At 40.8% G+C, this 72,089-nt stretch overlaps 2 protein-coding genes across 2 annotated transcripts; one reads left to right on the top strand and one right to left on the bottom strand.

Annotated features, from left to right (window-relative positions):
* The first annotated feature begins 54,966 nt into the window (after positions 1-54,966).
* LOC147427847 (uncharacterized) lies at positions 54,967-56,837 on the top strand. The gene has a single exon (XM_086496986.1). It carries the CDS (start codon positions 55,124-55,126, stop codon positions 55,931-55,933), a length of 810 nt encoding a protein of 269 aa, XP_086353112.1. The 5' UTR covers positions 54,967-55,123; the 3' UTR covers positions 55,934-56,837.
* A 3,768-nt stretch (positions 56,838-60,605) lies between these two features.
* Positions 60,606-66,480, bottom strand: LOC147427846 (uncharacterized). The gene is made up of 5 exons (XM_086496781.1): positions 66,240-66,480; positions 66,051-66,080; positions 61,641-65,230; positions 61,287-61,568; positions 60,606-61,185 (listed from the first exon to the last, which is right to left on the bottom strand). The coding sequence occupies exons 1-5, from the start codon at positions 66,478-66,480 to the stop codon at positions 61,099-61,101; spliced, it is 4,230 nt and encodes a 1,409-aa protein (XP_086352907.1). The 3' UTR covers positions 60,606-61,098.
* Between the last annotated feature and the right edge of the window lie 5,609 nt (positions 66,481-72,089).

Genomic DNA, 72,089 nt, shown 5'->3' with positions numbered 1-72,089 from the left:
TAATTTATCCTAGAGCTCTAATATTGTCATATCGCAGGCAAGAGGGATCTTCCTTTAAGTCTCTGCAAGAGATTTTCATATTGCCCAACATTGTCCTAACATTGTGGTGGGGGTCAAATTCTTGAATCCCTACGGAATCAGCAACTCATATTGACCTTCACCTTGCAGCCTCCTCTTTGTGTTCCCCCATATAGAGCTAGTGAGGTCTTTGATGAAGACATCGCTTTCACTAATTTTTTGTATGCGACCATCTGTACATGATGATATTGCCAAAATACATTCTTTTCAAATGGCACACATAATAATTTTCTTTTGATCTGACATCATTTTAGCACCTTTGTGTTCCCCCATATAGCGCTAGTGAGGTCTTTGATGAAGACATCGCTTTCACTAATTTTTTGTATGCGACCATCTGTACATGATGATATTGCCAAAATACATTCTTTTCAAATGGCACACATAATAATTTTCTTTTGATCTGACATCATTTTAGCACTGGACAATAAAAAACAACATATCAAATACAAATTCATGGCTGCACACACTGCACTAACACTCTCATACTAGTTCAAATAAACAACAACCATGACTTGAAGACTTTAAGAAATGTGCATGAATATATTGATAAAAATTGGAAATAATTTTCACTTTAAAATGCAATGTTTACGCGTGTAAATGCAGAGCAAACAAGTAGTTTATAAGAACTTCATCCAGATCAAACAATACATGTTAAAAATCTAAATCATTTTAGCATTTTACATTTCATCTAAAAAAAGTTAACTTATATTTTTCACCGTGCACTCTTACACTAGTTCAAACAAAGCATACACTGACTTAAAGACTTCAAAAAATTGTGCAAGGTTATATTTATTCCGATTGATAACCGTTTTGACTTTAAAATGGTATGTTTACTCGTGTAAATTGCAATAAAAATAAGTCACTCCTAATAAAATTTTCCAGATCTAATAGAATATGTAAAAAATCAGAAACAATTCAAAATTTTCCGATTCTTTTCAAAAATAAAGCCTCTTGGAAGACACATGCACGTGATGTACATATTGTCACTTTTATTTTAGCTCATGTAACATTGAACGTATACAAACCGGGCTAGGAAATTACAAAGAACGGCTTGCTCTTTAAGAAGATAAAAATGAATATTTATCGTGCAGATTATGTGCATATATACTTACATATAATTTATGTGAATGTAGCATTTAAAATAGCGATGATGATTGATGAATAAAGCATTCTTTTGAATATGAATAGCTAGTATATATTTTCATGAGAACACTTAAAAAGAACAATATTAAACAATTCAAACATTTATATATGAAATACTCACCATAAGGATACTAGATTTGTCACGTTATCGACGTAGTACCCAGACAGTAAGCCAATACTTACCACAAGGAAACCATCTTCCCCAAGTCACCAAGGTGATACCCCTGTGGGTAAAAGCACAGTTCTGTAGAACAGATTACATACACACTGTTGGGGTATAAAGCCCAATGTGGTCGCCCAGGTAAGTGGGCGGGCCGCCAGGTATGTACACATATTCTTTTGTAAAAACCTAATAAGAACTCACTATGCTCTACACATTACAGTAGAGCGAGTTCACCATATCGTCGTGCTCTTCTTCTCACACTCTCTCTCGCGTCGCACTTCCGCTTGTACTCTTCAACTGGTATCAGAGCTCAGATCGTGGCTCGGGGCAGCACTATAGGAGGCTAGAGTCACCAGCTCAGCTTGGAGTGAAATTCGACAGGCAAAGACACGGCCATCTCGGTCATCTCGGTCACCGTTCGGTCATCTCAGGTCATCTCGGTCAACGTTCGGCTTCGACAAAGTTCTGCGCAGGCCATTTTCGACTACGTGGTCTCGACGGGTGCAAATCCGACTCTGCAAATTTGGGGTTTTCGGCCTACGACTACAGGTGCTGAGGATATCGACACTCCCAGAGTGTTGATTTGTGGCTATCTACACATCGAAGGACGGCTCACAGTTCTTGGAGACGTGTCACATACGACAAGGGCGCATCTATACACAGACTGTAGGCGACATCCACTAGTTCATCAGGTAGCTTGTGTTTGCTGCTTGATATTCCAGATTTCATCATGACATTGCAGGTACTTCCACATGGGATGTATGGTCAGAGATGATGTATGTCTGTTGAGGGTTTGCTGGCTGTGAGTCACGCAGCAAACAACCACCGCAGCGGTTACAGCATACAGTGGGAAATTTGTGGATGTATGACATTGTGGGAAGTCTATGTACTGCCAGATTTACTGCAGCCTTTGTTGAGGGTCGAGTGAGGTTTTATTGAGCTGGGGGATTCTCGAATGTTGAGATCCTTTCAGTGATACAGGTCTTGGAGCGATCCCTCAAGCACCCTTAGATAGGCAGCTAGGATGTATTGACTGTGAGTTAGACAGTTGGGATTGCATCTTTGCTTTACTGCCGTTGAGGCATTGTCGCAGTCTATGCTTACAGGACAGTGAGAGACAGTACAGGTGCAGGACAAGTTTACCCGCATCTTACAGTGTCAGAGAGACAGTGTTTTTTGAGCTATTTTTGGTCTGTTTTTTGAGTACACCAGAGCCATTTTACAAAGGAGACTCTGCCAAAATTTATGCAGAATCTGAAGCTTTCTTGGTTCATTTGACAGGTTGATATTGGTTCAGAGTCAGTTTACAGGGGAAACTCTGCCGAATTTTTCCCAGGAAAGTAAACTACTGTGAAGCGTAGCTATGGCTGGATCACAGGACACTGCTCTTTACAATATCAAGAAGCTGGATGGAACCAATTTCCCATTGTGGAAGAAGCAGATTTGGCACCTGTTGGTACAAAAGAAGCAGATAAAACTTATAAAGCTCAAGGGGATAAAAACAGAAGATATGGACGAAGATGAATGGAGCGAAATGGATGAATTGGCACTTTCTACCATTATACTGACTTTGGCAGAAAGCGTTTACTTCAATGTAGCAAACGAGATGTCGGCTTATCAAGCATGGTTAAAGCTCAGTGATCTTTATGAGAAGCAGAGTGCAGCTTCACAGGTATACTGGCTTAAGAAGCTTGTTGACTTGAAGATGAAAGAAGGGACACCTATGTCCAATCATCTGAATGAATTCAACACAATCTATAGTCAGTTGTCAGCTCAAGGTGTCAAGTTTGATGAACCTGTTAGAGCTATGTTCCTGTTGATCACATTGCCGAAAAGTTGGGACACTTTTCGCACAGCTTTGAGTAATTCTGCACCTCCATATGGTTTGAACATAGCAGGTGTAGAAGGAAGTCTGCTTACTGAAGAAACCAATAGAAAGACAATGGACAAAGGCAAAGGAACAGCCTTAGTTGTCAGGGGAAGGACCAAAGAAAAGTACAAAGGTGGAAAGAGGAATCAGTCTCGTAGCAAGTCCCGCAGTGCTAAAGGCAAGAGTGACATAGAATGCTACCATTGTGGCAAGAAGGGTCACATGAAAAGAGACTGCAGAGAATGGAAAGCAGAAAAAAATAAAGAGAAAGCTGAAGACCATGGTGAGAAGAACAAGTCCTCAGTGAAGATTCAAGAAATAAATGTGACAAACACTGTTGCAGAGGATGAAAGTTTAGTGTCAGGAGACATCTACTTCTTGAAGAATACAATGGACTCAGCTCTTCTTACATCATCTGATGGAAATGCACTGAGTGACTGGATTATAGACTCAGGGGCATCACTTCATGTGTCTCCAAACAAGGAGTGGTTTACCTCTTATGTGACCACTAAAGATCATGTTCGGCTAGGAAATGGGAAGACATGTGAGATCTTAGGTGTTGGAGATGTTCAATTGAAGTTTCAGAATGGCTCTTCTTTCACGTTGAAGAATGTGAGACATGTTCCCGCAATTATAAAGAGCTTGATCAGCACAGGTTTACTTGATGATGCTGGTGATAGCCGTTTTTTCGGCTCTTTGTAATTGCCACAGTGAGTTACCTCACCCTACAAAAATCACCCAAACACTGTGGCTATCCCTGACATTTCACTGTACATAGGCGTGTGTAAGTTAGGGGGGCTTTTCCCATATCTTCTTAAAAACCCTCAGCTAGCTAGTCACTGGGCTAGGTGAGCCAAAAAAAATAAAAAAAATAAAAAAAAATAAAAGTATATTATGGCCTCTTTGTGTGTAAATATTTCATTGTATATATGGCCTAAATATAGGGATTTTTTATAATTATTTTGGTATTTTATTTAAATATTTCTACTTAGGTGTGTGTTTTATTAAACCTATGTACACCTTCTTTCATCCTCTTACACCATAATTATATTTTTTGCCAATATGTACATACTCTAACCTCATATTTTTCCTTTATACAAATCACTCCCACATTTTCACCCTCACCCTCGTGAAAACAAAAAATTGATTTCTACTCATTGGTTACTTTTATTATATTATTTACTTGCATACCTTTTCCTCTTTCACCCAAAATAATTCAAGGAGGGACCATATCATATGATTCCAATATCTTTCCATATCCATAACTCCTCCATATTTTTATTATTATTTTTACTCATTATTCTAACACCATGTGCTCATTGAGCTAAAGTCCATGAATAGTCCATACACTAGTCCCACCATGTATATATTTCTTATTTCACCAATAATCCTCCTCCATGCATGGGTCAAGGGAAACTTGAATGCTTTGTATTATAATATGACAAAGGAGGGGCTCACTCTTGGATGCATTGTACAAATTCAACAAAGGAGGGGGCCACTAAAAGACTTTTGCAGGCATAAAAAACAGGCTTTTTGGTGAGAATTTTGGCACCTATCTCCACTCCGAATTTGGAGCGGTGGTCAAAAGAGAAAATGTAGCCCACGCTCTGAATAATTACCTCAAATTTTTTCATGATTTTTGGAGCTACCAGCGGTGAGCTATGATTTTTTGAGTGGACCCCAGTCTGCCCACTTTTCTCACAAGTAGCCCATAGTCTTCTCTCACCTCTTTCCACACTTCTACACACACACACACACACACACACACACACACACACACATTTCTCTCAATCCCTCACTCAAACCTGCACCTTCAATGGTTTCTCTCACCTTCCTCACCATTAACCTCCCCACTTACTCCCATAGCTCTCATATGAGCTCTCCATGTACATACACCATCTCTATGCCTCTCTCTATTATCTCCAAAGTACAATTCCATCTTACCCCTTATATATATACATAAATTCAGCATGTGTACCATGCTTAACCTCTGCCAATCAAAAGATCTCATCAACGGAATTACCATTTTCATCACGATGATCAACCTTGGCGGCGGTGGCATAAAGAAGAGAAGACGAAGAAGAAGATCGATAGTCATTTTGAGAACCTACACAAGTGAGTTCAAGCTTCTTCAAAGCTTCACTATCTCAATGATTCTCTTTTAATTCACCCCTCTTCCGTCATCAAATCAACTCACTCTACCCATTGTAAATGTAACATTAACTTTCTAGTGATTACTAACGACTAACATACTAACACAAAATAGCATTGACCTAACCATAAAAGACACCTCACCTCAAGACATGTATAGTAACTCTCTCTCTCTCTCTCTCTCTCCCTCTCCCCTTCTTTAAAACTTACTTTCACCTTATCTACCATCAATAATGCTTTCTTTTGAGCCCACACCCATGACTCAAGCAGACAAAGAAGGCCCGCAATGTTTTGATATTCAAAAAAATCATAATCCTGATTTGTTAGCTTGTAAATTAAGATTTCCAATAATCTTAATGAGGGGTCTCCAACCTATAAATAGGCCCCTCTCCTTCTTGTAAAACAACCTCCAATATCTCACATAGCACCCCAACACTCTATGCGTGAGGAGAGACTTAGGTGTAGCAACCACTTGTGAGCTTCACTCTTGGTGTGAGAGAAGCCTTCAAGCTACACATTGCAAGTGAGAGAGCGTGAGTTCCACAAATCTCAAAACCACTATTGTATATGCTCCTTCATCATCAATAAATTGAGGTTTGGTGCATCAAAGACGTGATTCGACGTTCAAATCTTCGTCCTTCCATTTGTGCAATACGGTTTGGTGAATTCAAGGTGACTTGTGTATTTGAGTTTTTATCGGTTGATCTTGATTTTAGAAAGTGTTTTAGTGTGTTTTTCATTGCCAGTTTTGTGTCCATTGTAAGAGGGTATTGTGGTGAGAGGTCTCCCACACCATAAGACAGTGTGTGTGTGTGTTTTGGCAATGTTTAGCAATCACTAAGCATTGAGTGAGTTTATACAAGTTCTACGATAGCATCATAACGAACCATCTCCATTTGCAAGTCACAAATAAGGTATTACGCAAGATCCTTTTCTCTCTCTCTTCCCTTTGCTCTAGCTCTCTCTGGTCCAGTTTGTGTGTGTCTTTGTGTGAGGTTGTTTGTGTGTGTTGTGTGGTGCATCTTCTTGGTTGTGCCAAAATCTCTCTTGCGTCCTAGTTCGCATACCATAACTAGGTGGTGCCCCTATCTTGTTTGGGTTTGGCTGTGGGTTTGTTGTTGTGTTGTGCTTGTGGTTGCCCCAGTCCCAATTGAGCAGCACGGGAGCCTTGAGGGGTGTTTAGAGGTCGCCTCTCTTGTTGCCCGCCCCGGACCGCCTCAATTTTGGTGCCCCCACTGAGGACAGGCTTGTGTATGTTTTGTGTAGGCTCAACCTTTAGCATAATCAAGTAGCTTGCATGAATCACGAGAATTTGTATGATCCCTTCATTCCCATTGCAAGGCAAAAGGTACACATAATTGTTAGTACTAAGTTGCAATTTCAACGTGTAATTCGTAGAATTTTAGGTCCTCTTAGGTTGGCAGAGATAAACGCATCAGTAAATCCTTTTATTCTGCCTCTCATTAGGTACGACCTTAGTTTGGACGTTTATATTTTTGTTTTGTTTTAAGCATAAGGTCATGCATAGACAATGGATAATGGCCCAAGAATAGAGGTTTTCCCCTTTCATTTCACTCCACACATTAGAATAAACATTGCAATTAGTAGAAAAATCCATTTTCAACAACGTATGGTGTTCATGTTTGGTGCCCAAAGAGTAGGAGAAATTCTCGCGTCACCAAACCCTGTCATCCTACCTCTCATTGATTATCATAGGTCATTTGATGTGAATATTTTTATTTTGTTGTAGAATAGATTGCAATTTAGAGAATATTATTGTGTAGATCTTTTAAAGAAAGAAAAAACAAAACGCGTCACTTTGAAATCAATTCAATGGAGAATCAACGCCAAATGTCTGGATATCCTCTTTTCTTTGGAGAGCCTGGAGAGGATGCAGAATTATTTTTGGCAAATTTCAAGATGTCTTGTCGTATCAAGAGGATAGTAACTGATCAAGAACGTGTAGAAATGTTTGAGGTAGTCCTTAGGAAAGATGCTAGCACTTGGTTTGACTCTTTGCCTGAGGAAGTTAAAGAGAATTACATGGAAGTTGTCAATCATTTCAAGAGATACTTCTTTGATCCCCAAAACACTCAAAAGCTATGGCAAGACATTGTTTCTCATAAGCAAAAAGACTTAGATGACTACTACTTGTACAAGCAAGAGTTCCTACGTCTTTGGGCTCTATGGATACGAAATGTTGCTAACCCTAGTGATGGTGCAGAATTTCTAAAGAAGGAGAGGTTCATAGCCGGACTCTTTCCTGACCTTAAGGTAAAAGTTGAGGCGGGTGCACCTGCTACCTTTGATGCAGCTGAAACTAGGGCTGCTGAGAAGTATAGGAAACTCAAGTGCTTAAGGGGAGAGGTTCCAATAGAAGGTCTTAGACCCAAAGGTAAGTCACAAGCATCAACATCGAGGGAGATTCCTGAGGTAACGACGGAAGTAATTGAGAAGTTAAACGAATCTTTAAGCAGCCTGTCAATTCACCTTGCACAAGTTGTAGGTCCAAAGGGACAAGCAAAGAAGTCTGAAGAGCGAGATCCACGACCTAGGAGAGTCTTGCAATGTTGGAATTGCGGAGAGTCTGGACATGGGATGTATAATTGTCCTTGGCCCCGTGGGGAGCCAGGGAGGCCTAACTTGAATTACCCAGTGATGAATGCAGGAGAAGGAGCTGGTCAACAACCAAGGCTTCTACAAAGGCCAAATGGACCAAGACCACCTCCACAAGGGGTAGAAGGAGTTCCACCTTTGCCAGATCCAAATGTGCATGTGGTAGAGGTGACAAATTCAAATGAGGTTGACATGGAAGCCAATGGCATTAAGCGTGGCCGACGAAAAGGTAAAGAGAAAGAAGGAGTCACATCACAGAGTGACCATGGACAAGGCAAGAAGGCAAAGGAAACCAAGGAAACCAAGAGGACTCGACGTCGTATCAACCTCCAAGACTTCCCTCTTGGACATGGTATGGCTCCGTACAACTTGTTGGAAGACATGAGAGATAAGGGTCCTGATATTTCATGGCCTCAATTTCTTGCATTATGTCCACAAGTTAGGAGGGATTTAACAAGGGCAGTTAGCACTAGGAGAAAGGTAAAAGAGAGTGTGCCTGTTGTAAAAATTGCACAAGCTGAAATGAATGAGGACATTACACCGGTGCTAGACTGTTACATCAAAGGAAGATTGGTTAGGAAAGGTCTAGTGGATGGGGGTGCACAAATTTGCATCATGACAGAGGGACTCATGCAAAAACTAGGCATGCACATCCATGAGACACCTGAAATTAAGGTCAAGATGGCAAACAATAGCAAGGCTAGGTGCGTAGGCATTTGTAAAAATGTTTTTGTGGAGGCCTTTGGCATTAAGAAGGCAGTGGATTTCTATGTCATGTCTACCAAAGGAAATGGTTACCCATTTATCCTAGGGAGACCATGGCTAATGAAAATGCGAGCTTTGCAGGATTGGGAAAGTGGGAAATTAATTTGCAGGAATGACAATCATAAGAAGGTTGTCTTTGACATGAAGGAGCAACGCCAAGAGGAGCTCCATGAAGAATCATCTCAAAGTGAGACGGAAGAAGGTTGGACCGATAGCACTTCAGAAGAAGAAAGTAGCGGCAGCATTACTGAAGAGGAGTCTTCCATCGAAGTCATGGGGGTAAGGTTTAAGCCAAGCAACCAAGAGACCTCTTGTCAAGGCTTGGAGGAGGTAGGTCCTCAAGAGAACGAAGGTGAATATCAAGATGAAGGGATGCTGGAAGGTATGCTATCAACAACACTTACAAAGGATGAAAGAGAGGAGTTCAAATGTGTGCTAAGGAAGTTTCCTAGGCTTTTTGCTAAAGACTACACCAATGTGCGTGGAGTAGATGCTGTTCAACACAAAATTGAGTTGAAGCCAGAGGCCACACCTAAGGCTCAGAAGCTACGAAGGCTAGGAGTCATCAAGGAGCAGGCTTTACTCAAGGAGGTAAGAAAGCTTCTAGCAGCAGGGTTCATTTATCCAGTGGAGAATTCAGAGTGGGTCTCTCCTGTTGTTGTCACTCCTAAGAAGAACGGAAAGTGGAGGGTGTGTGTGGATTACCGTCCACTCAATGAGGCAACAAAAAGAGATCACTTTCCCCTCCCATTTCAGGATGAGATACTAAATGAAGTAGCTAGTCATGAGAAGTACACTGTGTGTGATGGCTACTCAGGCTACTTTCAAATAGGTATCGCATTGGAAGATCAATTGAAAACAACCTTTATCACTCCTTGGGGTTGTTATGCTTTTAGAGTCATGCCATTTGGTCTGACAAATGCTCCTGCAACATTCCAACGTTTCATGAACATGGTGTTTCAAGCATTCTTTGGAAAGTCAATTAGGGTGTTCATTGATGATTTTTGCATTTATAGCTCAGAATCATTGCATCTACAAAGGGTAGAAGAAGGTTTAAAGAAGCTCTACGACATGGGAGGTCAACTCAACCCCGACAAGTGCCACATAGGTGAGGATGAAGTGATCTTGCTCGGTCACAAGGTTTCTTATAAAGGCATTGAGGTGGATCCTTCAAAGGCAAAGGCTCTTATAGAGCTCCCATCACCGAAGAGTCTTAAGGAGGTCATCTCTTTCATTCAGAAGGTGAAGTATATGTCACGCTTCATTCACTTAGCCTCGGAGTTGCTTCATCCTTTGCAAAAGTTGACACAACAAGTAGAATTTGCATGGTCTGATGAGCTTGAAGAGTATTTTTGTAACATTAAAGTCATTTTGTCAGAGCTACCAACACTCATGCCTCCTTGTTGGGAGTACACATTCTTTGTTAGCTCTAGTGTTGGAAGGGAAACAATTGGTGCTGTGTTGCTACAACAAGATCCCCACAGTACAAGGATGCGACCCATCTACTTTGCTAGTAGGGTCATGAATGCTTTGGAGAGAGACTACACAGAAGCAGAACTCATGATGCTTTCTCTCATGTTTGCGGTGAGAAAGTTTAGATCCTACCTACTACCAAAACCTTTTGTAATTCTCACTGCAGAAAATTTGTTCCCTTGGGTGTCATCTCAAATGAATCTTAGTACTAGGATCTCAAAGTGGATTATGGAGTTGCAAGAGTTCCAATACTCTTTCAAGGTAGAAGATAGTGTGCGTGCACAATTGGCAGGGATTCTCACTTATAGGGTACATGAGAAGGAAATTAAGGTGCCTCAAGTAAAGACCCTACCATTGCCACCACCAAAAAGTATTCCCAATGCTTTTACCTTGTTCTTTGATGGAGCTTTTCGACGAGCCACAGGAAAAGCAGGGGGAGGCCTAGTGTTGCTCAACCCAAGTGGAGAGGTGGTCATGAAAGAGAAGTTCAATCTACCAAGTTCAGCTAGCAACAATGAAGCAGAATATGACACTCTACTTCAAGGTTTGAAGATGTGCATTGGCCAAGGGATACAACGCCTCATGGTAAAGGGAGATGCACTTCTCATTGTTAAACAGATTTTAGGCATTTGGGCATGCAAGAATGAGAGCTTACGGACAAAAGTTCATGCCATTCGTAGATTGTTTAATCAATTTGAAGAAGTGCAACTATATCATATTCCTAGGAAACAGAATGAAGATGCTGATTTACTTGCACAACAAGCCGTTGCATGTGTAAAGAAAGAAGTGCAGGTCATCATGGTGGCGGCTGCTGTGAAGCAACCGAGGTACCAGGGATTGGAGTCATTGGCTCCCATCATTGGCTACATTTTGGAGGGTGAGTTTCCACCAGACTTCACAAAAGCTCAGAAGAGGAGACTCATGAAGAAGGCAAGCGTATATCTCTTCCTAGAAGGCTCCCTCTATCAAAAAGGGAAGGATCAAGTATGCAGAAGAGTACCAACTATTGAGGAAATTCCAGCCATTCTAAAAGGTTTGCATGAAGAGGCATGTGGTGGTCATTTTGCCCAAGAATCAACTGTGAAGAAGATTTTGCTTGCGGGGTATGTTTGGCCAAGCTTGCATGTGGATGTTCAACATTGGTGTAAAAGCTGTCACAATTGTCAGATAAATGGAAATAGAAGGTTGGTGCATGGCCCGAGGCAAATAGTGCTTGCAAATGGACCCTTTGAAAAGTGGGGCATTGATGCTATGGGTCCTCTGCCTAGGACAAAAAATGGTAAACTCTACATTCTAGTGGCTGTAGACTATATGACTAGGTGGGTGGAAGCTCAAAGTGTGGCAAGAGTGAATGAGAGGACAGTTAGCAAGTTTGTGTACACTCACATTTGTTGCAGATTTGGCACACCTTTGGAGATTGTTTCTGATAATGGTCCAGGGTTTAGGAAGGGCTTGCTCACAGAAGTTTGTGAAGAGCTTCACATTCTACATCGTCATAGCACACCATACTACCCACAGTCAAATGGTTTGGTGGAGAAGGCTAATGGTGTCATTGCAGGAATCATTAGAAAGATGGTGCAAAACAAGACAAAATTATGGGATGACTTCTTGGATGGTGCCTTGTGGGCATATCGAACCACATATAGGGAAGCCACGGAGTTCACACCATTTCACTTGGTCTATGGTCAAGAGGCTGTGCAGCCTATCGAGCTCAACATTCCAACAATGCGACTTCATGGCAAAGGAGCACAAGATGATCAAGAGGTATGGATGGATCGACTTCTTACGTTAGTGGAGCTTGAGTGGAAAAGAGAAGCAGCATACGAGTGCTACAAGAGGAAATCCACACAAGCGAAAGAAACGCACGACAAGAAACTGAAGGACAAAGGCATCAAGGAAGGAGAGCTTGTGCTAAGGTATGACAATCGACTTGACAATCGTTTTGATGCCAAGTTTGAAACTAGATGGCAAGGGCCATACATAGTCAAGAAGGCTTTCAATTCTAGTTACTATCAGCTTATGGACTTGAATGGTAAAGAGCACTCCAGGAAGGTAAACGGGTATCGCTTGAAGCCCTATTTGAGTTGCCTTCTACCAAAGGATCTACCAAAGATCTGTCCAAAGGCCGCTGTCTCATGTAAGTATTGTTACATGAAGCATGAGTGTAACTCCAACCAAAATTTTGAGGGGCCAAACAATGAAGATCTCGTCAAGGACTCTGAAGCACTCTCTTTGGAAAAGATGCTCTATGATGGTACATGAATATACCATCATCCAGGGGGAGGGCTAATGATAGCCGTTTTTTCGGCTCTTTGTAATTGCCACAGTGAGTTACCTCACCCTACAAAAATCACCCAAACACTGTGGCTATCCCTGACATTTCACTGTACATAGGCGTGTGTAAGTTAGGGGGGCTTTTCCCATATCTTCTTAAAAACCCTCAGCTAGCTAGTCACTGGGCTAGGTGAGCCAAAAAAAATAAAAAAAATAAAAAAAAAAAAAGTATATTATGGCCTCTTTGTGTGTAAATATTTCATTGTATATATGGCCTAAATATAGGGATTTTTTATAATTATTTTGGTATTTTATTTAAATATTTCTACTTAGGTGTGTGTTTTATTAAACCTATGTACACCTTCTTTCATCCTCTTACACCATAATTATATTTTTTGCCAATATGTACATACTCTAACCTCATATTTTTCCTTTATACAAATCACTCCCACATTTTCACCCTCACCCTCGTGAAAACAAAAAATTGATTTCTACTCATTGGTTACTTTTATTATATTATTTACTTGCATACCTTTTCCTCTTTCACCCAAAATAATTCAAGGAGGGACCATATCATATGATTCCAATATCTTTCCATATCCATAACTCCTCCATATTTTTATTATTATTTTTACTCATTATTCTAACACCATGTGCTCATTGAGCTAAAGTCCATGAATAGTCCATACACTAGTCCCACCATGTATATATTTCTTATTTCACCAATAATCCTCCTCCATGCATGGGTCAAGGGAAACTTGAATGCTTTGTATTATAATATGACAAAGGAGGGGCTCACTCTTGGATGCATTGTACAAATTCAACAAAGGAGGGGGCCACTAAAAGACTTTTGCAGGCATAAAAAACAGGCTTTTTGGTGAGAATTTTGGCACCTATCTCCACTCCGAATTTGGAGCGGTGGTCAAAAGAGAAAATGTAGCCCACGCTCTGAATAATTACCTCAAATTTTTTCATGATTTTTGGAGCTACCAGCGGTGAGCTATGATTTTTTGAGTGGACCCCAGTCTGCCCACTTTTCTCACAAGTAGCCCATAGTCTTCTCTCACCTCTTTCCACACTTCTACACACACACACACACACACACACACACACACACACATTTCTCTCAATCCCTCACTCAAACCTGCACCTTCAATGGTTTCTCTCACCTTCCTCACCATTAACCTCCCCACTTACTCCCATAGCTCTCATATGAGCTCTCCATGTACATACACCATCTCTATGCCTCTCTCTATTATCTCCAAAGTACAATTCCATCTTACCCCTTATATATATACATAAATTCAGCATGTGTACCATGCTTAACCTCTGCCAATCAAAAGATCTCATCAACGGAATTACCATTTTCATCACGATGATCAACCTTGGCGGCGGTGGCATAAAGAAGAGAAGACGAAGAAGAAGATCGATAGTCATTTTGAGAACCTACACAAGTGAGTTCAAGCTTCTTCAAAGCTTCACTATCTCAATGATTCTCTTTTAATTCACCCCTCTTCCTTCATCAAATCAACTCACTCTACCCATTGTAAATGTAACATTAACTTTCTAGTGATTACTAACGACTAACATACTAACACAAAATAGCATTGACCTAACCATAAAAGACACCTCACCTCAAGACATGTATAGTAACTCTCTCTCTCTCTCTCTCTCTCCCTCTCCCCTTCTTTAAAACTTACTTTCACCTTATCTACCATCAATAATGCTTTCTTTTGAGCCCACACCCATGACTCAAGCAGACAAAGAAGGCCCGCAATGTTTTGATATTCAAAAAAATCATAATCCTGATTTGTTAGCTTGTAAATTAAGATTTCCAATAATCTTAATGAGGGGTCTCCAACCTATAAATAGGCCCCTCTCCTTCTTGTAAAACAACCTCCAATATCTCACATAGCACCCCAACACTCTATGCGTGAGGAGAGACTTAGGTGTAGCAACCACTTGTGAGCTTCACTCTTGGTGTGAGAGAAGCCTTCAAGCTACACATTGCAAGTGAGAGAGCGTGAGTTCCACAAATCTCAAAACCACTATTGTATATGCTCCTTCCTCATCAATAAATTGAGGTTTGGTGCATCAAAGACGTGATTCGACGTTCAAATCTTCGTCCTTCCATTTGTGCAATACGGTTTGGTGAATTCAAGGTGACTTGTGTATTTGAGTTTTTATCGGTTGATCTTGATTTTAGAAAGTGTTTTAGTGTGTTTTTCATTGCCAGTTTTGTGTCCATTGTAAGAGGGTATTGTGGTGAGAGGTCTCCCACACCATAAGACAGTGTGTGTGTGTGTTTTGGCAATGTTTAGCAATCACTAAGCATTGAGTGAGTTTATACAAGTTCTACGATAGCATCATAACGAACCATCTCCATTTGCAAGTCACAAATAAGGTATTACGCAAGATCCTTTTCTCTCTCTCTTCCCTTTGCTCTAGCTCTCTCTGGTCCAGTTTGTGTGTGTCTTTGTGTGAGGTTGTTTGTGTGTGTTGTGTGGTGCATCTTCTTGGTTGTGCCAAAATCTCTCTTGCGTCCTAGTTCGCATACCATAACTAGGTGGTGCCCCTATCTTGTTTGGGTTTGGCTGTGGGTTTGTTGTTGTGTTGTGCTTGTGGTTGCCCCAGTCCCAATTGAGCAGCACGGGAGCCTTGAGGGGTGTTTAGAGGTCGCCTCTCTTGTTGCCCGCCCCGGACCGCCTCACTGGCTACGTCACCACTTTTGGACAAAACATGTGGAAGATATCCAAGGGTTCTATGGCAGTAGCACATGGAGTAAAGTCTGGAGGACTTTACATGATTTATGTATCAAATGTCTCTAAAAATGTAATCAATGTAAACGAGCAGCCGAACATTTCTTTGTGGCATAGCCGGTTAGGACATATGTCCAAGAAGGGAATGGAAATCTTGTCTCATTCTGGTTATTTGCCTGGCTTTTCATTTAATGATTTTGAATTCTCTGAACATTGTCTGTATGGTAAGCAAACACAGCAGCCACATAAGCATAGAAGCAGTAGAAGAGATACACAGGTGGCACTTGTTCATAGTGATTTGTGTGGACCTATGCCTAACCTATCTCTAGGGGGAGCTTCTTACTTTATGACATTTATAGATGATTACTCGAGGAAAGTATGGGTTTACTTTCTCAAGCACAAGGATGAAGCGTTTAGTGTTTTCAAAACGTTTGTGACACTTGTGGAGAATCAGAGTGGCAAGAAGCTTAAATGCTTACGCACTGACAATGGTGGAGAGTATGTTTCAAAGTCCTTTCAGGACTTTTGTGAGTCAAAAGGTATAAAACGTGAACTTAAGGCTCCTTACAATCCTCCTCAAAATGGTGTTGCTGAGAGGATGAATAGGACCATACAAGAGAAGGTCAGAAGTATGTTGTCTAATGCACAGCTGCCAAATGGGTTTTGGGCTGAAGCTGTATCAACAGCTGTTCATCTTGTAAATAGATCTCCTAGCAAGGTTTTGCAGAAGGATTCAATGCCAAAGATGGTATGGTCATGCAAAATTCCCTCATACAAGCATCTCAGAGTCTTTGGATGTGAGGCATATACTCACGTTCCAAAGGAATTTAGGAACAAACTTGAGCCAAAGAGTAGAAAGTGCATCTTTCTAGGCTATGGTAATTCTGGTGAGATGGGGTACAGACTTTGGGATCCCGAATCCAGAAAGGTTGTCCGCAGCAATGATGTTCACTTTAATGAATCCAAATATCATTCTAAACCAGAGAGGGTTGAGGAGATTAGAAGAGTTGTCTTCCAAGAAGATGGACCTGCACGTGCAAGACAAAATTTCAGGGCTCAAGAGGAGCAATGACAGGATAGAGTGGAACCACAGGTTGTGGCTGAGCCTGAGCCACCTATTGTGCGTAGATCTGGACGTGTCACGTGACCTCCTGATAGGTTTGTTCCATCTATGAACTATGTCATGTTGGCTGATTGCAATGAGCCTTCATGTTACAAGGAAGCAGTGCAAATGAAGGACTCCGGGAATTGGCAATTGGCCATGCACTCAGAGATGACAGCTCTGCATAAAAACAATACATGGAAGCTAGTAAAATTACCACAGGGCAAAAAGGCCTGATAGTCAGCCAAAGTACAAAGCAAGGCTTGTTGCCAAGGGCTTTAAGCAAGAACAAGGCATTGACTTTGATGAAGTCTTCTCTCCGGTGGTCAAGATGACTACATTGAGATGCTTTCTTGCATTGGTTGCCATATTAGGTTTGGTGTTGCACCAAATGGATGTCAAGACAGCGTTCTTGCATGGTGATTTAGATGTGGAAATTTACATGCAGCAGCCAGAAGGGTTTGTTGAGAAAGGCAAGGAAGATTGGGTATGCCAATTGTTAAAGAGTCTTTATGGCTTAAAACAATCACCGAGGGCATGGTACCATAAATTCCACAAGTTTATGCTTTCTCAAGGCTACAAACGTAGTGAGTTTGATCACTATCTATATACAAAGAAGGCTAAGGATGGTAGTTGGCTGATCCTTATTTTGTATGTGGATGACATGTTGATTGCTGGCAAGCACTTGGAAGAAATTTCAGCTTTGAAGTCAAAGATGGCAAAATCGGTTGACATGAAAGACATGGGTGAGGCAAGTCATATCCTTGGTATGCTCATTGAGAGAGACAGATCAAAGAAGTTGATTTGGTTATCTCAAACAGAGTATATTGACAAGGTTTTGCAACGTTTCAATATGGAGAAGGGAAAGGCATTGAGTGTTCCATTGCCACCATATGTGAAACTTAGCAAACAAGATTGTCCTGTGTCTGAGGAAGAACAGACTGAAATGGATAAGATTCCATATGCATCTGCAGTGGGTAGTTTGATGTATGCAATGATTGCTACTCGCCCAGACATTGCATTTGCAGTGGGAGTAGTAAGTCGATACATGTCAAACCCAGGCAAGAAACATTGGGAGGCAGTGAAAGGAATATTGAGATACCTGAAAGCTACAAAGAGTATGCGTATATGCTATGGGAGTCAGGAGCTAAGTGTAAAGGGTTTTATAGACTCAGATTATGCAGGTGACTTAGACAACCGAAGGTCTACGTCAGAGTATGTCTTTACATTGGCTGGTGGAGAAGTATCATGGCGTTCTAGATTACAAGATTGTGTTACTCAGTCTACTACAGAGGCTGAATATGTTGCAGCATCAGAGGCATGCAAAGAATCAATTTGGCTTAATTGACTAGTAACAGACTTGGGAATCAAAGAAGAGATGCCTGTGTTATATTGTGATAGTCAAAGTGCTATACAATTGGCTCGCAATCCAGTTTATCACTCAAAGACAAAGCATGTGGATGTGAAGTATCATTTCATCAGGGAAATGCTCGAGGATAAGCAACTTCAGCTTGTCAAAGTTCACACCACAGAAAATCTTGCTGATCTACTTACAAAAGGACTTCCCTCAGAGAGCTTTGCGCATTTTCGCAAGCAATTAGGTGTAGGGTAGTACATCACTTCTCTACATCTCTTGTATATTAGCTTGTATAGTAGCTTCTCTCACACTTAAAGTACCACATTGGACTTTAAGTGGGAGGTTGTTGGGGTATAAAGCCCAATGTGGTTGCCCAGGTAAGTGGGCGGGCCGCCAGGTATGTACACATATTCTTTTGTAAAAACCTAATAAGAACTCACTATGCTCTACACATTACAGTAGAGCAAGTTCACCATATCGTCGTGCTCTTATTCTCGCACTCTCTCTCGCGTCGCACTTCCGCTCGTACTCCTTCACACACTCCCATTGTGTGGTAAGGTACCTTATGACTCTCGTGCAATATGACAAAAGGCAGGCTACCACACAACGCATACACAAACACACACAACACATACCCGGGTCGTGTGGTCAAGTACTCCACTACTGCCGTGCACTGCATAGTCGTCCTCGACTATGGGGTAGAAAGATAAAGCCTAATCGTTAGTCCTTTTCCTAGAGGGTAGAGGATCCCTATCTTACCCTATGACATCTTTCCAAAATGGATGAATAATCCATTTGGCACTTGAGAGCCGAAGGCTGCTGCAAGCATGTCTGCGCATTAGTCCTATCAATCTTCCATAGTAGAGTGACAAGCTCTACTTGGTGTTTGGAAGATGTCATCTCCACAAACTTGATTCTAGGCATGCATACTACTTAACATATGTACACAATAAAGATAAAGAGAGTCTTATAAGATAGAAACTTTGTTCATTTTAAACATTCTTACATTTGCTTACTCTAGGGAAGCACTGTAAGCAATCACAAGGTTTAGGTTATCCTTTAATTTTATGCCTTGCATCCATCTAGCATCTTCAACAGGATAGTTCTTAAACTTAATAGGATACCGTCGGATAATCTTACCGCCTCTTAATACCTTGTCTTCATATCAGAGAATGGACTCGGCCTGCAGCACCTCTTGGTCCTCGATCTCTGGTGGGTCTTCAATAGTTGGTTCTTGAGGTGGCTCTTCTTTGTAAGGCTTTAGTAGGCTCACATGGAAAGAATTGTGTATGAGCCAGTGGCTAGGCAACTTCAGTTGCTAGGCCATCTCATTGATTGGTCCAAGAATCTGGAAGGGACCATAGTACCTTTTTGCTAACTTAGCATAGTACTTTTGGTGTCACGTAGGATTCTTGCCCGTGGTGTGCCTTAATCGAGCCTTGGGAAATTAATCTAAGACCCAATCATTTTCTTTAAAGGCTTGGGCTCTTTAGTGCTTATCAGCAGCATCCTTTTTCCTTTGTTGTGAGATAGAGATAGCATCTTAATCTTTTGGAAAGATTCTTGTAGGTCTCGGCTATACTCATCTGCAGCAAAGATCTTCCCGTGTACCTTAAGTAGTAGGGGACTTTTTTATCTTCCCTCAATTACCTCAAAAGGTTCTTTTCTCGTGGAAGCATGTACAGTGTTATTGTAGTCATACTCCACTAAGCGCAAGTACTTCTCCCATTGGGACCTTTGATCTACTTCCATTACATAAGCTTTTAGTAGATCAAGAATTGTTAGGTTAGCTATTTCACTTCGGTCATCCGTTTGTGGGTGATAGGTTGAAGAGAAGTTTAGCCTTGTCCCTAAATTCTCAAAGAGAACCATCCAGAAATTACTAGTCATTCTAGGATCTCTATATGACACTATGGACATCGGCAAGCCATGGTACTTGAATATTTGTGATATGAAGAGGGTTGCCATTTGATGGGCTTTGGTAGTCTTTTTGACAGGTATAAAATGAGCTTGTTTGCTAAACCAGTCTACTATTGTCCATATTCCCGTATTCCCATGCATAGACTTAGGCAATCCAAAGATAAAATCCATGGATATGCTCTCCCATGGTGAATTAGGGATTGGCAAAGGTTGTAGCAGTCCAGGTTTCTTCCCACTATCAAACTTTGTCCTGTGGGATAGCACACATTTAGAAACATACTCTTGTATGTTTTCTTTCATGGCACGCCAATAAAAATATGTTTCAATCCCTTTGAGGGTAGACTGAATGCCTCTATGGCCCGCATAAGGAGGAGCATGACATTCATACATTACTTTCTAACATAGTGAGTTAGTAACGCATAGTCTATTACCATAGAGAAGATAACCATCTTGTAAAGTAAATGGTTTCTCTTTCTTCCTTAGTGCAAGGGTTGAAATCACATCTCTAAAATTGGGATCAATAGCATACTCATCTATCATAGAAGATAGATCATTGTGAGTTTCTATGAAACCACATTCACTCTTGGCCGTCTTGAGAGTGCATGGGCTACTTGATTATGCTTGCCAGAAATGTGAGCAATATGAAAATTAAATTGCGAAAGGAAATTTTCCTACCTCATTTGTTTGTTGGAGAGCTTGGTATGCGTCATGAAGTACTTAAGGCTTTGGTGATCCATATGCAGGATGAAAGGATTCCCCAATAAATAGTGCTACCACGAGTCTAAGGCATGTAGAACTACGAGGAGTTCCTTTTCATATATTCCTAGAGCTTGCTCAACAAGGTCAAGCCTTCGACTTTCGTAGGCTATGGCGTGCCCTTCTTGGAGCAAAAAAGCTCCAAGGAAATCACCACAAGTGTCACATTGGACCTCAAATGGCTTTGAGGGATCCGGTAGTGTAAGCACAGGTTTAGAGATAAGCTTTTCGAAAGCATTGTTCTCCTTGGCAGACCATGTATACCTAATATTTTTCTTTGTTAGGTCATGTAATGGTCCTGCGATTTGCGAAGTGTCTATAGTATGCACACATACCTATAAAGCTTCTTAGTTCATGAAGATTCCTTGGATTAGGCCATCCTTTTTTTACCTCTAGCTTTGATGGATCCATTTACATTCCATCTTGAGAAATAATGTGACTTGAAATATTACTTGGAGGTGTTACTTGTGTTCGTCTAGTGAATTAGAGTAGATGATGATATCATCAAAGAACACTCCAGTAAAGGTTCAGTGAGGCCTGAATAGCTTCTCCATCAAGCGGTTGAATGTGGCTGGTGCATTGGTCAAGCCAAAAGGCATGACAATGTATTCGTAAAGACCAAACATAGTGTGAAATGCGGTCTTTACAATGTCTTGATCAAGTATCCTTGTTTGATGGTAGCCACTTTTTAGGTCAATTCTACTAAAGTAGGTTGACCCTTGTAGCTTATCAAATAGGTCTTCTACCCGTGGAACAAAAAACCTATTCTTAATAGTGATCCTATTTAGTGCTCTATAGTCAACACACATACAATATGTGTCGTCTTTCTTTTGCACTAATAACACGGGTGAGCAAAATGGAGATGAGCTAGGCCTAACCATGCCCTTCTCAACTAAGTCGTGCACTTGCCACATAATCTCTCTTGTTCAGCTTGAGAAACTATATAAGGAGGTTTATTAGGCAGTGAACTTCTTGGAAGAAGTTCAATTGCATGGTCATCATTGCCTCGTTTAGGAGGTAGTTCACAAGGGATGTTGTCAATAAAAACATCTTGAAATCCCTTAAGAAAATTGGATAACTCTAGTTCCTTGTGATTATTTATATTTTCTTTTGTGAAAGCATTAGGTTCATTTTGAGAATCATTAACAAAAATCATGTACACAAAAATAGAGCTCTTTATTGACTTATTAAAAGCTTGCATATGTACAATGGGTATGGTGCTACCCAAATATTTAGCATCTATGTACATATCTTTTTCCCTGAACCTAAAGTAGATTTTCCTTTCAGGGAATTTAACATTGGCAGCCATGCTATCAAACCATGGTGCCCCTAGGATAACATCCTTGTGCTTTAGAGGAGAGGTAAAGAAGTCCTCTTTGTCCACATAGCTTTGGACATGGAGCCTCAATTTCCCAATTAAGGGAGTGACTGAAGCTTCTTGCCCCTTAAAAGCACCATCTCATGAGTAGGACATCTCCCATCTCATAGGCTTGGATGCCTAGCTTGGTGGTCAACTCTGTGTGGATATGAAATTGTGAGTAGAACCAGGGTCCAGTTTTCAGACTTTCTGAATTTTCTAGCACACGTAAAAATACTTCCTCCCCTTCCTCGAAGATAACTTGCCAACGTTTCTAATCAGCATACTTCTTATACCGATCCTGCGCTTGTCGGACATTCTGACGAGCGAGTGTCAACATATCCATGTGGTCTTGGAGAAAATCCTTAACCTGTTGGAGCTTTTTGGTTGCCAACCCCACCGTAACAGGTGAGCTAGGTTAAAACCCATACATGAGAATGAGAGGACTAAATCCAGTTGTGACATGCTTAGCACTATTGTAGGCAAACTCGAGAATATGTAAGTATTCTTTCCAATCTGACTGTTTTGTGTTGACCTATGCTCTTAGCATATCCTCTAGCACTTGGTTTACTTATTCAGTTTGACCATCTATTTCTGAATGATCGGCTGTACTGAGGTTGTGTACCCAAGCGTTTGAACACAGCCCTCCAAAAATGATTGTTAAACTTGGGATCACGATCACTGACAATGTTACTTGGCAAACCGTACAACTTGTATCGATTGTCTACAAATAACTTGGCTAGTTCTGGTGTCTTAACCGTTGATTTGGTTGGAATAAACTTACATAGTTTAGTCAACTGGTCTACGACCGCCCATACCGAGTCATGACCTCGTACAGTGGTTGGTAAACCCACAATAAAGTCCATAGAGATACTTTCCCATTTTCCATTGGGAATCTCCAAAGGATGTAAGAGTCCTCCTGCTTTCAAGCGCTCTTCTTTGTTAACTTGGCATTTTTGGCAATGCAAGACATAATCTTGAACAAATCCATGTATACCTAGCCAGTAAAATTATCGTCGTATGAGAGCATACGTTTTTCTAATACCCGGGTGCCCTGCACTTGGACTATCATGACATTCATAAAGAATTTGGCACCGAATGTCTGTGTTCGTAGGTACACAAACTCTCCCCTTATGGAGTAGGTACCCAGTGTCGATGGTGAAATGCTTCCATCGCTGTAGTTCATCACTCGATAGAGGAGAACTGGGTGTGGAGGTTAACGTTACACTATCATCATTGGAGTGAGAAGGATCCCTCATTTTTACATGGCTCCACACTTTGAAATATGCCTCATCATGCTCATAGTTGCCTTTAAGAGAATACAAGAATTCACTACGAAGTTCCGTGAACAAGAGAGAATTGATCTCCGACATACGACTTAGAGCGTCAACCACCACATTGTATCGAATTTACGATACCGGAGCTTGGCGTCATATTCCTGAAGTATCTCAGCCCACCTGGCTTTCCGACCCTTCAAATTTGTTTGTTGTGTAAACCATTTGATGCTTTCATGGTCAAACACAATCTCAAATTGAGCACCATACAAATAATGCCGCCATGTTTTTAAGGCAGACACTATTGCATAGAGTTCGCGCTCATAAGCAGAGTAGTTTTGCTGAGCTGCATCAAGATTCTTCCTTTCAAAAATGCAATTGGTCGTCCGTCTTGTAACAGGACTGCTCCAATAGCACGGTCACTGGCATCCATTTCCAAAACAAATGGTTTCAAAGGATCTACACTAGCTAGTATGGAAGCTGTAGCTAATGCATCCTTGAGTGTATTAAAAATGTGCTATTGAGCGGGTCCCCACTTAAAAGTTTTTCCTTTGCCTTTCAGTTGATCCGTCATGGGAATAGCAATATTAGCATAGTTTTTAACGAACCTGCAGTAAAAACCTGCAAATCCTAAAAAAATATGTAACTCTTATAGATTTTTAGGAGAAGGCCATTGCCAGATTGTATCCGCTTTGGATTGATCCATATATAGCCCATTATCTGAAATAACATGTCCCAGATAGTGAATTTCTTCTTTCAAAAAATCACACTTAGATTCCTTGGCATATAATTTATTTGTTCGTAACAATTCAAACACCTGCCTCAGATGTTGTAAGTGTTCTTCTTGAGAAGCACTGTAGACTAGAATGTCATCGAGAAAATGATGATAAATTTACCCAAGTACAGCTTTAAGACACTATCCATAAGTGTAATGAATGTTGCGGGCGCATTGGTTAACCCAAAGGGAATCACCAAAAACTCATATTGTCCAAACCTTTTTTGGAATGCAGTTTTGGGTATATCAGCAGCAAGTCAAATACGAACTTGGTGATAACATGACCGCAAGTCTATTTTTGTAAAAATAGAGCGAGCATGAGTGAGTTTGTCGAACAACTCATCCACTCGTGGCAATGGGTACTTGTTCTTAACCGTAACCGCATTTAAGCCACGGTAGTCTACGCACGTGCGCATACTACCGTCTTTTTTCTTCACTAATAGGATAGGAGAAGCCCATGGTGAAGAACTAGGTTGGATACACCCTCTGCTAAGTTAGTCAGCAAGCTGACGTTCCACCTCAGCAGCTTCAGAGTAACTCATACGGTAGGGCGGTTTATTAACAGGTTTACTGCCTGCAACCACATCGATGTTGTGTTGCACAGATTGTGTCAGCGGTAATCCTGGTGGCAAATCATTAGGAAAAACATCTTGAAATTTCTTTAACAATTTTTGTAACTCACTAGCAACGTTTGCTTGTTTGGAAGTAGCCATTGGTGGAAGAGATGAGAGAGAAGCATGCGGCGTTGAGGAATGTTCAACAAATTCAATGTTAGAGAGAAAATGAGACAATGAGTAACACAAGAAAACTTGATCTATTTCATTATCAAAAACGAGCTGCATAAGCTCAGCTGTACATATCAATGGTGAAGAAGGTACATCCTTCTCTCCTAACAACAACACATGTGCACCATGGGATTCAAACATCAAGTTGTTGTGCTCATAGCTACGCTTTAGTGATGGTCCTAGGCTATGCAACCATTCCCTACCAAGGACCACGTTGTCGTGTTGTGACACGTACATAGTGGGAACACATAGTACAAGAGTTATCTTGTAACTTTTTAGATACATAGTTATATTTTCTATAATGTACATATGCATATTCAAGTATAATAATAAGCCTTCTATCTCATCCTATTATTTTTCTCAAGGGTAACCTATCCTTACTTTACCATCAGAAAATACTATGGGAAAAGCGTCAATAGCTCCGCCTCTTTTACTTGCGGCAAAAAAGCATTGATTCTTTATTTCTACTATCTCATTATCATCTCACACCCTAGCTAGATTCTATATCTAGGGTAAACTCCAATATATATATATTCTATGTATTTTTCATATTTTTCTTATATTTCTTTTTAAATAGCTACTAGGAGGGAATCAAATCTTAGTGGGACACTAGGTGGCATGATTTCAAAGATACACTTATTTTAATGCATTATTGCAAGCATGATTACAAAACTTTGTCAAGGAGCAATGTCATGCTTTCATATGGCATGAGGTGTCCTTTGGAATCAAATGAAAGTCTAGGCTAAGGGGGCCACATGAAGACTTTTGCTATCAGAAATGGACCCTATTTTGATGAATTTTTTACACAAGGTTCCAATCCGAATTGGAAAATGATTTTAAATTGAAAATCGTAACTAATGAGCTGAAGTTTTTTTCCATATTTTTTCTTTTTTCTTTGGAGCCACAGTTGAGGAGATATGATCAAAATACTGGACCCTAATCTGTCCACATCATGCATGGACAGCTCATTTCCAACTTTTCCAGTTTCTATTCACACTGGCTCCTCTCTTCTTGTGTAAACCCTTGGGAGTTCCCTTCACCTATAAAATGGGACCTCTTATTCCTTTAAAATAACTCAAGCATTCACGCCATTGATGAGAGGAATTCATGAGGGAGTGAGTAGTAATGCCAAATTATACTTAGCCATTAACATAAGCCTAAGCCTACACTTTCTCCTAGAAGAAGACTAGCCATTCTTGCAACAATCTAACCTTGGAAGATCAAATGTAATCAAAGAAGTTCTTGCACTTGGTGTATCAATAAAAGTGGAATTATCCACTCTTCTTCTCTCTCCATCAATAATGGTGCCGAAGGGTTTGTCAAGTAAGATGTGTTCTACATTGATGTTTTCTTGATTTCTTGTTGTTTTCTTTTTCATCTCTAATCCTACATATATATATATATCTAATCTCAACCCCTTAACCAAACCTATCTCTTTCACTCTTAGTAATTCATCCTCTCTACAAATTTTAGGTTCTCCTTGCTACAGGTACATCTCTCCCCGCAGTATCCTTATTGCCTACGGGCAAGAATAGGGCTTGGGAGGGAAACTCTCTTCTCTTCTCTTCCCTTCTCTTCTCTCATATCTACATTTTACACATACTAGATTTATCTTAAATGAATAATCCACATGATGATAATTTCTATCGCTTTCACTCTATACGATCTATTAGAATTAACGTATGGATTAGCCGTAAAATATACTTTCAACAACGTATAGTGTTTCTCTTTGGCCCAGAAAGGCTCAATGAAATACTTCTATCACCGGATCCCATCATACTACCTCTCATAGACTATAACTTTTCTTTTGATGTAAGCGTAGTTATCTTGCTATTGAGGCATTACAGGGTGGGCAACAAGAAGAGTGGCCTCTAAGCACCCTTCTAAGCTCCCATGCTGCTCAATTGGGTTGGGGTTGGAAAAAAACAACAAACACATACACAAACCCACAACCTGACCCCACACAAATTTGGGGCACCACCTAATTTTCGATGCGAACTAGGACGCGTAGAGAGAGAGAGAGAGAGAGAGAGAGAGAGAGAATGCTCGGGCTGCTTTGAAATGTATCGGTCGTGATCAAGCAAACACAATTATATATGTAAGAAAGAAAGGGAAGGGGGAGGGGGTGATTGTTGCACTAATACCTTCTTACAAATCTGTCATGACCAATGAAAGTGAGATTAGTATTTGTTCAACATAGCTTGAGTAAATTACACCACAACACATCACAAGAAAAGCCACCCCAATCACTGTCTTAAATCCAGGGGAGTCCTCTCCACCCTGTCGCCCTCTTACAGTATGTGGGATTTATGGCTAAATTGATGACAACACCCAGAGACAGCTATCAAGAACTTTAAAAAAACACCAAGACACTTACACATCATTGTTGTCCATTACTTCACGTTGGAAGAGAGACAAAGTATCCAAGCTTCGTCCAAATCCACCCTCCTTGATTCAACAAATTTTGGGTTTACACTATTAGGAGAAATGATAGATTTCCAACTCTCAATTGAATGATCACTCTCTCTTACAATGGCATAGAGTTCCCTTGCTAATCACCCCTAATACAACACATGCATATGCATAAGACAATGAGCTTCCACTCAAGAGCTTCTTCTAGAGAGGTTGAGCTTGGCTTCTCAAGCTATAGCATAGTGCTCTTGCTTATGGCTCCCCCTTTTTGTGCTAGCTACACCCTCCTTTTATAGCAATTTTGAAGGCTAGGGTTACTCCTTTAACCATGGTTGGGTTAGATTTTCAGCACTTATCTAATTTCTTTTGCTTGGAATTATCAAGAAGTTGGTGTGGATAGATGAAGAAGAGAGAGAGGAGAGAAGTGGAGGTGATAGGACTTTTCATAGTAGGTTAGTGTTAGTATATTAGTAGAGTTAGTATTTTTATTGATTTACAAATGGAATTGGATATTTACAATGGGAGTATCCATGTAGGATACAAATAAGGAAGAAAAAACTCTTAATAGGTAAGAAAACATGGATTTCTTACAATGTTGATGCTCCAAGTGTCTTGAGTAGGGTCAATTTTGACGCTTGTTGACGGTCCACTAGCTTTGACGGTATGTTTTTTCTCCACTCTTGACCTTCCTTGGAAGCCAAGGTAAGTGAACATGAGTAATCAATCACCATGATGCTGTCTTTCAAGAGAAGAGGTTGAATTTTGTGGTTTTTTTGAGAGATATGGGTAATATGGAAGAGGAAAAATGAGACTAGGTGGTCAATTTTGAAATGGAAGTGAGTGAAGGAGACATGAGTTCACCATGGTTTCTTTTATTCTTCAAGGTTGAGAAGAAGGTGAGTAGGGTGCAGAGAGGAGTGGTGAGAGAGGTGGGGATGATGAGTGGAGAAGTGTGTGTGAAAGAGGAAAATGATAAAGTGGAAGAGGGAGTGTGGCTGCATAGCATGGGCAAACTGGGGTCCACCAATAAAGTCATAGCTCACAGCTCGTAGCTCAAAAAAATATGAAAATTTTTGAGGTAAAAGTTCAGCTCACGAGCTACAACTTTTGTTTGTATCACCTTTTCAAATTCGGGGAGCATGTGATCTTTAAAAATTCAGCAAAATCGACTGTTTTTTCCACTGCACAAAGTCCTTGTGAGGTCCTTCTTTGGATGATTCTTTTGAATACCTCCAAGAGTGAGCTCCCCATGGTGCATGCATGCATGCCACATACCCTTGACCTTATTTGGTAGGTCTATCATTGAAGATATTGTTGAGATCATGATATAAGTGAATAGTACAACTAAGAAAATCAAATATTGAGGGGTCTAAAAAAATATGTATATGTCAAATATAAATAATATAGGTGGAAAAAATATAAAGGGGTCAAAATAAATCTCTCTCATTATAAGTCTACCATAAAAAGATGAATATTTTTGGTGGTCTAATTTATGAGAGTAATAGAGAATAGATATAGGAAGGAAAAAAAACACAATAGTGAAAAAATATACACATAAATAAAACTAGTTTTTTTGGATTTTTGTTGGGATGGAGTTATACCAAAAATAAGAGAAGCTTGCATGAAATTATCTCTTTATGGAATAAAGAGTATGCAAAATGGTAAGAAAAAATATGGTAATGGTGAGTCAATGTTCATGGCATAAATAACATACACCTAAGTATAAATACCAAAATAATTATAAAAAATCTTTTTATTTAGGCCCTATATACAATGAAATATTTACACACAAATGGGTCATAATATACTTATAATTTCTTTTCTTTTTTTTTTTTAGCTCAACTAGCCCAGTGACTAGCTAATTGAGGGTTTTTAGAAAATATGGAGAAAGTCCCTAACTCACACACGCCTATGTACAGTGAAATGGTAGGGATAACCAAAATGTTTGAGTAATTTGATAGGGTCGGGTAGCTTACTATGGCAATTATGGAACGCCGAAAAACGGCTATCACTATGAACCAAGAGGCTTTATACACACAATTAATCCCAATCACTAGACAAAATATATGTATTATGGTAAGCACAAAACTACAATTCCAAAGAGCAATTCGTAGCCTATTCGGTCAGCCAAGATTGAACGCCATTAACTCATCTATTAACCCTTTCATATTACCCATGATACGATAAGACCATAGCCTTGATTTTTTCATCTTTGTGTTGTTTTGACACTCTCTTTTGTGTTCTTTCTTTGTGTGTGTGAGTGCAAGAGAGAAAGAGTGGAACTTCTTTGATTGCACTTCCGTCCAAACCCTAGTCTTCATGGCATCTATGGTTTAACTCCTTCATATAGTTTTTGGAGTTCTCTCACAAACTCTCACAGCCATAAGCCCGGTGCTTTCCTGGCAAGACCGCAAATTTCTCGACATATTTTTGGTGAACCCGACGTGAACAAGCCGGGGTGAGAGTACGTAAAGATGGCTAGAAAAGTGGAGCAGCTATATGCTGAAATGAAAGAGCTTGCAGACAGATGCAAATGGCTTGAAGAAGAAGACCGGATATTGAAAGCGCTAGGCAATCCGTATATAATGAGCTTAATATATTTGAAGGCTATGATCCAGAAGGATATCTTGAGTGCTATGTGACACAGATGAGGCTTCAAGCAATTCCAGAAGCTCGGATGATTGCAGCATTTGTTGAACTTGTGAGTGATGATTTCAAGCACCAAGTTCAAGACTATGCAAGTGTATATGCAAGCAACTGGGGTGAGTTTTCTACAACTATAACACAGGTATGCTTGGAACATCAAGACCAAGAGATGGAGTAGAGTGGAAGTGGATGTGACCAGCTAGATTTGGTGTCTCCTGTAAGCCATGCAAGTGTCAACACATCCATACAGGCTAATTTAGAAGCAGTAATAGATGCAAATTTATTGTATGCAGATGAAGTAGACATAGTGGAAGCTATTTATGCACGTTTGGGTCTTGTAACCTTCGTATCTCAAGATAATGACTCTCATGATGCTATCCAAGCGCGTGAAACAGCTCAAAGCGACTTAGAGGATGATGCAAACTTGTCGGCTATGATAGATGATTTGGACGCTCCTTTTGATTCGTTTGAAGATGCATATGAGTGTATATACAAGGATGAGAATGCTATGGTTTTGACAGAGGGAGGATAAAGGGAAAACAGGTGGAAGACGGCTATATTAGTGATGTGCTACAATCTACTTTTGAGCAGATCCAGGAACTTTTACCAAGTTTAGAAGAGCCGGATGCCTATGTTGAAGACATATACCAGGATGAAGAAGTCATTATCAATGCTTTCCTATGCGAGTTTGATGCATGTGGTACTATCCAAATGGATATGCCTAGCTGCGAAAGTGCTAATTTAGAGGGGGTGACTAAAAATCTCTTCCTTTGTGAGTATAGCTCTGCTAGTAGCATTGCGGATTATGAAGTACCTCAGCTAGACGAGGTGGAAGAAGAGGAGTGCATTGGCAGAGTAATATGTATGTCTTGTATATATGGGGTAGCAGATATGATGCAGATGACTCATGAAATTGTGCCTTATTTAGAGCTAGATGCAGCAAGCTTTCACAATTCCATGGTAGAGGAAGGAATGACAGATGCAGATTCTCTGCATGAGGATTGGGGTTCTGCAGATGAAGCTATGAATCTTCAAGATTCACAAATCAAAGATAGAGAAGTGTTTTGGGAATGATATACAGGTTGAAGTTATGTCAGAGGATAGAGTAGAAGAGCAAGAAACCTCTTCGGATATGGTCTGTGATTGGGGTGATATTTCTGATCTGTGTGAAGATGCAAATAAAGATGCTTGCCATAAAGTGCCTACTATACAGGGTTCTAAGAATTTTGGTTGCCTGCAGGTATGCAAAAAATATATGAGGCATAAAAGGGATTTAGGTCTTGTGTCACAGGGTATAAATTGCAAGCAGGTTTGTGAGCATCTATCTACTATGGATAGGAAGGGTATACATGGTGATGCCTTGAAGCAAGAAGAGGATGCTAGCTCTATGCTGAAACCAGAGTCATGTAATGAAGAAGGGTTCTCCCTAGATGAGTGGAGACATGATTTAGTTGAAGATAATTTAGGGATGGGTCAAAAAGGAAGAAGGGGTGAAGATATTGTGTCAGAGACTAACTCCAAGGAGGTTTTTGAGCAGTCGGTTACAAGTGACTGGGAGCATACCTACCAGGATGATTTGGAAAGGGAATTAGACACCATATTTGAGAGGTATGCAAAGTTTTATGATGTAAAGCTGGAGAGGTATTTGGTAAAAGGTGAGAGAATTGATAAGAGGTTTACCATGCATATTTCTGAGGTTTCTCTTGATGTTGAGAAAGGCTATCTAGAGGATTCTTTTGAGAATGAAGATGAAAATTCAGACTTCTATGCGAAAGAGGTACATATGGATTTAGAGGTTGGTGAGAAGGTTGAAGTGCAGTTTCAAAAATCTTTCAAGTATATTAACAGGAAGCCTGGAAGTGCTTTTTGAAGAGGAGGATGAGGAACTTATGTCTCTTCGTCATGAAGATTTTGCGCATAATGGAGATTTGTTACAGATGTTTTGGAGACAGATGTATATAACAATTCCTTCTGATCCGAGAGGAATTAAAAGATGCGGAGAATCTCAATGCTTAGTACAATACAAGTTTTTGAGTTACCCATATGATCCTGGAGGAGGTCATGGGATGGCAGGGGATACAATTGCTTTCACAAGTTACCATGAGGCTGGCACATGCTGGAGGATGTGCAGGTTTAGAGGGGGTGGATGTCGTGCTGTGACATGTACATAGTGGGAACGCATGCTACAAGAGTTATCTTGTAACTTTTTAGATACATAGTTATATTTTCTATAATGTATATATGCATATTCAAGTATAATAATAAACCTTCTATCTCATCCTATTATTTTTCTCAAGGGTAACATATTCTTACTTTACCATCAGAAAATACTATGGGAAAAGCGTCAATAGCTCCACCTCCCTAACATGGGGCAAAAAAACATTGATTCTTTATTTCTACTATCTCATTATCATCTCACACCCTATCTAGATCCTATATCTAGGTTAAACTCCAATATATATATATATATTCTATGTATTTTTCATATTTTTCTTATATTTCTTTTTAAATAGCTACTAGGAGGGAATCAAATCCTAGTGGGACACTAGGTGGCATGATTTCAAAGATACACTTATTTTAATGCATTATTGCAAGCATGATTACAAAACTTTGTCAAGGAGCAATGTCATGCTTTCATATGGCATGAGGTGTCCTTTGGAATCAAATGAAAGTCTAGGCTAAGGGGGCCACATGAAGACTTTTGCTGTCAGAAATGGACTCTATTTTGATAAATTTTTTACACAAGGTTCCAATCCAAATTGGAAAATGATTTTAGAATGAAAATCGTAACTAATGAGATGAAGTTTTTGCCCATATTTTTACTTTTTTATTTGGAGCCATGGTTGAGGACATATGATCAAAATACTGGACCCCAGTCTGCCCACATCATGCAGGGACAGCTCATTTCCAACTTTTCCAGTTTCTATTCACACTGGCTCCTCTCTTCTTGTGTAAACCCTTGGGGGTTCCCTTCACCTATAAAATGGGACCTCTTCTTCCTTTAAAATAACTCAAGCATTCACGCCATTGATGAGAGGAATTCATGAGGGAGTGAGTAGTAATGCCAAATTGTACTTAGCCATTAACATAAGCCTAAGCCTACACTTTCTCCTAGAAGAAGACTAGCCATTCTTGCAACAAGCTAACCTTGGAAGATCAACTTTCAACAACGTATAGTGTTTCTCTTTGGTCCAGAAAGGCTCAATGAAATTCTTCTATTACCGGATCCCATCATACTACCTCTCATAGACTATAACTTTTCTTTTGATGTAAGCGTAGTTATCTTGCTATGAACCAAGAGGCTTTATACACACAATTAATCCCAATCACTAGACAAAATATATATATTATGGTAAGCACAAAACTACAATTCCAAAGAACAATTCGTAGCCTATTCAGTCAGCCAAGATTGATTGCATTAACTCATCTATTAACCCTTTCATATTACCCATGATACGATATGACCCTAGCCTCGATGTTTTCATCTTTGTGTTGTTTTGACACTCTCTTTTGTGTTCTTTCTTTGTGTGTGTGAGTGCAAGAGAGAAAGGTGGAACTTATTTGATTGCACTTCTGTCCAAACCCTAGTCTTCATGGCATCTATGGTTTAACTCCTTCATATAGTTTTTTGGAGTTCTCTCACAAACTCTCACAGTCATAAGCCCGGTGCTTTCCCGGAAAGACCGCAAATTTGTCGACAACGTCTGCCCTCTCCATGTTCATAACCTGAAAATCCAAGGATGTGGAGTAACCTTGTACTTCCAGCGGAACAGCTCGGACTTGAGTATCCCAAATTTCGGTATCATGTCCATTCATCATTGCTACCTTGTAGTGGTGGGTACTCGGAGTTTGAGGCAATTTGATTTTTTTCACCAATCCGTAATTGATGAAATTGTGATTAGCACCGTATCTACCAAGATGCGCACCTTGTGCCCTTGCAGAGATCCGTGCATACGTACTAGCTCATGTGGTCCGAAGGTCTATTGCCACATGAAAGCTGTGATACAACATGCATGCACCACCTTGGTGTGTGTTACTTCTACTATAGAGAATCATGAGGAAGACTCAAGAAGCAGCAGTTGCACCGTGTGCATTCCTTTCTCCTTGCCATGAGCAGCAGATTTCCTCTTGGGACAATCCTTTTTGCCATGACCACTTCCTAAACATTGAAAACATAATTTCTCTTTCTTAGCTTTATCAAAGTCCTCATGAGAGAGAGGACCTGTAGACCCCTTGGGTTTTTTAGATGCTTCTGAATTGGCTACTATAAATTTCCTTTTATTGTCCCATATTGTGTGCGTGTATTACCATGTGTATTAGCAGACATGTGAGTATTATGTGCTTTCTTTTCATCTGGATCATCGTGAATATGTGCTTTCACTATGTCTTCCTGAATTGTTTTAGGGTCTTGGGTCTTGACGTGCTTCTTAAGTTCCGGTGTCAGACCACGTATAAATCCCCGTATTTGCTGAAAGTTATCTAAGCCTTCCAACGGGCTTCCAACTTGATGATAACATCTCGATAATGAGATATATATTCAAGTAATGATGGGTATTGGAGCCGTCCAATTCCGATATGCCTCATTTGTAGGCAAAAATTCTTTGCGAAACATACCTTCAAAAGCTGCCCAACTCTGTGGTATGATATTCTTCTCCTTGAGAGACATCTACCATTTGTAGGCCTTGCCTTCCAGAGTTAAGCTCGTTTGCAGTGCTCTAACTGCGTCCAGACTATGTCGTAAGGCGTGAATTCCATTCCACTTGCTGAGAAAGATATTCACTCCATCCTTATTGCGGTCTCACTCTTCTTTCTTAAAAGTCGGTGGTTTGGTGTTTCTCAACAACTTATCCACCTCATTTGCAGTGAGAGTGTGCAAAGTATCAACAGTTGGACCTTGTCCTTGTTTAAAAGGGCCTTGACCCTGTGTAGCAACGTGCTCATGCATGTGCATGTCAGCAGGACCCTTGGACTGTTGTTGCATTAATTGGATCACTAACGTGGATAATTTAGTGACGTTTTCATTTAAAGATTTAAAATTTTCTTCCATGACTGATATGCGTGTCTGAAGTGCAGAAAATTCTTGAATGTCTAGCAATTCATAGGTGTCATCACCTATCGTAGAGTCGTGGGCACTCTCCGTGAGAGCATTCGATCGCGAGCTATCATGGGCAGGATCAGGCGTATTTTTCTCAAAATCAAAATTCATATTGATATTTGAATCCATGGCGACACAGTGCAGTGAAAGGAATAGTCAAAAAAATACCTGATATTGAGAGCACTGCAAAGGTTAATTAGCCTTGCTAATCTCGTCGAAATTGATATTGTCCAAGTCAAAATCAATCAAATGTCAGCCGTGTAGGGAAATCTTTAACCCGTTGTAGCCGAATCGAGTATGGGTAGAATTGCTTTCAACCCCAATCAAATTTGAGAAATAACGTTGCTTCTGACTCCCCTTGAGACACTTTATTAATTCTCTGATTTTTTGCATATAGTACGTAGAAAATTTGTGTGGGTGTGTATACTTTTCGGCCCTACCTTCAATCCCCTCGGATCTATGTGTACTAACTCTAGAAGTCCTAAGGCCAAAGGCCTTAGGCGTTTTGAGTGTGAATTCAAAGCTTCACAATCGGCATAGCCGGCAGCAGTAGTGCGCGAGGGACTGTTGAGAGAGATGGTGGTCGCTACAGTGCGAAGCGGGCTTCGTCCCTGGGTGAAGAGTTGATCCTCAGCCCGACGCAATGCCGTAGAGCCTAAAAGGGTGCAATTTGGTGCAGGGCGCAATTTGGCCGCTTCCCCTCGCAAGAGGTGTTGCCCACGGTGTCACCTTCCTCGTCCTTCTCTCAAGGGGTGAGCTCCACGGCCTCCTTGACCCGCCATGCAAAAGCATGCAAGAATTTTGTGGCTCTCCAACACCACGGCTGTGCCCTTCCCAAAATTAGAAACCTTTCTCTTGATACCAATGTTAGACAAGGGGAACTAGAACCTAGGAGTCCACCTCCCAACCACCCACTATACAGCATGGCTCCTAGCCCTTTGCCCTAGTTGGACTCCCTTTCCATACTGCTTAGCCCGGGCTTGCCCTTGTTTAGTCCGGCCTTGTTGTTTTCCTGACATTGAGATGTGAGTCCCAAAACTTGTCTACATGTTTGTGAATGGATTCATAGGGAGAGAGCTTCAAGCTTTTCCATTCGGTGACTACTTTGTCTTTGGCATCGGTGGCCAAAAACTACTTCATGATTGAAGCTCTTAAAGCTTTCCATGTTTGTGGAGCTTCACCGTTTTCCAGTAGGCTACACCATTGCCTAGCACACTTTTGAAAATGCATGGCTACATGGCGTATCTTAGAGGACTCTGTGAAGCCCTCATCTCCAAACGCCGTATCGAATTGTTGGATAAAGGGCAAGACTTCGTAGGTAAGGAAAGAGATGTTCTTCCCTCCCTCTTTGAACTTCTTGAGCTTGGACGACCTCTTCCACGCGGCATAGGATATCCTATGGCCTCTTCTTTTTTATGGTTCAAAAGTTGCACCATCACTTTCTTCAAAAGATGAAGAATTTGAGAAAGATGGAGAAGAGGGTGACCTCTTTCTCGCCTTTTTCTTGCCTTAGTCTTCCTTGTCGGCACCATCACTTTCTTCATAAGAGGAAGAGGATGAAGAAGATGGAGAAGAGGGTGACCACTTTCTCGCCTTTTTCTTCTCTTGTTTTATGTCATCCCTCTTTGAATTATGGTGTGGACAAGTGTGTGATGGTTTTCTCCGTTTAGGAGGTGATGGATAGCGTTTTGCCCGCCGTCTTCATGGACCCATCTCCGCCGAGGTGGCAGGAGACTCACTTCTTTCTTGTTCCTTTGGTGGGGACTCTTGAGTTCTCCTTTGGGAAAGAGATGTGTCATTAAGAAGTAAATTTTTGAGCCCTTCATATGGATCCTCTTCTTCCTCCCAAATCGGAGAGAGGCCTCTTTTGGAAGTCTCACAAGGAGGCTTCCTAGGTAGTCTCTCTTCATGGTGAGAAGCTTGGAGAATCCCATGACCATGAAGTTGCCATTGCACTTCACTTTGAGGGATGGATTACCCATGGCTTGTTGAAGCTTAGAAACAAGGTAGTTAACAAGCATAGGGGCATCATTAGTAGCCTACTCATTAGCAAAATCAAAGCTATCGACATTAATTTCACTCTCTTTACTATTGTCAACCATTCTAACAATTTTTAAGTGTAATATTTTTAGGTGTACTTTGTCACTTCAAGCCCTAGTTGCTGCTCCTCTTTACCCCTTTAGAAAAGCACTCAAGCTACTGTACCTGTGGCTCGAATATCATTAATTTCAAGGAATAGATGAGAGGGTCTTTCAACACCAAAACAGTATCGGCTCCTGTCGAGCTTCTAATAGCTCAATAGTGGTTAAGCCGTAGGAAATCCCCGTAGGACTCCACTATTAAGACCATAGATCTCGACGGTGATGCCCCATTATCTGCACGAAGGCATGCGTACTTCAAGGCTGAAAAATCCCTATTCTACTTACTCAATTGCAATTAATAATACTAAGCATTTATAGCTAGCTTGAGGACTGCCCTTCTTGAGAAAGAAAAGAGAAACCTTTTGCTCTGATACCAATGTAACATTTAATGGCCTGGTAACTTGTGTGTAGTGGAAAATAGCATAGACATAGTGAGCATTTCATTAGAATAGATTCCCAATGAGCATAGCAAGAGTGCTTGGATGGAGAGAGAAACAAAAAGCATAACACCTAGTTAGATAGGCATGAACAATACTTCAAACGAGAGAGAAATTAAGCTATTGACAACAATTGAGGACCGGATTTACATGGAGCCGGCTTCGTATTATAGGTTTCCCCCATCAAGGGAGACAATTTACAATATAATTCTTTGTGTTCTTTGATAACTAGCTAGTGCAATGAAGATGGAAGCTTCAAGCACTAAGAAAACACTTATAAACACAACATCAATTCCCTCACGGTCTCAGACCCAAGACCTCACACACCTTTGAAGATGGTGAGAGCTAGCAAGGTATGAGAGTAGATTGAGAGGAAGAAGGAGTAGTCTTATGAGAAAGACATATATCTCCTCTTATAATCACTCATAATAGCTTAGCATAGCTTAATAATTATCATAGTAGAGGAGATGAGCATGCATTGAAGCTTGGCTCTTGGTTGGATTTGCATCACAAAGCCAAGAGTTGTTGGTGTAGGCCTCCCTTCTCACAAGCTTGGAGTAGATGATGAGCTTTCCATTAAAAGCTTGAGAAGGAGAGAGAGAGAGAGTCTTCTTGATTCACACATGAAATTGTGTGAGTGTGTGTGTGATAATGCTTGCGAAAATCAGCCCCCTCTCTCTCTTGGTCGACCCCTCTTGCAATTTACTCTTGTTGGTACCCCATTGGACCCTGCAAAGTTTAGCCAATCGTAATTGAGAAGCATAAGTGATAGCCTTGTGACATGTGTCCCCCTTTTTTCTTTTGTCAGAGATTTAGGTAATTAAATAATGCAATTAAGCTCTCATTGGACCCCTTTGTCTTCTGGCCAATAGGAATCAGGCAATCCATTGGGCTGCCGAATACTCATTGGACCCCTTGGGAGACTGTCCAATAGGCTTTTAGAGAGCTTAATTCTTAATGTCTCTTTTATCAAGTGTTTTTAAATGAATTAAACTAGATTTACTTTAGCCTAATTCTCATTGGTCCACCTCTATAGCCATCCAATAGGATTTGAGTGCACCTTGAGGGCAACTGGGCTAGGGAGCTGACATATGTCCCCTATTCCCTTTGTGTAAAGGGCTTGCACGAGTGTGTGTGTGTGTGTGTGTGTGTGTGTGTGTGTGTGTGTGTGTGTGTGTGTGTGTGTGTGTGTGTGTGTGTGTGTGTGTGTGTGTGTGTGTTTCTCTCTCATCCCCTACTAAAAGGGCTCTCCCCTTCCTATGTAGGGATCTAGGAAGACTTTTTTGTGCACTTACAAAGCATCCAATTTCCCTAAGCTTTGACCATTGGACACAACCTTTGAATTTTGGAACCTTAGCATTTTGGAAGTCTTACCCATTGCTCTTTTGCAGATGGTCCCCCCTTTTGGATCCCTACTGTGGCCGGTCTGCCAGCTTAACCAATATTCTAGCTTTTTTCTCCCCTAGTACTTCCCCATATTAAATGATCAGTTTAACATGATAAAATCATTTAGGAGAATTAGATATTAGTTATTATGACTGTTTTTTCTTATGAAATGGTATTAATAGGTGGATTGGGTTATACATTTACATGGATGTATAAAAGGTTAGTTACTTTTTGGAACTTCAAATCAAGTAAAGTGTAGTTTTCTTCGATAGACTTCTTTCTTATAATATATGTGTCGAGCCAAAGTCTTTATGATGAGAATTTTTTTTTCCAAAACACATGAAATTCAATACCAAAAATATACTTTCTAACAAGCTTCCTTGGATTCAAAAAGTCTTAACGCTTTGAATTGACAATGAATTTAAAATAAAAGGTCTTAAAAAGTTAAAAAAATCAACTAATCATAGATTATGCTATAAATATGTTTAGTTTATTGGCCTCGTGTGGGGAATGCCAATTAGATGCACACACTTGGCATTCAAAGCCGTGCGCATGATTGTGCCAGTGCCGCTGGCATTTGATCGGTCATCCACAGCCGCTTGCCCATCTTGAGCCATCGTCAATCTCTTGGGTAAGGAAGCTTGGTCCTGAGCTTTCACGCGCTTCATCTTGACATTCTGTTCCTCCCATAATTTGTCTTAGAGCTCTAATTTTGTCATATCACAGGCATGAGGGATCTTCCTTTAAGTCTCTGCAAGAGACTTTCATATTGTCCACCAACGATGTCCTAACCTTGTGGTGAGGGTCAAATTCTCCAATCCCTGCTGGAATCAGCAACGCATATTGGCCTTCACCTCGCAGCCTCTGCTTTGTGTTCTCCCATATAGCACTAGTGAGTTCTTTGATGAAGATGTTGCTTTCACTAATGTGTTGTATGCGACCATCTGCACATGATGATATTGCCAAAATACATTCTTTTCGAATGGCACGCATAATAATTTTCTTTTGATCTGGTGTCATTTTAGCACTGGACAATAAAAAACAACATATCAAATACAAATTCATGGTTGCACACTACACTAACACTCTCACACTAGTTCAGATAAACCACAACCATGACTTAAAGACTTTAAGAAATGTGCATGAATATATTGATAAAAATTGGAAATAATTTTCACTTTAAAATGCAATGTTTACGTGTGTAAATCCAGATCAAACAATACATGTTAAAAATCTAAATCATTTTAGCATTTTACATTTCATCTAAGAAATTTTAACTTATATTTTTCACCATGCACTCTTACACTAGTTCAAACAAAGCATACACTGACTTAAAGACTTCAAAAAATTGTGTAAGATTATAGTTATTTAGATTGATAGCCATTTTGACTTTGAAATGGTATGTTTACTCGTGTAAAAGCAATAAAAATAAGTCACTCCTAATAAAATTGTCCAGATCTAATAGAACATGTTAAAAATCCAAAACAATTCAAAGTTTTTTGATTCACTTCAAAAATAAAGCCTCTTGGAAGACACATGCATCATGATGTACATATTGTAACTTTTATTTTAGCTCATGTAAAACATTGAAAGTATACAAACCGGGCTAGGAAATTGCAGAACATCTTGCTTTTTAAAAAGATAAAAATGAATATTTACCATGCAAATTGTGTGCATATACTTTCTTACATAGAATTTATGTGAATGTAGCATTTAAAATAGTGATAATGATTGATGAATAAAGCATTCTTTTGAATATAAATAGCTAGTATATATTTTCATGAGAACACTTAAAAACAAAAATATCAAACAATTCAAATATCTATATATGAAATACTCTTCAGGGCCGCGTTATCGACCAAGTGTTTCATATACTTAATACTTAAAAAAATGAATTGCACATGTACATACAAATTATATGGCATTTGTATGGCCGGGTTAATGGCCTGAACGCCACATTTATGCAAAAACAAATGCTTCTAACAAATGACACTCAATTAGCCACATTACCAATCCAGTGCCGCCCGAATCTAAGGAGAAATAGTGGCTTGCATACGAACATCATATAGCCGCATTACCGACCGATGCCCATATGTTTTTTTGGAAAGGAAAAGGGAAGTTGACTCACCATAAGGATACTAGATTCTCCATGTTACCGACGTAGTACCCAGAAAATAAGCTAATACTTACCACAAGGACACCATCTTTCCCAAGTCATCGAGGTGATGCCCCCGTGGTAAGCACTGTTCCGTAGAACATCTTACGCACATAGTCCCATTGTGTGGTAAGATACCTTATGACTATTGCGCAATACGACAAAATGCATGCTACCACACAACATACACACACACACACAACACATACCCGGGTCATGTGGTCAGGTACTCCGCTACTACCGTGCACTGCGACGTAGAGCACGCTCCCACACGACCCCCCTCTCTCCTCTCAACGTACTTGCAAGGGGGTCGTCTCTCTCTCTCTCTCTCTCTCTCTCTCTCTCTCTCTCTCTCTCTCTCTCTCTCTCTCTCTCACACACACACACACACACACACACACACACACATGCACAAAATATGGCTCAAGATAAAACACCCAGAGGGCGTGATCCGAGCCCTATATATATAATTCTGCGGCCCCGTCAAGCTTGTTGGTTTTTTGACGGGCCCGTAGGGAAAACGGAAATTCTCGGCGGGCCTTTCGTGGGTTTTTAGGTTACCCTAAACCGGCTTCTTTGTGATCATGTTAAGTGTGATTATGAAAATGTGTCAATAAGACATTGTGATCACACAAAATTTATGGTAATTACGTAAATATTAAATCCCTGATAGGAGAAGTTGAGAATCATGCTATTTAAAAGTGATCCATTATATTTTTGTTGAACATTCTCTGTTTTTGCTTATGAAATGGTATTAATAGGTGGATTGGGTTATACATTTACATGGATGTATTAAAGGTTAGTTACTTTTTGGAACTTCAAATCAGGTAAAGTGTAGTTTTCTTCAATAGACTTCTTTCTTAAATACTATATGTGTCTAGCCAAAGTCTTTATGATGAGAATTTTTTCCAAAACACATGAAATTTAATACCAAAAATATACTTATTAACAAGCTTCCTTGGATTCAAAAGGTCTTAACGCTTTGAATTGACAATGAATTTAAAATGAAAGGTCTTAAAAAGCAAAAAAAATCAACTAATCATAGATTATGCTATAAATATGTTTAGTTTATTGGCCTCGTGAATTAGATGCACGCACTTGGCATTCAAAGTCGTGCACATAATTGTGCGGGTGCCGCTGGCATCTGATTGACAACCCACAGCTCTTTGCGCATCTTGGGCCATCTTCAATCTCTTGGGTAAGGAGGCTTGGTCCTGAGCTTTCACACGCTTCATCTTGACATTCTACTCCTCCCATAATTTGTCCCAAAGCTTTAATTTTGTCATATCGCAGGCAGGAGGGATCTTCCTTTAAGTCTCTGCAAGAGACTTTCATATTGCCCAACACTGTCCTAACCTTGTGGTGGGGGTCAAATTCTTGAATCCCTGCTGGAATCAGTAACTCATATTGGCCTTCACCTCGTAACCTCCGCTTTGTGTTCTCCCATATAGTGCTAGTGAGGTCTGTGATGAAGACGCCGCTTTCACTAATCTGTTGTATGCGACCATCTGTACATGATGATATTGCCAAAATACATTCTTTTCAAATGGCACACATAATAATTTTCTTTTGATCTGGCGTCATTTTCGCACTGGACAATAAAAAACAACATATCAAATACAAATTCATCGTTGTACACTGCACTAACACTCTTACACTAGTTCAAAAGACTTTAAGAAATGTGCATGAATATATTAAAAAACATTGGAAATAATTTTCACTTTAAAATGTAATGTTTACACGTGTAAATGCAAAGCAAACAAGTAGTTTATAAGAACTTCATCCAAATCAAACAATACATATTTAAAATCTAAATCATTTTAGCATTTTTCATTTCATCTAAGAATTTTTAACTTATATTTTTCACCGTGCGCTCTTACACTAGTTCAAACAAAGCATACACTGACTTAAAGACTTCAAAAAATTGTGCAAGATTATATTTATTCAGATTGATAACCATTTTGACTTTAAAATGGTATGTTTACTCGTGTAAAATGCAATAAAAATAAGTCACTCCTAATCAAATTGTCCAAATCTAACAAAACATGTTAAAAATCCAAAACAGTTCAAAATTTTTCGATTCGCTTCAAAAATAAAGCCTCTTGGAAGACACATGCATTGTGATGTACATATCGTCACTTTTATTTTAGCTCATGTAAAACATTGAAAGTATACAAACCGGGCTAGAAAATTCCAAAGAATATCTTGCTCTTTAAAAAGATAAAAATGAATGTTTACCATGCAAATTGTTGCATATACTTTCTTACATAGAATTTATATGAATGTAGCATTAAAATAGCGATGATGATTGATGAATAAAGCATTCTTTTGAATATGAATAGCTAGTATATATTTTCATGAGAACACTTAAAAACAACAATATCAAACAATTCAAACATTTATGTATGAAATACTCTTCACAACCGCGTTACCGACCAAGTCTTTCATATACTTAATACTTAAAAAAATGAATTGCACCTACACGTACAAATTATATGGTATTCCTATGGTTAGGTTAACGACCTGAACGCCACATTTATGCAAAAACAGATGCTTCTAACAAATGACACTGTAACATTTAATGGTCTATAAAGCTTGTAAATAGCGGAAAATAACTTAACATAGTGATCATTTCATTAAGAGCAAGTTCCTAATGAGCATAAAAGAGTGCTTGGTTGGAGATAGCAACATTAGCATAACACCTAATTAGTTTGTCATAACAATACTTGAAAGAGGGAGAGAAATAGAACAATTGACAACTATTGAGGACCGAATTTACATGGACCGGCCCCCCCTCCATTAGGCATTTGTATTATAGCTTCTCCCATTACGAGAGATTTTGTACAATACAATTCTTTGTGTTCCTTGGTAAAAACTCGTTGGTGCTATGAAGATGGAAGCTTCATGCACCAAACTTACAAGTGAAAACACATAACATCAATTCCTCTTTGGTCTCAGACCCAAGACCTCACACACCTTGGAAGATGGTGAGAGCTAGCGGGGTATGAGAGTAGATCTAGAGGAAGAAGGAGTATTCTTACGAGAAATAAGTATTTCCTCACTTAATTACTCTTGTAGCTTAGCTTAGCTTAGTAATTAGATAATAGAGGAGAGAAGCATGGCATTGAAGCTTGGATCTTGGTTAGATTTGCATTTCATATCCAAGAGTTTTTGGTGTAGGCCTCCATTCTCAAATCTTGGAGAAGAAGATGAGCTTTCCATTAAATCTTGGAGAAGGAGATGACTTTCTTGCTCTACACATGAGTTGTGTGAGTGTGTGTGGAATTATGCTTTTACAAATCAGCCCCCTCTCTCATCTTGGTCGAACCCCTTTGCAATTTACTCATGGTGGCTTCCTATTGGCCCTTGAAAAGCTTAGCCAATAGCATTTGAGCAAGCTTTTTACTCATGCTGGCTTCCTATTGGCCGGTGAAAAGATTAGCCAATAGCATTTGAGAGGCCCAGTCAAGAGCCTTGTGAAAAGTGTCCACCCCTTTCCTCTTTTGTAAAAGCTCAGATAATTAATTTAATTATCTAAATTGTTATTGGACCTTTTGGTCTTCTGGCCAATAGGAATTAAGCAAATTTGTGGGCTGATTATTTCTCATTGGACCTTTTGACTATACAATAGTCTTTTTGGGAGATTAATTCTCGTTGGTTCTTTTATCAAGCATTTCTAAAATAAGAAATTGATACACTAGCTCAATCCTCATTGGTCCACCTCTTTGTCCATCCAACAGAATTCATGCAAGAATTGGCGGTTTCTTTGCATGCCTAACATGTGTCCTGTTTACTTTGTGGAAAGGGTAAGCTTAGGTGTATAGTGTGTGTGTGTGTGTGTGTGTGTGTGTGTGTGTGTGTGTGTGTGTGTGTGTGTGTGTGTGTGTGTGTGTGTGTGTGTGTGTGTGTGTGTGTGTGTCCAGTCACTTCAGAAACTCTGTCATCTTCCCAACTCGCCCTCTAATCTGTCCTCTAGTTGTTTGGACTTTTGTACACACACAAAGCATCCAATTCCATTAACATTTGACCATTGGACTTACACTTTGAAATTTTGGAACTTAACCTTTTGGAAGTCTTAATGGGCTGAACCCTAAGGTCTTTGGAGCCCATTCATTGCTCATTGCACATTGCTCTTCTACAGATGGTACCCCTTTGGATCCCAAATGTGGGCTCCCTACTGTGACGAGTGTGCTAGACTTACTAATAATCTAGCTTTTTCTCCCCTGGTACTTCCCCATATTAAATGATCAGTTTAACATGAGAAAATCATTTAGAAGAATTAGATATTAGTTATTATGACATTACCTCTCTCTTGAAATCATAGTCGTCCTCGACTATGAGGTAGAGATGATAAAGCATAGTCATTAGTCCTTTGCTTAGCAAGTATCGGATCCCTATTTTACCCTACGACACCGTTCCACAATGGATGACTAATCCATTTGGCGCTTGAGAGCCGAAGCTGCCGCAAGTATGTCTGCGCATTAGTCCTGTGGATCTTCCATAGTAGAGTGACAAGCTCTACTTGGTGTTTGGGAGACATCGTCTCCGCAAACTTGATCCTAAGCATGCATACTTCTTAAAATTTGTGCACAATAAAGAAAAAAAGAGTCTTATAAGACAAAAACATTGATCGTTTAAAGCATATTTATATTTGCTTACTCTAGGGAATCATTGTAAGCATTGACAAGGTTTAGGTTATCCTTTAATTGTATGCCTTGCATCCATCTAGCATCTTCAAAAGGATAATTCTTAAACTTAATAAGATACCGTCGGATAATCTTACCACCTCTCAATACCTTGTCTTTGTGTTGGAGAGTGGACTCTGGCTGAAGTACCTCTTCTTGGTCTTCAATTGCCGGTGGGTCTTCTATGGTTGCTTCTTGGGGTGGCTCTCCTTGGTAAGGCTTTAAGAGGCTCACATGGAAAGAATTTTGTATGAGCCAGTGGTTGGGCAACTTGAGCTAATAAGCCGTCTCATTGATTGGCTTAAGAATTTGAAAGGGGATATAGTACATTTTTGCTAGTTTAGCATAGTATTTTTGGTGTCCCGGAGGATTCTTGCCCGTCGTGGGCCTTAATCGAGCCTTGGGAAATTTAAGCAAGACCCAATCATTTTCTTTAAAGGTCAGGGTCTTCTGTGCTTGTTAGCAACAGCCTTTTGCCTTTGTTGTGAGATGGATATAGCGTCTTTAATCTTTTGGAAAGATTCTTGTAGGTCGCAGCTATATTCATCTGCAACGAAGATCTTCCCATGTACCTTAAGTAGCAGGGGACTTTTTGATCTCCCCTCAATTACCTCAAAAGGTGCTTTTCCCGTGGATGTATGTATTGTGTTATTGTAAGCATACTCCACTAAAGGTAAGTACTTCTCCCATTGGGATCTTTGATCTACTTCAGGGACATAAGCTTTTAGTAGATCAAGAATTGTTAGGTTAGCTATCTCACTTTGACCATCCATTTGCGGTGATAGGCCAAAGAGAAATTTAGCCTTGTACCTAAAGTCTCAAAGAGACCCTTCCAGAAATTGTTGGTCATTCTAGGATCTCTATCCGACACTATTGAAATTGGCAAGCCGTGGTACTTAAAGATTTGTGATATAAAGAGGGTTGCCATTTGATGGGCCTTAATAGTCTTTTTGACATGTATGAAATGCGCTTGTTTGTTGAACCTGTCTACTATTGTACATATTCCCGTATTCCCATGGATAGACTTAGGAAATCCAAAGATAAAATCCATGGATATGCTCTCTCAAGGTGAATTAGGGATTGGCAAAGGTTGAAGCAAACCAGGTTGATTCCCTCTATCAAACTTTGTCTTTTGGCAAACCACACATTTTGAAACATACTCTTGTATGTTCGCTTTCATGGTAGGCCAATAAAAGTACATTTCTATTCCTCTTAGGGTAGCTTGAATCCCTCTATGCCCCGCATATGGAGGAGCATGAGATTCATACATTACTTTCTCACGTAGTGAGTTAGTAACTCATAGCCTATTACCATAAAGAAGATAACCATCTTGTAGGGTAAATGGTTCCTCTTTCTTCCCTAGTGCAAGGGCTGAAATCACATCTTTAAAATCGGAATCGATAGCATATTCATCTATCATAGAAGATAGATCATTGTGAGTTGCTATGAAAACTGCGTTCACTCTCGGTCGTCTTGAGAGTGCATCAGCTACTTGATTATGCTTGCCAGCAATGTGAGCAATATGAAAATGAAATAACGAAAGGAAATTTTCCCACCTCATTTGTTTGTCGGAGAGCTTAGTCTGCGTCATGAAGTACTTGAGGCTTTGGTGATCCGTCCGCCGCAGAATGAAAGGAGTCCCCAATAAGTAGTGCTTCCACGTGTCTAAGGCATGTAGAACTGCGAGGAGTTCCTTTTCATATATGCCTAGAGCTTGCTCAACTGGGTTGAGCCTTCGACTTTCATATGCTATGGCGTGCCCTTCTTGGAGCAGCACGGCTCCAAGGCAATCACCACATTGGACCTCAAATGGCTTTGAGAGATCCAGTTGGAGCACAGGTTGAGAGATAAGCTTCTCTTTAAGCTTTTCAAAAGTAGTGTTCTCCTTGGTAGTCCATGCATACTTAACGTTCTTTTTTGTTACGTCATGCAATGGTCCTACTATGAGTGAGAATTTTTCTACGAAGCGTCTATAGTATGCACACATACCTATAAAGCTTCTTAATTCATGCAGATTCTTTGGGTTAGGCCATGCTTTTATTACTTCTAACTTTGATGGATCCATTTGGATGCCATCTTTAGAGTTAATATAACCTAAATACTAGATCTCTTGTAAGAAAAATTCACTTTTCTTTTGATTTATGTAAAGCTTATTCTCTTGCAAAACTTGAAAAAATTACTTGGAGGTGTTGTTTGTGTTCGTCCAAGGAATTGGAGTAGATGATTATATCATCAAAGAACACTCCAGTGTAACTGCGGCGGTGAGGCCTAAAGAGCTTCTCTAACATGCGGTTGAATGTAGCTAGTGCATTGGTCAAGCCAAAAGGCATGACAATGAATTCGTAGAGACCAAACGTAGTGCCAAATGCGGTCTTGAAAATATCTTGATCAACAATCCTTATTTGGTGATAGCCACTTTTTAGGTCAATCCTACTGAAGTAGGTCAATCCTTGTAGCTTATCAAATAGGTCTTCTACCCGCAGAACGGGAAACCTATTTTTGATAGTGATCCTATTTAGTGCTCTATAGTCAACACACATATGATATGTACCATCTTTCTTTTGCACTAATAAAACTGGTGAACAAAATGGAGATGAACTAGGCCTAACCATTCCTTTCTCAACCAACTCATGCACTTGCCGCATAATTTCCTCTTGTTGAGCTTGGGAAAATCCATAAGGAAGTTTATTAGGCGGTGAGCTTCCTGGAAGAAGCTCAATTGCATGGTCATCATCCCCTCTTTTGGAGGCAGTCAATAAAAATGTCTTGGAATTCATTAAAGAAATTAGATAACCCTAATTCTTTTTTATTCCCTGTATTTTTATTTGACAGAACATTAGGTTCATTTTGAGAGTCTTTTACAAATATCATGTACATGGAAATAGAGCTCTTTATTGACTTATCAAAAGCTTGCTTATGTACAAGAGGTATAGTGTTACCTGACTCGTTAGCATATATGTACATGTCTTTGTCCCTGTACTTAAAGTAAATTTGTCTTTCAGGAAACTTGATGTTGGCCACCATGCGATCAAACCATGGTGCCCCTAGGATTACATCCTCATGCTTAAGGGGGGAGATGAAGAAATCCTCTTTGTCCACATAACTTTGGACATAAAGCCTCAATTTCCCAATTAAGGAAGTAACTGGGAATTCTTCTCCCTTGAAAGCACCATCGGCTGGTAGGGTATTTCCCATCTTAAATGCTTGGATGCCTAGCTTAGTGGACAACTCCGTGGATATGAAATTGTGAGTAGATCCATTGTCGAAGACAATGAAAGCATCATGTTTTCTTACCTTTCCCCAAGCATGGCATAGAGGAGATCCTTTGCGATGAGCATCTTCTTCTTGAACTTCAATTATGGAAGCTCTAGGCATGTGTTCTTTTGTGGGCAAGCACGATAAGCATGCCCTTGCTCCCCACATTTGAAACAATGGTTATCCTTGTGATAACGCTCTAGCACTTCAGGAGAGAGTCTATTTTTGCCTTTGTAGACTCCCTTCTCCTTAGCTTTGTTGTTGTTGAAGTTGCCCTTGGGAAACTTTTGGACATGATCCTTCCCCTGAGGCTCATTACGGTCTTTGATTTCCATGGGCTTAAGATTTTTCTTAGCCCCTTGTTGGTGGAAGTGGATTCGTGAAGCCACCATAGTATGGTGTATGACCACTGAAATAGTGCGAGGCCTTTGGGAGTTGACATACTCCGCCTAGTATCTTCAGATAAACCCGCAAAAAATTGTTGTTTTTGCTCTCCAAAATCTATCTTTTTGTAGACAATGGCTTTGAGATGTAAATCCCAAAACTTGTCTACGTATTTGTGAATAGATTCGTAGGGAGAGAGCTTCAAGCTTCGCCATTCGGTGAGCACTTTTTCTTGGGCATCGCTAGCCAAAAACTACTTCATAATGGAAGCTCTTAAAGCTTTCCATGTTCGTGGAGCTTCACCGTTTGCTCATAGGCTAGACCACCATTGCTTGGCGGACTTTTGGAGATGCATGGCTACGTGACGTATCTTAGAGGACTCCATGAAGCCCTCATCTCCGAATGCCACATCAAATTGTTGAATAAAGGCCAAGACTTTGTCCGTAGCACCAAAGGTGCCATCATAGGTAAGAAAAGAGATAATCTTTCCTCCCTCCTTGAACTGTTTGAGCTTGGACGGCCTCTTCCAAGCGGCATAGGATTTCCTATGGCCTCTCCTTTTGAATTCTTTGGGAGTTGCACCATCACTTCCTTCAAAAGAGGAGGAGGATGATGAAGATGGAGAAGAGGGTGACCTCTTTCTTGCCTTTTTCTTCTCATACTTCCTTTCTTCCTTCTTTGAATTACGGTGAGGACTATCCGATGGTCTTCTCCGTTTAGGGGTGTTGGAGAGCGTTTTGCCCGCTGTCTTCGTGGTTCCGTCTTCGCCAAGGTGGCAGGAGATTCACTTCTTTCTCATTAATCTTTCGGTGGGGGCTCTACTGTTGAGATTTGGGCTCTCCTTGGTGAGGGAGTTGCCCCGTCAACTTGTAAGCTTCTGGGTCCTTCGTTTGGGTCCTCCTCTTCTCTCACTGTAGAGAGCCCTCTTTTAGAAATCTCGCTAGGAGCTTTCATAGGCACTCCCTCTTCTAGGTGAGGAGATTGGAGAATCCCATGGATGCGTAATTGCTGTTGTACTTCACCTTGGAGGGATGGGTTTCCCATGGCTTGTTGAAGCCTAGTAACAAGATAGTTCACAAGCATAGGGGCATCATTAGTAGCTTGACCATTAGCAAAATCAAAGCCATCAACATCGATTTCACTCTCTCTACTATTGTCAGCCATTCTAATCAAGTTTTAGGTGTAAATTTTTACTTGTACTTTAGCACTTCAATCCCTAGTTGCTACTCCTCTTTACTTTCAAAGATAAGCACTCAAGCATCTATACCCGTGGCTCGGAATGTCATTAATTGCAAGGAATAGAAGGGAGGGTTTATCATAGCCCATTCGGCACCGGTTCCTGTTAAGCTTCTAATAGCTCAATAATGGTTAAGCCGTAGGAAAGCCCCTTGGGACTCCATTATTAAGACCATAGCTCTCGACGGTGATACCTCGTTAACTGCACGAAGCAGGCGCACCTCAAGGATAATAAATCCCTATTCTACTTACCCCCATGCAATTAATAATACCAACCGTTTGTAGCAAGCTTGAGGACCTCTCTTCTTGAGAAAGAAAAGAGAAACCGATAGCTCTGATCCCAATGTAACATTTAATGGTCTATAAAGCTTGTAAATAGCGGAAAATAACTTAACATAGTGAGCATTTCATTAAGAGAAAGCTCCTAATGAGCATAAAAGAGTGCTTGGTTGGAGATAGCGACATTAGCATAACACCTAATTAGTTTGGCATAAAAATACTTGAAAGAGGGAGAGAAATAGAACAATTGACAACTACTGAGGACCGAATTTACATGGACCGGTCCCCCCTCCATTAGGCATTTGTATTATAGCTTCTCCCATTAAGAGAGACTTTGTACAATACAATATTTGTGTCACTTGGTAAAAACTTGTTGGTGCTATGAAGATGGAAGCTTCATGCACCAAACTTACACGTGATAACACATAAGATCAATTTCTCGTTGGTCTTAGACCCAAGACCTCACACACCTTCGAAGATGGTGAGCGCTAGCAGGGTATGAGAGTAGATCTAGAGGAAGAAGGAGTATTCTTACGAGAAAGAAGTATTTCCTCACTTAATTACTCTTGTAGCTTAGCTTAGCTTAGTAATTAGATAATAGAGGAGAGAAGCATGGCATTGAATCTTGGATCTTGGTTAGATTTGCATTTCATATCCAAGAGTTTTTGGTGTAGGCCTCCATTCTCAAATCTTGGAGAAGAAGATGAGCTTTCCATTAAATCTTGGAGAAGGAGATGACTTTCTTGCTCTACACATGAGTTGTGTGAGTGTGTGTGGAATTATGCTTTTACAAATCAGCCCCCTCTCTCATCTTGGTCGAACCCCTTTGCAATTTACTCATGGTGGCTTCCTATTGGCCCTTGAAAAGCTTAGCCAATAGCATTTGAGCAAGCTTTTTACTCATGCTGGCTTCCTATTGGCCGGTGAAAAGATTAGCCAATAGCATTTGAGAGGCCCAGTCAAGAGCCTTGTGAAAAGTGTCCACCCCTTTCCTCTTTTGTAAAAGCTCAGATAATTAATTTAATTATCTAAATTGTTATTGGACCTTTTAGTCTTCTGGCCGATAGGAATTAAGCAAATTTGTGGGCTGCTTATTTCTCATTGGACCTTTTGATTGTCTAATAGTCTTTTTGGGAGATTAATTCTCATTGGTTCTTTTATCAAGCATTTCTAAAATAAGAAGTTGAATTTACATTAGCTCAATCCTCATTGGTCCACCTCTTTGTCCATCCAATAGGATTCAGGCAAGAATTGGGGGTTTCTTTGCATGCCTAACATGTGTCCTGTTTACTTTGTGGAAAGGGTAAGCTTAGGTGTATAGTGTGTGTGTGTGTGTGTGTGTGTGTGTCCAGTCACTTCAGAAACTCTGTCATATTCCCAACTCGCCCTCTAATCTGTCCTCTAGTTGTTTGGACTTTTGTACACACACAAAGCATCCAATTCCATTAACATTTGACCATTGGACTTACACTTTGAAATTTTGGAACTTAACCTTTTGGAAGTCTTAATGGGCTGAACCCTAAGGTCTTTGGAGCCCATTCATTGCTCATTGCACATTGCTCTTCTACAGATGGTACCCCTTTGGATCCCAAATGTGGGCTCCCTACTGTGACGAGTGTGCTAGACTTACTAATAATCTAGCTTTTTCTTCGTTGGTACTTTCCCATATTAAATGATCAGTTTAACATGAGAAAATCGTTTAGGAGAATTAAATATTAGTTATTATGACAGACGCTCAATTAGTCGCGTTACCGATCGAGTGCCACCTAAATCTAACGAGAATTAATGGCTTGCATACAAGCATCATATAGCCGCATTTACCGATCAATGCCCATATGTCTTTTTGGAAAGGGGAAGGGAAGTTGACTCACCATAAGGATACTAGATTCACCGCGTTACTGACGTAGTACCCAGACAGTAAGCTAATACTTACCACAAGGACACCATCTTTCCCAAGTCACCGAGGTGATGCCCCCGTGGTAAGCATTGTTCCGTAGAACATCTTACGCACACACTCCCATTGTGTGGTAAGGTACCTTATGACTGCCGCGCAATACGACAAAAGAGACGCTACCATACAACGCATACACACACACACACACACACACACAACACATACCCGGATCGTGTGATCATGTACTCCGCTACTGCCACACACTGTGACACAGAGCACACTCCCACACGACCCCCTCTCTCATCTGGACGTACCTGCAAGGGGGTCGTCTCTCTCTCTCTCTCTCTCTCTCTCTCTCTCTCTCTCTCTCTCTCTCTCTCTCTCTCTCTCTCTCTTTGTGGGTTTCATGGGATCGGCCAATGCTTGAATTTGACCTTGGAAAGAGAACTCCATGTTGCAAACTTGCATCGGTCAAACAATTCATTTTCTTGCTACTTTCCCTATGCAAGGTCGCATGATAACGGGCATGTTGAGTTCGGCGTTCCCATAGAGGAAGACACCATATTTAGTCCGCTCATCACTATTGCAAATGCGGATCTGGCTAATTTTGTACCTTTTACTTCAGTCCTAGATGCTTGATTTCAATCTACATATGTCTTGTTATGTTCTATAGATGTTCTATAGAAACGCCCACCAAGCAAGTCTAGTTAGCACAAAAGGGTGTGTGTAAGAGCAGATGGAGAGGATGCAATGTGTGTGACAAGAAGCTTACAATGAGTTTGTGTGGAGGATTTATCCAAGGCATTGAGGCTTAGAAGTGAATGGATTCTAGGAGGCTTCCTCGTGGAGAACGGAACTTACAGTATTAGAATCTACGTCATGGACTGAATGCTCTCATGAACTCCCTCATCTACCGAGCCTAGGAGGTCTGGCACCGGGCCAAGGAGTCTTGACAGCTCGCCAGTCAACCATGAATAGCCGACACTAAACACGAGCATAGAGACATAGAGACACACACACACACATACATCCAGAAACGCCGAGAGAGCGAGGCACGCATGAGAGGCAAGGCAGTAAACGAGGACTCGTGATATGCTCTCCTCCCCACGCGCAGCCACCATGGCCAAATTTTGAACTTTATAACCAGAGGCGAGTTAGCATGGCGATGAAAATGTTTGAGCCGGCAGCCTGGTGCCCTTTCATTACCTGCACCCCCGCTATCTGCTGATCGACAAGAACTGTCCTCTCTCCCTCTCCCCTCTCTCTCTCTCGCAAAGAGTGGCCACCTGCCGCTAGCCTCTGGCATGGAATCTCTCTCTCTCTCTCTCTCTCTCTCTCTCTCTCTCTCTCTCTCTCTCTCTCTCTCTCTCTCTCTCACAAAGAATGGCTAGAGACTTATCTAAAGAATATTGAACTGATGATTGCAATTGCCCTCTCTTTGCATCTAGTGAAAACACTGCAGAGCTTCTTGGCCCTGCCAATGTTGGGCCCTTTGTTAAGCAAATATATTTTACTTCAAGTTCTCAATCTAACTTAGACTTAGAACAACAGGTTCATTTTCTATACTATGCAGGTGGTTATAGGGTGCGAGATTGGAGAAGATGGATTTGCAGCATGATGCTTTCCTCTTTGACGTCTCTACGTACATCAAGTGTGGAGTGGAGCCCTGGAAGGTGAGGATAGAGGTTGAGGAGCTAAGGCCAGAGGGTAGTATAGCTGGGGGAAGAGGGATAGGGAGGAAGGCTAGCGGTGGGTGTGACTTAGAGATTGTCAGTTGAGGTCAGCGAAGGTAGGTTGCTTCATTATCTCCGCATGAAAACAGCGTAAAGTATTTGAAAAGCTTGTTGCACGCAATATAGTCATGTGGAATGCCTTGATCTCAGGTTATGCCGAGAGCAGACAAGGTGAAGAATCATGCAGAGTATAGATCAGAGGATGAGAAGGCAGTAGGGTCCGCGTCTCTCTCTCTCTCTCTCTCTCTCTCTCTCTCTCTCGCGCAAACCTGCAAAAAAAGCTCCGAGCTGCTTCTGGGGAACCTGCAAACTATTTGTGGAGAAGATCGAACTGGTTCTGAGTGCAATTGAGCAACGCAGAGTGCTTTTTTTATTTTACTCACTTGGTAACTTTTTATGCGGAGTTTTTTTTAATTTAGAGCTTTGTTAAGCAGCCATGTTTTTTTTTTAATTTAAATTATAATGCCACGTGGTGGCTTCTGCTGGAAAAAGAGCCTTGGGCTCACCAAGTAAAATGTTTTTTTTAAATTTAAATCTAATGCCACGTGGTGGCTTCTGCTGGAAAAAGAGCCTTGGGCTCACCAAGTAAAAAGTGATGAGCAGCGCACTCTGTCAAGGATAAAAGAAGAGTGATATACGAGGAGGCCATAGCAGTAGCATGCAGCAGAGAAGTGTGCTCGTTGGGTTGAAGGGTGTGCGCCATCTGTAGAGGTTTTTCCAGTTGAAGAGCAAAGCATTGATAGTTCTTGCAGAAGCACAGGGAGAGTATGAGCGGTTGTGCGCTCGGCTATGATCAGCCTCCTTGCAAGAAGCTCCGGTTGGAGGCGGAGGAGGGTGGAGAGACGTTACTTATAAGAAGACTCGGGGGCATGCTCAACAATCCTCTCCTAAGCGATCTATGCCTGCTTTGCAAGGACGGGGTCAAGGTGCATGCTTGCCGCATGCTCCTCATGGCCAGTTCTGATGTCTTCCGCCAGATGCTCTCCAACGGCATGGCAGAGTCATCCATGTTCAACAGCCGTTTGCCGGAGATCTCCTCCTCTGCCCTCCTCCCCACCCTGGAGTACCTCTACACTGGAGCCATCACCCAACACGAGATGGACCTCGGCACTGCCTTCGGTGTCTTCCATGTGGCTACCTTCTTCAACCTCCCCACACTGGAAGCACGGATTAAACTGCTTTTTCCCATCCTCATCGCAGACGGGAGTGAGTACCCTGCGATCCTTGCTCAGCATTTGTCAACGTTGGAGGCCTATGGCCTCACCCATCTCTTAGATGATGTTGTAGGTGGCATCGAGCTCTGCTTGCGATGCCACTGCTGCGCAGCACATCCTTCCACATTCCTACGTCATTTATCCACACAGGGAATGCTCTCTCTAGCAGACTTCTTAAGGTCAAAGAATGAGCATGCCACAGTCTTTTCATTTATGGAATACATCTGCGTCCGGAGCTTGCTGATTTGGGGTGCGAGCCATATAAGCAGAGAGGCAGTGGATTTCTTCGAAAAAAAACCAAAACAGGTGGATTGCTATCAGCAGAAGAGATCAAGTATGCAGAGGATGTACAGGAGTTCTTAGGTAATAAGCCGTGGAAGTTGAAGGAATTACAGCTAGTTCGGATTCACCCTATCATTTTAGTGAAGGTCTTGAAGCCATTGAATGTTTTGAATCTTGGGTTTGCACATTACTCAGAAGCACTAGAATACCAAACTCTCCACATGGGTGAGATGAACCTTATGAAGTGGGTGCTTCCTCATGATGGGGAAAGCAATCTGTCGTATGCACTTCAAGAGAATGGAGCAATATTATCTGCTGAAAGACTCAAGAAGGATGAGCAGGTCAACTCTCCTCGTGCATTTATTAACATTTCCTTCTCCAATCCGATCGGTTTCCATCAAATGACCTTTATTGTGGAGAATGTAGCCCAGGAAATACAGATTTTTGTGTCCTCCTTGGGTGCGAATTCCAAAGCTGAAGGTTTCCTTGCTTGTGAAGGTGTAAAATTCCGTCTGTTTGTGCAGGTCGATGGAATCCAACCAGATCAATACAAACAAGTAAAAGTAGTTCGCACTCCCACAGCCTTGGAGAGAGGTGACCAGATACAAGTAGTTGTGGATATGATCAAGCAACAGTGTGTGTTTCACATCAAGGGTGGATCCAAGCTGGTTCTTAACAATCTTCTTGAAGAGGTCTTTCTCGCAGGCTGTGTCTCTCCGCATGGAAAAGTCCGAGCAGTTCTTATGAGTGACATTGTGTTCGTGTAGCTGTTTGCTTCTCTCCATATATGGAAAAGTCCGAGCGGTTCTTATGAGTGACATTGCGTTCGTGTAGCTGTTAGCTTCTCTCCATATATGGAAAAGTAGCATCAAAATTATACAGGTTTTGGAAGAAATTATGTAAACAGATGCGAACTGCATCAGTTCAGCTTGTACCTTTGCTGCCTTTTTCAGATGCAGCATTTCAACGTTGTCTTTTGATCTAAGGAGTGGGTTAAGTGGATTATGTGTAGGCGGTTATTTTCCAGACTTCAGAATTTGGAAAGTTGATTTAAATATAACACTGCCATCAAGTGCATCTACAGAGTTATTGATTCGGAACAAACCTTGAAGCACGATCATTGGTTTTCTGATACTTTAATTCCGAGTTACGCGTGATTACCTTATTTTGCAACACAAATGTAAGGCCTTTGTTTGAGCTTAAGTATCTACTTCTTGTCTGAATGCATTGAGGTTTCGATGAGATAGGTGCATTGTCGGAGCGCTGGTGGCCTTCCTCTTTCAATTGGCTTCAAGTGGCCAATTTTGACAAGAAGCTCTCAGTGATGCATTTTAGAACTGTCATGTTGATCTTGTACTATACACATATGGCGTTGGCTTTCTTGAATCATGTGCAGATGGCTACTGGATGTGGAGGAGGACTAGGGAGCATACATAAACATACTTGCTAACATGCATTGATGATTGATAAATTGGGCTCTGTAACATTACTTTTGCTTTAGAGATGGTAGGTGATTATTAAGGTTACATTAAGCACAAGAAGTTTTGGACAAATTCTCACAATAATTCCCACATTTCGACTTTACCTCAACATCATGAGCTTCGGTGAGGGAGGCACCGCATACCTAGCTAGGTACGATTGGAGGCAGGGGATCGCCGGCCCCGTTTTCCTACATGAGAAAATTTCTAAATCTTCTTGTGATGGACCAAACTCACCTCAAGTTAACAATTTAGTTTGAAATGACAAGCTTATGGCTTGTCACACTATTACTCAAGACTTAGGCTGGTTTCACAAGCATCTGCAGCCACTGTCCGGCTCAAGTACAGGGTAACCTTTCATAATCATCCAATTGTTCACACTCCAATGGATGTGAATACTAAACATTCCATAGAATATTCTTTCATCCAATTGTTCACACTCCAATGGATGTGAATACTAAACATTCCATAGAATATTCTTTACCCTCAGTCCATCTCAACAAGATCGAAGAAGAGTGTTGAAAAACATTCTTGTGCAATACTACCAGATCAAATATTTTTATTTCATTATTAAGAGAATTTGAAAGTGAACAATGCACACAACCAACCCCCTTAGTTGGAGACAGGCCCGCCTATATACAAGGGTGGTGAACCAATTGTATGGGTTTGGGAAACATCCAGAGAATTTGAATTTGAACCCACGACCTTCCATTGAGAGGCAAACATTGCCAAGACCTATTTCTCACTCGTCAGAAGTTAATTTTATGTTTTGAGTCCATTGAACATACAGTTTCTTCAATAAGACATTCCCATTGAGTTCAAAGGAGCTAGCTTGGTTGGTTGAGCACTTGTCCTCCGTGACCTAGGTCATGGGTTCAAGTGCGGCAAGGCGACCTTGATAGCACTCACAGATGCTCATTGTATCATGTGACTGAGAATGCTCGTGTTGCTATAAAAAAACCATTTCCCTTGAAGGCCAAGGATGTAAGCACTAAGGTTCGTTGTGATTCCATATTGTCACTAAGACAAAGTAAGTTCTTGAATTAATAAGAAGCAATTTGCAAAAGTTTTGCAAGTTGAAAAGTATTCAGCTATAGAAGATTATTATGGACATGGAAGCTTCAGTAAACTTGGCAAAACACTTCATTGCAGAATCAAAGGCATTGGCTCTATATTAAGGTTTCAATTGTGCAAGAGCCTTACCATAGATGAGGTTATAAAGCTTGTTTTGTGCTCTACTAAGGAGAAGTGTGCAAATATTTTCACAAGAGCTTTCTAGAAGGACTAGCTACTTTGACATTATCAAAGTCCAGGGTCGTGGAATAGTGCATCATAGCCCTTTGTCTAGTGTCATTTCTAGTGCAAAATCCACTGTTGCACCCTCGTCAACACACATAATAATTTTCCAGCCTTGTAAATGATTGTATCCCACATCAGCTTTGGGAATAGTAACTATTGTTTGCCATGTCAACACATGGAAAATTGGACCATGCAACCAATTATTGGCTCTGTAATCGGAGAAATTGAGTAATTGAGCGCCCTCTGTCATTTGCATAGTTGCATGGCCCCCCACCCCTGGATATTTGACGGACAGGAAAGGACAAAGACAAAGGTAAGCATAATGAGGAAAGCAAAGATAATGACTCAGGAAAAGAAAGCAAGGAATCTGTTGGTGTAGTGGCGACTATGCTAGCAAGGACTCGTGTCTTCTAGTCAAGTGAATACAATTGCCACTGCTAGCTTCAGCTAGAGAGAGGCTTGTGAGTGGCAGAGAGGGCAAGTAGTGCTCCGTATAAATAATTTAGACCCTTGTGTTGGCGTTCAAGTTACCGGTGTTTGAACTAGTGGGTCGGAGTTCAAGACACATGCATCACGTGTTGTGCTCACAGTTCACAAATGGGGATTCTTGGACGTAGTGTGGTCTACAGTTCAAATTTTATGAAAGGAAACCGATGCTCAAGAAGGAATTCTTCTAAGGTATAAAGTCGAGGGTAGCAAATCCAAGGTGTATCCAGCAAGGAGCTATTGTTGGGTGTCCATGGTAGCTTCTTCATCCCACCATTTATGTCCACCATGAGCTACAAAGAGGGTGTTAAAGTTATGGCATCTCAAGTGAATTACCCAATGTGATCTCATTATTTGTTTTGGCTTTTAGGTATTTATTTTACTTATTTGTCAAAGTCTGGATAGGGCAAATTACTTAGGTGGGTATATACGCAACAATTTGCCCCCATTGTATCATGCATAAATTATTTGTTGCCAAGTTCAGAGTCACTCTCTCTTTCCCTCTCACTCTCGTGCATTCTCTCCTTGGTCTCTTTCCTTCCGCATTGTCAACTTTGACAACTATGACTTGCATATCTTGAGTCACTTGTCTACTCAATTATACCTATCATTTGCACAAAGCTCATAGAGTACTTCAATATCTTACGACATTGTTGACTACAATAAGTTCTAGCTCACACTAACTCTTGTTTGATATAGGGATTGATTGGATTGGATAGGTTGTCGCACAAAGATCTACTTTTGGTTATTGCTTTCTACATGGTTATGCAATTATCTATTGGAACTATCAGAAGCAAATTGTCCATCCTCCTATTCGACAAATGTTAAGTATCGGACTCATCTTACCACTATGACTCAAGCTTTATGGCTATGCTAGATTATAATTCTTCTTGCTATTACATCTTCATCTCATAAGACTTATTCATATTCTCGGACTTTATTCCTTACACACAATTGTTCATGGACAAACTAAACATAATAATATATGCTTACACTTTCTTTGAGGTTACAATGCAAATGGTCGTATCCACTTGGAGTATTGTCCTATACTAAATAACCTTGCATATTTTTTCACCAAACCCAAGACTAGATTGCCTTCTTCCACACACTAGAGCTGACCACCCATCTTATGCACTAGAGGAGGTGTACATCATCACTAGATAGAGGCGTACTCGAGTTATATGGCCTCAATGCCCCTATACATGCATTTCAATATATTTTGCCTGTTCATTAAGTTATGCCACATGTCAAAGTTTAATGATATTGTCCTTTAATAGTGATAAATCAAACCTAATTGGGGAGTCCCCCATTTCTCTAGGAAAGGAGTTATTAGCCTTTAGCTTTAGGCTTGTTTCTATCCCTTTTATGAGAGACACGTTTCATTGTGTGTACTGGTGTGGTCCCTTAAAGGCACACTTGCCTCTTGAAAATATTAATACACCCTTTCTTTGTCTTTGTCTCTAGACACGTACAATGCACCATACATCATATCATCAAAATAAAATTTGAGATACATAACATAAATCTATTGTTACTCAATTACAATGACAACCTTTTAAGAGCCATGCATTAGCTCTCTTTGGAGTCCCCACACCCCCATCCCCAAAATACTCTAGAGAAAAAATAAAATTAGAGAAAGTCCCTAAGAGGCATGTACAAAACTTCTGTGTATAATACTAGAAAGTGTTGCATGGATCTCTAGTATATTTTCTTTGGGTGTATGGTACCGACCCGAACGTGTATCAAAATTGTATATTGCATGCAGTTACATCATTTACCAAGGACAAAAAATTGCAGATACAATACAGCCCAAAACCAGTCTGCTTGAGGAGGATGACTCTATCAATTGGGACTCGGATTCAAATTTAAGCAAACTTGCAGGCTGCCGTCCAAAAGCATAATCTCCAACCCCCTTTTCCTTGCTTTCAATTTATGCCATTGCTATCATTGTCAGAGCAAGAACCTAAGCTCACCTCTCATAACTTAGATACTTCTTTGGTGAAGCAAAATTACCTCTGCCTGTCCCTGTTCACTGCAATACCTCCTCTTCTTCAAAACATGCCTGCAATTCTGATGAATCACGTGCAAGACACTTGAACATAAGCAAAGAGCACATAACACAACAAAAAAATGTGCAACATATACAAGCAAATCTGTAAGACGAGCAATACCTTGCCAAAAGTTGCCGGTATTGGCTCTCGAAGTGCAGCACCTGTTGAGATGCTACTAAAACCAACCATTCGCAATTCTCGAAGTTGCTGGGCTATCTCTTGAAGTAGCTTAAGCTCTGCATCTTTGTGCCTGAAAGATTCCAATATCTCTCTTAGAAGCTCTCTGTCTGTCTCAAGCACTTGTAGCCTCACTGCAAGCTGCTGAATGACATCGGTTGACACAAGCCCTCCTTCAGTAGTTTTGATCAATTGTGTTCGTGTATTGTCTGCGTATGGGACAACCTGATGTGCACAGATTGCACTATCAAAAAGTGACTCGTTTGAAGGAAATAATCTTCCAGTATGAGTAATGACCTGTGAGCTATCAGAATGAATTGTTGCTGCCAGTTCTTCCTCCTGCATAACATGTCTAGGAGAGGATTTCGAGTCCTCTAAAATGCAAAGATCCTCGACTGGCTTGCCTCCTTTGTTGTCTTGAACTTGTTGGCTTGGAGCAGAGCGAACTTCGTAAACATCATGTACCGGTACACACCCTCCACTTCCATTCTCATTCACATGCCCTCCAGCCTCTCCACCATGGCATGCTTCAATGACACTGTGAGCACTTTTTTTGCTCAATGGACTGCATTCAGAATATTGGATGTCATGAGGCTTTTTTTGGGCTCCTAGTCCATCTGCACCCTGCAGTTCTCGAAGCTCTTCTTCTAGTACCCAAAGACGGTCTAGAATAAACTGTGTTTCCTCATCACTCGAGGTGAATATTGGCCTGCTTGTTCTAAGGTGTTCAATAAGAGGGCTTGAAGAGTTCCATTGATCTTCTGCCATGCTGGTGTCAACTTGGTCATTCACAAGTAAACCTTTGGGAGTCCTGGCTACTGGCGACTTGGCAAATTGAGCATTTAGTTCGGTGCTCTTCTCATAACCCTTGTTCTGCCTTTTGCTAAAACAAGGGGGAGAAGTGCTCTCAGACTTCTCAAATTCATCCAATGGCGGTAGATTCTTGTTGCATGTCTCTGGAGAGAAGGAGCCCTGGTCTTCATCCATCCTGCTTAGCAATAATAGAGACGTTGAAGACCATGTTGATGAGGCTTTGTTCTCAATTTTCAAAACTCTCTCTGCTGAAAGCCTCTGTCTGTACAGCTCAACCTCCTTCTCCAATGCATGTTTTTCTGCCTCTCGTTTGAACAAGATCTCCTTTAAAAGTGCCATAGCTTGTTCATCATATTCAGCTTTCTCCTCTGCCATTCTCTGCAACTGCGCTACCTCCAACTGCATGGCTGACTTTTCTTCTTGCAATCTTGAGATCATAGCCATTGCTTCACTGGTTGCAATTGCAGCTGCATTCCTCTCATTCTCAAGCTCAGTTTCCAAAGTTGCCAGCATCTTCCTTTCTGCCAAGAGCACCTCTCTCAGCACATCCATTCCATCCTCTTGGTCTTTGTCTACCTGAACTTCTTCCTTCCCCTGCTGAGCCATTTGCGAAAGAACATCAAAGACGCTTTCCTTATTCTTAGTATTAACTGCTCCATTCGTGGACTTTCCCTTTACCTCCAGGCTCTCAAAACCCAAGTCAGGTGGACCTGCTGCGTCTCCAGCTACAATCTCAAATAAATCCTCTAGGGTGATGTTTGGAGTGCCCTTAATCTCTAGTTCAGTTGTGTTATCGTCCTGTAAGGAACAGCCATCGGTTGCTAAAGACACCTTGTTGGCATCATCATTTGCTAAGCAGACTACAGAATGCAAATCAAGCTGGTCTACCTGCCCTGGAGTTTGAAACAAATAGGCATCTTGAAGCATTGTGGCTTTGCTAGAGCAATCACTATTGGCTAAATCTTTTCCATATAAGTCGCTCTGATCCACAGCCTGCTGTTGGGACCCTGGTGGCGCATTTCCATTGGTAACCAACAGTTTTTCTAACTCAGGCATGTCTGTCTGCCCTGGAGTTTGAAGCAAATAGACATCTTGCAGCATTGTGGCTTTGCTGGAGCGGACACTATTGTCTAGTTCTTCACCATATAAGTCGCTCTGATCCATGGCCTGTTGTTGGGACCCTGGTGGCACTTTTTCATTGGTAGCAAACAGTTTTTCTAATTCAGAGAATCTTGCCTGTTGGTAAATGTCCACATCAAAACTTCTAGAAAGTACGGCCTCTCCAGTTACAGCAATCTTGGACTCGCAATCAGAAGCTTTAATCCCTTCAAGGCTGTCGGCTTCAAGAAGGTCTCCAAAAGCCGTACCGCTAATTCCCATATCAAGTAGAGGCTCTTCAGCGTTAATTTTCTTGCTCTTTCTCAAACCTTGAACAATCTCAAGATCTGATAATGTTACATTTGGACATGGACAAACATCACTTTCGATACAACCCTTAGCCATGGTCATATCACAGCTAGAAGGCCTTAAGCATCCAGAGCATTGATAAGAAGAGAAACCTTGTAAAAGGGCCTCTGTATCTTGCATTTGATCTAGCTTTCCAGATCCCTTTGAATATGTCCCCACTCTGTTGACTTCAACCAACTGCTTGAGATTTCTACGATGGCTATCATCCGCCTTAACCGCCGGCTTGGCACACACGAAGTTTAAAGCAAGCCTTGAAGTTTCTGATTCACCTTCCTGAACAATTTGTAACAATGGTTGTTCACAATCTGATAGAAAATTTTCTGAATCCACAGCCTCAGAGCTGTCTTCATCATCATTCTCCAGTAAGGTGTACTGATGCTGCTGCTCTTCAAGGGCAATTGTTTGTATGTGGACTTCAGGTAGCTCATGATAAGGAGCATCTTCAGTTGATTGCTCAATACTTGACGATTGAAGAATACCAACAAGTAAACCTATGCCGGGAGCCATGTTCAGAACTGTTGGCACCTCTGATTCATTGTCAGAGATACTATTCAACAATGGTTGTGCACTCTCTGAGTGCAATTCTTTGACAAAAGGGGCCTTTTGTTGGTCTTCATTATCACTCTTCAATAATACATAATGGTACTCACCCTCACACTCTTTTATTGTACACATAGACGCTTCACATTCTTCAGAACATTCACAAATATTACTAGCTTCACCTGACTCAATGATCATTGATGGTCCCTTTTCTTCCTCTGAGTTGATGTCACATGGTAACAATGGTTGTGCGCTCTCTGCGTGCACCTCTCTGGCCTCAGAAATGTTCTTGTTGTCACCCTCCAATGCCGAGGAGCTATGCACTTTCTGGCAACCTGAAACTGCTTCCCAACTTTCAAAAAAAGGGTCATGATAAACCTCCTCATCATCATTCTCCAAAAGTATGTAATGCTGTTCGTTGCTGCCGTTTTGCAGTGATGTATCATCCTCTGTTGCTATCTCTCTCTGCAAATTTTTTCCTTGGCAAGTATTAGGCATCCTAAACATGCCCGTGGATTTTGCCAACAAGTCACAATAATCCCCAGCATTGGATTGGCTACTGCATGCAGAAACAGATCTTGTAGGAAAGACGTGAATACAATCTTCATTGATAGATTGTGAAGCGTTACCATCACTGCTAAAAGGTCTTGATTTTACATGCTTTAGCTTGATCAATTCCTTGTAGTTTCCATTGCTGCTAGCATAAGACCGTTTCTTTACAAACTGAACATCAGAAGATACATAAGTGTTTTTATCAAGATGAGGAACATCCACATCACTGGCTGAAGTACTTGAGATATTTGAGCTGGCATCATCTCTTCCTGAAAAGGAGGAAATCTCTGCATCATCTGCGGCATGCAGATGTGTCTCACTTTGTTGCTTAGCGTAGCCCCAGGCAGGGCAACAATCAGGACAGAGCTTGTAAAAAAAATCCTCCTGCCCATGATCAATACGACGTTTCTTTGTGGATTTGGGCAATACAGTATGAGAGCATCCAATGTATGTACAGGGTGGTTCTAAGTCAAAGTGGCTCACAAGCTGGGAGGTAAGAAAAGCAATTCCTGCACCTAGAAGCAAAAGGACAGACAAGAACAACTCCATTAAAGCTGAAACAACAGCAGAAACTTTCCATGGATCGTCATCCTTCAGAATATTTCGTCTTCCTGGTGATGCCATGGTAGCGTTTTTGAATGGAAAGTGCAGGCTTTTGCCCAACAGCACCAATTCTCTTTGATAACAAAATTGATTTGAAATTAAAGGGGAGTTCTGTACATCTATGTAACAATGGATGCTGACACTAATTTTGGCATGGGTAAGTTAAAGATAGGAGGATAGGCCTTGCAAAAAACCAAAAGCTCCAAAAAAATACGTTTCAAACTGTTGATCAGACGCCGAGGTGAAAAGACTAGCGAGAAACTCAACAAGTTGGGCCTAACTCATAAATTCAAGCACTAGAAAAACAGAAAAGAACAAACCCAAAGATCTTAAAGCAGCAGTTTTGAGTGAGGAACTCTTAATAACACCCACTCTGTAGCAAGAAAAGATCATCAAACAAACAATGTAAAAGCATTGCAAGCCAAATTCATTACAGACATAAGAACAAAGGCAGCAGAAAGGTTTGATCGAAACAAAATGCAGAATCAAACGGAATTAGCAGGTGCTGAATTGACCTGCAGATGCTGCTACATTCCAATGGATGGCAGAAACAGAGGGGGACTTGTGGGGTGTAAAAACTTAGTGCGCGTCTATGTGGGTGCAGAAAGAAGTAGGTGCAAAGGCAAGAAAACATTAAACCTTCTCTATAGTGACCATTATGACCACAATGCAGAGAACCCGCGTCTTACACACACACGCACAAAAGAAGAGTGTCTAGAGAGAGAGACGTACCTTTGCAGAAAGTTGATGCTCCTTTTTCTCCTTTTCTTCACCAGACCCACCACCATCGCCGCCCCTCAGAAGAGATCAATGGGCTTGCCTACAATAAATCACACACGCATCTGCGAAAGCTCAAGTGTATTACCCCCTCACACTCACACTAGCCTAATATTTTAAGCTTTCATCCACCAACACCACCACCTGAAAGCTCTTTCCTGAGCCATCCAGTAGATGAGACTAAGGCCCCTATCACACTGGGACGCCCGCCACTGCGCATTTCACACCGGCTAGCAGAGTTCGAAACGTATTGGATTGTTTCACGTGTGACCTTTTGGAGGATGGCCGGGGTCATGGAATGCTGGCCCGGGGTGGTGAGGTTGCCCCTCTGACAAGATCTTGAGGCCAACTTTTTATTTTCATGCTGCAAATAAGCACCTGCCATCTAAGCGGGGTAGCACATTGCCTGCACCAATGTGACATGGGCCTAAGACCCCCGCCATCTTTCACACATGTTCGCCACATGTGTGTGAGTGAGAATGATTGGCTGCCCTACACTAGGGTAAAAGCGCCGATTAATCGTTACACCATTTGAAGGACAGTCGTGAGTGAGAATGATTGGCTGCCCTACACTAGGGTAAAAGCGCCGATTAATCGTTACACCATTTGAAGAACAGTCGTGTTTGAGTAGCTAGTAGCTCAACTCATACATGACATCCGTGCATTTGTGCGGATCGGGTTCAAACCTTGTTGGATGACTAGTCTCTAATTTTACGTGGGGATCATGCTCATATTGGATCTTGTTTACCTTGATTGTCTAAGAGAGGTTTAGAGAATGAAGCAAGGAGAATAGTGCCACCTGGCAAGTTGTGATTGGTAGCTAAATTTTGGAAAGTTGCTGAATTAAAGATCGTCAAAGCAATGCAACGTACGGGTAGCCAAACCGACTCAGCGTTTGGGTATCCCCTTAGAGTGCGACTTCCATTGGAGTTGCCTCTCTGCTGCAAACTTGAAGGTGTAGATTCAACCTTTGTTGGCTCGTTGTTGTTGATAACAGAGGGAGAATCAAAGATCTGCAAAAGGAGGTTGACCATGAGGCTAATCAGTTAAGAAGAGCAACAATGGTGGAAGCAGTGGTGATGGTAGACTTGATAGCAGAAGTGAATGTGGCAATTGATACGTTGATGTTGAAAGAAGAGTAATAACATCAGAAGTAGCAGTAATGATTATAGACATGATAATGAATGTGATTGTTGATACAATCGCAGAAATCACATAAGAGATGATGATGGAGATTACAATAGACATGATTGACACAATGATGGAAATAGCAATAGACATGATGGACATGATAGCATAAGAGAACACGATAGGCGAGGAAAGAGATGATGATGGAGATCACAATAGACATGATGGACACGAGGATCGATATCACGGTTCACATAATCGACAAGAGAGAAGTATGAAAGACGAAGACCATGACAAAGATGCTAAATATAGAGAGGATCGTAGCCACAAGGAAGGTGATCAAAGGATTCACAAAGAGCATAGGGATAGATACAATGGTTATGTTGGGCGGTGATGACGATGATGAACGTAGAGACCAAAGCAGGCTCGGGATCAAGATGATAACCCATATTGGAAGTAACGACAATGAAAAACGTACCCTTGGTTCACCCCCTAGTTCACCGAGTCGACGGATGGCTGAGATTGCATTGCGATTTCCGCTTCTCTTTCCCACCATAGATCCCCCCTGGCTGGAGCCGTGCCATATAGTGACGAGGGGGAAAAAGGGAGTGTGGAATAAACTACTCCCTCTTTTCTCTTTCTCTTGACACATCATAAAAGAAGTGCATACCTAAGGGCCAAAAAGTGACTTCTTTTTAAAAGAATATTTTCACTTATTGTTGACCTAAAACTTTCCCCAAACATATATGCATATAGAAAAACCATTTTTGAACTTTTTTTTAACTCACACACTAAAAGTCCACGCACTTTTTCAATATTCCTTTTTTACTTTTAAAAAAAACTTATTCTCTCCTCCTCATCTCCCTCTCTCTCCATCCCTGCCTCTCTCATCCCTTTTCCTCTCCCCTCCCTGCCCCCTCCTCCTCCCTCCTTTCCTCTCCCCTTTCTTTTTCTCCTTTGCTTCCTTAAGATCAACTACCATGGTGCTCAATGGCATCACAAAATGTGTTGATGTTTCTTCAATATGTTGGGAGAGGAGAGGCGGGCTTATTAGGTTGTTGCATGTAATGGAAATAGCCTATGAACTTTGAGAATATCGGAATTAAGAGAATTAGAGTGAGCATTTTTGTGAGATTACTTTGAGACCATAGAGGGTGAACTTAATTGATGGTACCAATATAAACATAGTACTTAATTAACTTGGCATGAGCAATACTTTTGCAAGAGAGAGTATTAGAGAACATGACAATAGTTGAGGGTTCGATTTACTTGGAGCCCCCCCCCCCCCCCCCCCCCCCCCCCCCCCCCCCTCCAAAAGGCGTTTGTATTATAGATTCTCCCATCAATAGAGACTTGGTACTATACAATATTTGTGTTCCTTGTGACCTAGGTGATGCAATGAATGTGGAAAGCTTCATGCATCACGAGCATAACATAAACTTTGCAACAAAAAGCATTAACTATCCCAAGCCTCAGTCCAAGGCCTCAAACACCTTCGAAGGTGGAGAGAGCTAGCGGGAAATGAGGGCAGGGAAGAGGAAGAAGAATCATTCATAGGAGAAAGAAATAGTTCCTCACTTATCATCACTCTTCTTGCTTAGCATAACATAATAGCATAGTAATGAAGATGAGAAGATCGCAAGATTAAGCATTGAAGCATGGCTCTTGGTTGGATTTGCATTCCATAGCCAAGATTGTTGGTGTAGGCTCTCAACTTCTCAACAAGCTTGGAGAAGGAGATGGAGATCTTGCACTTTGCACTTCACACAATGAGAGAGTGTGTGTGTGTGTTTGTGTGTGTGTGTGTGTGTGTGTGTGTGGAGAGTATACCCTCTCTCATGCTTGGTCCACCCCTCTCTCCCTCTCTCTTTTGTATTATTTAATTTATATCATTTGGACATGTGTTCTCTTTTTTTTCCTCTTTGAGAGAAAGAAATTAATTATTTATCTTTATGCATCTAAATTCTCATTGGACCCCTTTAAAGACTATCCCATAGGATTCAAGCACATCATAAGGGCCAAATGGGGAGGATCTTGACATGTGGCTTTTATGCTTCTTAAGATATCATGTTTGAATTGAACACTTCAAGCACCTTAGTCATTTAAGCATGAAAATCATTTACTCCTCTTGAGAGATCATGTTTGAATTGAACACTTCAAGAACCTTTGTCATTTAAGCATGAGAAGTACCTCAAACTTGGGCAAGGTTCCCGCAAACACCTTAAGAACCTTAGTTAGCAAGCACGACGAGCACCTCATGCTTGGGTAGGATTCCCACCTCAAGGTCATCCCTAGCTTGCCTAAGGTCAAATGACTTTTTAACACTAATTTTTGGAGGTCTTTAATGAAGCTAACCCTAAGGCCTTCAAGCTCTATTAGGTAGCATTGCTCTTTAACAGACCATCTCTCATTTGGACCCCTTTGACGTTGACCCTGTGTTGAGACAGATCCATAAGCACATGTCTATATTCTAACCCTTGTTCTCGTTTATTCTCCCATATTAAATGATCATTTTAATATGAGAAAAATGTTTGGGTTGGTTAGATATTAGATTTTCTGACATTACCTCTCTCTTGAAATCATAGTCGTCCTCGACTATGAGGTAGAAGAGATAAAGTCTTAGTCATTTGTCTACATTTCTTAGCAGGTAGAGGATCCCTTTTCACCCTACGAAATCATTCCAGAATGGATGACTAGTCCATTTGGTGCTTGGGAGACGTAGCTGCTACAAGCATGTCTGCCCTTTAGTCAATATCATACTCCCAAAGTAGAGTGACAAATTCTACTTGGTGTTTGAGTTACGTCATCATCACAAACATGATTCTAAGCATGCATACTATTTAAATTTGTGCACAAAAGAGGATTAGTCTTATAAGACAAAAACATTGTTATTTAGAAAGCATTTACATTTTCTTACTCTAGTGTAGCATTGTAAGCATTGACAAGGTTCATACTATCCTTAAGTTGTATTCCTTGCATCCATCTAGCATCTTCAAAAGGATAATTTTTGAACTTAATAAGATACCGTCAAATAATCTTACCATGTCGTAGTACCTTGTCTTCATGCCGAAGGATAGCTTCAGGTTGTAGCACCTCTTCTTGGTCTTTGATTCTGGAGGGTATCCAATAATCGGTTCTCTTAGTGGCTCTTCTTTTTTGTAGAGCTTAAGTAGGCTCACATGAAAATCATTGTGTATGAGCCAATGGTTGGGAAACTTGGTTGATAAGCCATGTCATTGATTAGCTTCAAGATTTGAAAAGGACCATAGTATCTTTTTACTAGTTTAACATAATACTTTTGATGGCCTGTAGAATTTTTGCCTGTCATTTGCCTCAATCAAGCCTTGGGAAACTTAAGTAAGACCCAATCATTTTCTTTGAACGTTAAGGCCCTTTTGTGCTTGTCAGCACCAACTTTTTTCCTTTCTTGAGAGATGGATATAGCCTCCTTAACCTTTTGAAAAGATTCTTGTAGGTCATTGATGGGGTGGAGCTGGGAGCACAACGGAAGAAGAATAGGCACGCACACACTCACACACACACCATCATAGCCACACACAGGTTGAAGGGGGAGAGCCAACGTACTGTATACCCCCTTTCTTTCTTCTCTTATCTTATGCACTAAGGCACAATACATATTGTACTTAGGTGGCTCACACAAGTGTATAGTTGTACACTTAGGGTTAGTGGCAGTTAGTGATGGGCGGTCGGCCACATGGCCATTAAACCTAACATTCTCCCACTTGATGGCCAATGTGGGAGACTATAAAAATGGAAGAGAACCACTCTTCACCCAATGCCCATCAATGCACGACAGTGTTGAAACTGATGGCTAGAGAGACTTTTAGTCAGTGCATCCGCCGTGTTCTCTCACGTAGGAATCTTCACTAAATCAAGGCTCCTGTTTGCCAGGCATTCACGACTGAAGTGATAACGCACATCAATGTGTTTTGTTCTAGAATGAAACACTAGATTGTTAGCTAAGGCAATAGCACTCTGACTATCACAATGAAGAACTGGTATACGCTGCTCCAATCCAAGATCTTTCACTAGGCGAGCAAGCCAAATAGCTTCTTTGCATGCCTCACTCAATGCAACATATTCTGCCTCTGTGGTAGAAATGGATGTACAGTCTTGAAGAACGGATCTCCAAGAAATAGCAGAACCAGCGAATGTATAAATCCAACCTGTTGTTGATTTACGAGTGTCAACACAGCCTGCATAATCACTATCTACAAATCCCTGAATGGATAACTTTCCAGGACCATAGCTTAACTGTCTATCTATAGTGCCACTCAAGTATCTGAGAATCGACTTGATAGCATCCCAATGCTTTTTACCAAGTTTAGACATAAATCTGCTGACAACTCCCACTGCATGTGCAATGTCAGGTCTTGTAGCCACCATGGCATACATAAGACTACCAAAGCTGAAGCATAAGGAACCTTAGCCATCGCAGCTTTTTCCTCAGCAGATCTGGGACAGTCTTTCTTGCTAAGTTTCAAATATGCAGGCAATGGAGTACTCAAGGCCTTCCCCTTCTGCATGTTGAAACGATCAAGAACCTTATGCACATACTCTTTTTGAGAAAGGTATAACAACCTCTTCTTACGATCACGAGTAATGCGCATACCCAAAATGTGATTGGCTTCACCCAAATCTTTCATGTCGAATTGACTTTTCAGCTTGGTTTTCAAGTCAGCAATGTCCTTCTTAGAATGACCAGCAATAAGCATGCCATCTACATAAAGGATAAGCATAATAAGTTGTCCATTTGGTTGTCTTTTCACGTAAATACATGGATCCTCATTACTGCGCTTGTAGCCTAGGGAACGCATAAATGCATCAAACTTTTGATACCATTGT

Source organism: Adiantum capillus-veneris, chromosome 23 (genome assembly GCF_014529385.1).
Source record: "Adiantum capillus-veneris isolate H3 chromosome 23, ASM1452938v2, whole genome shotgun sequence".
NCBI lineage: Eukaryota > Viridiplantae > Streptophyta > Polypodiopsida > Polypodiales > Pteridaceae > Adiantum > Adiantum capillus-veneris.
This window is presented reverse-complemented; position numbering and strand designations above follow the sequence as displayed.

Bases quoted from the DNA above. Each gene is read 5' to 3' on its own strand.
- LOC147427847 (XM_086496986.1), top strand. From the start codon at position 55,124: ATGAGCGGTTGTGCGCTCGGCTATGATCAGCCTCCTTGCAAGAAGCTC.
- LOC147427846 (XM_086496781.1), bottom strand. From the start codon at position 66,480: ATGGCAGGTGCTTATTTGCAGCATGAAAATAAAAAGTTGGCCTCAAGA. The intron at 61,569-61,640 runs GTCATTACTCAT...TGTGCACATCAG, and splicing joins TTCATTCTGATAGCTCACAG to GTTGTCCCATACGCAGACAA. The intron at 61,186-61,286 runs GTATTGCTCGTC...GTGATTCATCAG, and splicing joins TACCGGCAACTTTTGGCAAG to AATTGCAGGCATGTTTTGAA.